This window comes from Monodon monoceros, unplaced genomic scaffold (assembly GCF_005190385.1).
Source record: "Monodon monoceros isolate NGI ecotype Baffin Bay Population unplaced genomic scaffold, NGI_Narwhal_1 Super_Scaffold_11, whole genome shotgun sequence".
NCBI classification, from domain to species: domain Eukaryota; kingdom Metazoa; phylum Chordata; class Mammalia; order Artiodactyla; family Monodontidae; genus Monodon; species Monodon monoceros.
Genome location: NW_021703767.1, coordinates 128,395,514 through 128,467,042, shown reverse-complemented (window position 1 = coordinate 128,467,042; position 71,529 = coordinate 128,395,514). Strand labels below are relative to the sequence as shown.

At 43.6% G+C, this 71,529-nt stretch overlaps 2 protein-coding genes and 1 pseudogene across 4 annotated transcripts in view; 1 reads left to right on the top strand and 2 right to left on the bottom strand.

The window, feature by feature from the left end:
* The window catches only part of TOPBP1 (DNA topoisomerase II binding protein 1), a 78,145-nt gene extending 71,615 nt beyond the window's left edge, over positions 1 to 6,530 (bottom strand). The window contains exons 1-5 of one of the 2 annotated variants that reach the window (XM_029214660.1): positions 6,349 to 6,530; positions 5,618 to 5,708; positions 3,277 to 3,411; positions 1,661 to 1,804; positions 812 to 993 (exon numbers count right to left, since the gene is read on the bottom strand). In XM_029214660.1, coding sequence (XP_029070493.1) covers positions 812 to 993; positions 1,661 to 1,804; positions 3,277 to 3,411; positions 5,618 to 5,701 — 545 coding nt within the window. In that variant the 5' untranslated portion in view covers positions 5,702 to 5,708; positions 6,349 to 6,530. Of the gene's footprint in view, positions 1 to 811; positions 994 to 1,660; positions 1,805 to 3,276; positions 3,412 to 3,988; positions 4,059 to 5,617; positions 5,709 to 6,348 lie in introns of those variants that run through there. The other variant, XM_029214661.1, reaches the window with a different exon arrangement.
* A 13,660-nt stretch (positions 6,531 to 20,190) lies between these two features.
* Positions 20,191 to 60,475, top strand: LOC114890927 (inhibitor of carbonic anhydrase). Of its 2 annotated transcripts, none has more exons than XM_029214871.1 (17): positions 20,191 to 20,295; positions 29,817 to 29,989; positions 33,237 to 33,345; positions 34,162 to 34,323; positions 35,586 to 35,733; positions 36,558 to 36,613; positions 38,563 to 38,741; positions 40,063 to 40,234; positions 41,123 to 41,271; positions 43,313 to 43,403; positions 44,558 to 44,614; positions 47,513 to 47,668; positions 50,784 to 50,925; positions 57,137 to 57,201; positions 57,831 to 58,015; positions 59,255 to 59,441; positions 60,267 to 60,475. In XM_029214871.1, the coding sequence occupies exons 1-17, from the start codon at positions 20,253 to 20,255 to the stop codon at positions 60,299 to 60,301; spliced, it is 2,109 nt and encodes a 702-aa protein (XP_029070704.1). In that variant the 5' UTR covers positions 20,191 to 20,252; the 3' UTR covers positions 60,302 to 60,475. The 2 variants fall into 2 exon arrangements, with proteins under 2 accessions (XP_029070704.1, XP_029070705.1); XM_029214872.1 differs by having other exon boundaries at positions 20,222 to 20,295; positions 29,925 to 29,989.
* LOC114890928 lies at positions 26,445 to 26,729 on the bottom strand (annotated as a pseudogene).
* Positions 60,476 to 71,529: the final 11,054 nt, after the last annotated feature.

Genomic DNA, 71,529 nt, shown 5'->3' with positions numbered 1-71,529 from the left:
TTTGTCAGAATGCCAACAAAAATATCATTATCATTCTGTTGCCGTGCTAGGCAGATGTGCTGACGAAACAGGCTAGGAATAAGGGTGCCAACGTGGAGACGTGTTTAGGATGTGCTAGATGGTGTTGAAAGGAAGACTGGAAAATGCCTGTTTAATTCAAACAGTGGTACCTGGACTTATTGGTTGTTAATCTAATTCTAATGGAAACTCAATTCTATCCTTTGAAATAGGCTCTAAGCTCCATGAGGGCAGGGATGCTGTCCTGTTCTGCTCTCCACTTATATCTAATGCCTAACTCAGGCCAGGTACATAAAATGGGCTCAGTTAATGTTTACTGAATGATCACATCTCAGTTAATGGCTTATATGTGTTTATATTCAACCTTAAATATGTCTCTTTTGGGAGGGAATACGAATGCCAAAGTGGCTAAAATTTACTCTCCATCTTAACATGTTAGCACAGTATTGAAGGATAAACGCAACATAAAAGCTACAGTTGCCACACTGGTTTTCTCCACTATTTTATAAATGTTTACTTCTGAAAACCATTTTATTATCAAAGCATTGCTTACCTTGTAGCCAATGCTAAAGCCCATAGCCCATTCCACCTATCAACTTATACCTTGATAATAAGAGCTTGTAGATTACCTTTTGTTTTCATTGGAGAGAAGAGTAATGATCCTATTTTTGTCCCCAAATAACAGATCCAAAGAGGATACCATAAAACCTCCCCTATGAAAACCCACAATGTGCCAAAGTGATTGAATGTATCATTTATTCAAATCTAGAAAATATCTGAATATCTTTCTTACTTCTCTTGTGACTTCTCCCAAAGTGTTTTTACCCAGGAAGGAAGTAAAATAGGTTTCTTCAGGTTTGCAGCAACTAAATACTTTTTGCTACCAACTTCTCCTGCAATAAGGTGAGTTACTGATATGTTAAGGTCTCTGTATATGCGTCCACCCATCATTTGTACATATTTATGAACTTCTTCCTGTAGCCCCAAAAGAAAATATATTGTTAATACTGAAACAAACAATATCTTTTCCATTTTTTTATACAATATCCCATAAACATCTTTTGTTGTTAGCTTGAATGCACAAATGTTTCTCACCACTATAAAGTTAAATAATTAATGAAATTACTTTTTGGAAGATAAATTTTAGAATAATTACCTTTATATACATTATTTTCCTACATTTATCTCTTGCAACTCCATGAATTTAATTATGTTGGTTCTACAGTAAACACTATATATTTTAATATACTACATACACATTGATACTTAAAAATATACAAATTATATATAGAATATATAAAAACATATATTATATGTAAATCTCAATCCTTTTTTAAAAGATTAAGCAACTATGGTGGAAAAATGTGACTCAAAAACAAACAGGGAAAATTACACAGGGAAAAAAGTGAGTTTCCTTTTTAAATCAAAACAAAAAACTTCAACTAGCCAGTTTGCAATAAAAGATTCCACTGTATTCAATTTATTAAAAAATAAAAAAAGATATACACTGTCATCTTGACTTAGTTATCAGTAATAAACACCAAGTCAAGGTCTTTCAAAATATACCCTACACAGTGAAAAGTTAAGTGTGGAAATACATACATATTGACCACGATAGTCCACTCAATACCGCAACACCTACCCTTTTATCATTTTCTAGGCTTGTACAAGATATGGTTACATCAGACATAACCATGTTATAAACTGGATGTTCAGCTCTTGGGACACATCGTTGGTGGTGCATACAAAATATGACTACTTGAGGACCAACAATTCTGCAGCCAAGCTACAAAAACAGAGAAAGTTTACTAAGTAGAAAAAGACCTCCAGTCTTATAAAATTACATTTTGTAATACTGTATTTACCAATTCTTTACAGAAGTTGATGACCACTGCAGAAAAACCACCAAATTTTTACAAGAAAAAAAAAATAACCATTATATAATTTCTCAGACACATCACACGTTAACATACACACACAAGCAAATCAAACAATGCAGGCTATCAAAAGAAATAAGCTCCAAAAGCCACACTCACTCAAAATTGCCATTAAAATTTTAATTTCTGAAACAAACACAATCTTAGTGATAGGAGATATGAGTAACAGTCTTATGCCATAATAATTAGGAAATATCTACATTTACTTTTCAAATGAAGCAGCCAGCCAATGAAGCGGTTAAAAAGTGTTGAGAGCCCAACTAACCCCCCTGTAAAAAACCTATTCTGCTACAAAAAATGTATAATCCTAGGCAGTTCCTACATTTGTTTTTTAAATACTTTGTTCGCAACTCAATGTCTTTCCAAGGAAGACCTACAAAGACTTCTCCTAAGGTATCACTTTCATTGATAACTGAGAAACGTGACAATCTTGCTCAACATCAGCACATCCAACCCAGACTAAAAAGCCTACAGCTGCCAAAGTCACCAAAGCATGACCGATGTAAATATCTACAGGGTAAATGATTATTGCTATCTTTCCATCAGTCATAAGAAAACTGAGTTTTCGATGCTATTGATTCTATCTTACAAGCAGTGTTATTTCCAAAAGGAGGGTAAGACCAACAATGCTTTTGGCAAAGGTGGGCACAGACCTTCCATATACTGTACAGATAGTACTGCATCTACCTACTCTTCTATGCTTTCTTCTCCTTCAAACAAGAATCACTTCTTTGTAATCTGGATGTAATTACAGCCAGTTTACTTTTATTTCAATGCTTCTCTCTTGTCCAGACACCAAAAAAGTAATGAGTCAGTAGACTCTAGAATCAACAAAAAGAAATAAGATGGCTCAATGGTATATCAGCAATGCTCGGCCCCCAAATGCTTCCTTTAGCATATAATTTTTCAGACCCTATACAAAGTACAGGTGCTAAAATTCAAGAGCACACAGGAAAGACAGTAAGTAACCAAGGATTATGTTGAAGTCTTTTCCTACTGTACTATTTTTCCCTAATATATCTTGCAATCAAACTGAGTTTAAGTACAGTAGAACTTCATCAATAAAATGCTTCATTACTACAGGGTTAAATTATTCTAAGTGAAGCTAAATTCCCTGAAATATAAAAATTACATACTAACCAAAGCCTACTGTAATATGATTTACCTTGAAAAATACTATTCTGGTCTTCCAAAAACAAAGGATTCCTCTCAATTCATAATTTGCAAAATACATCATGATCAGTAAAGAACTTATGTCCACTGAAGCAAAAACAAACCAAAACACAGACTACCTGAAAGAACACACTAAAAGTTAGCAAACCTTTTTGAGATGATCAAAGACTTTGCCACTAAAAGGGTCACAGATATAAAGTGATCTATCATTCTCCTTCATTTTCAATGCCTCTTCTTCTGTAATAATCTGAAGATATTCTTCTGATTGGAACTCTTTCATTGACTGAAAGAAAAAGTAAGAATGCATATGAAATAATTCACCTGTATTTATGTCCTATGAACTCTATCTTTAAAATCCATCTCAAAACCAGCCTTTCTCCTATTGAAAGGAACCGTCATCTCTCACTAGACCTGTGCAGAAGTCTCCAAAGTGATTCCTTCTCCCTCCCTTCCCCTAAATCTATTCTCTACCCAGCAGCTGGTAATCTTTTTAACAATACAAAAAAGGTCATGTCACCCTGTTAAAAACCTCCAGTGGGGCTTCCCTGGTGGTGCAGTGGTTGAGAGTCCGCCTGCCGATGCAGGGGACACGGGTTCGTGCCCCAGTCCGGGAAGATCCCACATGCCACGGAGCGGCTGGGCCCGTGAGCCATGGCCGCTGAGCCTGCGCGTCTGGAGCCTGTGCTCCGCAACGGGAGAGGCCACAACAGTGAGGGGCCCATGTGCCGCAAAACAAACAAACAAACAAACAAACAAAAAACCTCCAGCAGCTTCCCACCACACTCAGAATAAAATCCACGTTTCTTACAATTGCCTACAAGACCGTAGAGTCTGGCCCCTGCCTGTCTCCCCACACTTACCTTCTTCCTCTAATCCCTTTTGCTCACTCTTCCCTAGCCACTCCTGCTTTCTTCTGCAACCTAGAACAAACTAAGCATGACCTCATTTAGAGGTTTTACTCTTTTTCCCCGCTGCCTGGAATACTCTTCCCCCCAGGACTTCACCTGACTTACCTTACTTCAACCACATCTGCTCACATGTCACTTCCTCAGAGATGCCTTTCCTTATCACCCTTTTCTAAAATATTCTTTCCCTATCCCTCTAGTGTATTTTATGAAGAAAAATAACATAGATAGTATATATATATATATACACACACACGTATACACATACTGTTTTTGTCTCTCTCCCTTCTAAGAATGAAAATTTCATGATCTATCTTGTTTGCCAAAATATCCTGGCTCCCAGTAAACACTCGAATATTTTCTGAACAAATTTTGAAGTCCTTACATTAAATACTTAGGGTGATCCTTTTAAAACGATTAAGTCAGATCATGTTACTCTTCCGATTAAAAGCCCCCAGTGGCTTTCCATCTCACTGGAAGAAAAAGCCAAAGTCTTTACCATGGCCCACAAGGCCCTTCATGACCTCCTTACTCTTACTCTCTAAAGCACACCTTAGCATTCTTTCCACCTCCCTTCTTCACTACACTACAGCCACACTAAAGCAGGACAGACACCGCAAGCACTTTCCCAGGGCTTGTGTATGATTATTTCCTCTGCCTGAAACCTTCCTCTGCAGATATCCACATGGCTCATTTTCTCACCTCCTTCAAGTATACTCAAATATCATCTTCTCCATAAAGTCTACCCCGATCACACTCCATTTAAAATAAATTGTAACTTTCCCTTCTCCCCCAACAAACAACCTCCAGAACACCTTAACCTGCTTTGTTTTTCTCTTCCCATAGCACTTGGCACCTTTAACATTACAGTTTACTCATTTATATGTCTGATTAATGTCTATTTCCTCCAGCTAGAATAGAATGTAAGCTCTGAGAAAGTATGGATATTTGCCTGATCTCATCACTGATATATCCCAAGTACTAGAACAGTGCTTCTTAGATGATGGACATTCAATAATTGTTTGCTCAATGAATGAACTTTAAAGAAAAACCTGCTACAACAGTGTTCCTTAAACTTTAACGTACACAGGATCTTGTTAAAAAGCAGATTCCAACTGGTAAGTCTGAGTTGGGGTCCAACTCTCAGGCCATGGTGATGCTACTGTGGTCTGTGAGTAGCAAGGCTCTACACTACCTAGATAATATAATACTGTACATAATGAGACATAGTTAACAATTAACAACAACAAAAATGAAGTGTAACCAATATAGGACTGACTCAAATTTTTTCAACACACAAAGGTCTATGGTTAGTAGACAAAAGAAAACAATTTCCAAGAATAGTAGGTCCATCACTGTCAATAGAAATGTCATTAAAGATTTCAAGCCCCCCAAAATACAGTGATATACTAATATCAATTCAAAACTGTGTAACAATGAGATACTTATGAATGTAGAGTACAGTAAAACTATCATGAAAATAAAATAACTATGACTAAGACAAAAAGGCCTAATAAATCAAAAACACTAAAAACAAGAAAATGAATTCACAGCATCAAACAAGACATTTTCAAGTAGTCTTACCTCAAGAGCTTTAAAAAAACATTCAGAATTGTCTGAAGACTTTAAAAACTTCACAAAAAGCGGTTCTTTATCATTGTGGGACATTTCTGAACTGTCAAAATAAAGGAACCATGAACAAGAACAAAAACACATTACATATTAAGTTAAATGTTTTAAAGCACCTATTCTTCTGCGAAGACAAGAATGCCACAGCACAAACATTCCGGCCTTGCCCATGAATTCGTCCATTACGATTTGTAACAAACAATGGAATGTGGGCACAATCAAGGAAAAAGATGACAACACCAATCCTTGCAAATCAGAAAACGAAATTAATGTACGCTAAACTGAATATATCTAGGACCTTTGCTCTGGGGCTAAGTCCCCTAAGCCAATAGTCATTCAATTGCATTATGCTTAAGGATGCTCAGAACGAATCGGTCCCTGTGGGTATCCGCGGCCCTCGAGGTAGGTTCAGCCCTCAATAAACGGACTTCAAATATAAACATGAAAGCCAGCCAGCAAAGTCAGGCGCCTAAAAGGCCGGACGCTCTAGCTCCCCAGGTCCCAGGGAAAGGCCCGGCTCTCGGTCCAGCCGCAGTTACTCCCTCTCCGGCGTCTAAGTCCTATCCGCCGGTCCAGGGGCCGGTTACAAGGTCCGGAAACCAGGGCTCGGAAGGCCAGAGGCAGCACCGCGACCCCCCAGCGGGGCGGCGGGAGGGAGCTGGGTCCTTACTCCGAGCCTCACTCACCTGGGTGGAGCCTGGGAGTCTCCAGGCGGCGAGTGGGGGGCCCCGCGGCCCGTGGGACGGCGGCTGGGGTCGGGCGCCAGCCCGGCGCACAACCGCCGCCCCCTGCGGCGCCCCCAGCCCTAGCAAGCGCAGACCCGGAAATTGCCGAACCGCGACCCAACTTTCGCGCCAGCCGCGCGGACGCGCCCGCCCCTTCCGGCGGAAGTGACGCCACCGCAGTTGCGGGAGGAGGGCGGAGACGTAAGGCTGCGGAGGTGGGTGGGGCGCGTGGCGCGCCGGGCCGGGGGCAAGGGGTACCAGGAGCGTTGAGGTCGGAGCCTCGAGGTGGGAGCCTCGCGATCAGGGCTTGCAAGAGCGGGCCTGTGCTCCGCTGGGAGCTGGCCAAGCGCCCACGGCTAGCGGGTGGGGCCGCAGGCCAGTTCCTTAGAGGAGGCCCTAGCACATCAAAAATTATAGGCAGGAAAAAGGTTTCTTTAATAAATATTTTATACTGAGAAACCATGTATTATCCAAAACAACTCTGTGAGGCAAATAGTGGTATCTCCATTTTACAGATGTAAAAACTGAGGCTTAGGGAAGGTATATGACGGGTTCAAGGTCACAGTAAGTGGTAGAATTAAGACTGCATCCAAGTCTTTTTGATTCCATGGACTGGCGGACTGGATTCTTTTTCCTCCAGTATAGTCCGAATGTACTCACCAGCTACCACAGCCAAGAGGTCTAAAGGGAAGAAAGATGTCAGGATGACGTGAATTACACACCTGGTGCAAAGGGGTCTTTGCCAACTTCTTCAGGAGTGCCACACCACCCCCTTCAGTGAGCATCTCATTTTCTTTCTCTGTAATTCCCCGAGTGTTGGGCAGATTCTGGGATGGAACCTAATGTTCAAATAGCACAGGTCAGGGGAGAGGAGGTGAAATAGGACTGCAGGATCTCCGCTTGTTGACGGCCAATGACAAACTGCTTAGTTAGCGTTTTTCCTCATCTTATTCTTGACTACTGAGATTGAGAAAATCAGGACTTGAGTAATGTGACAGTTTCATGACCTGTACTTCAATTGTTTTTAGTGTCTCAAGATGGCAAAGATCAGCAGTGTGTGAACACACCTGTGGAACGTGAGTCAGAATCAGTAACACTGAGGCTCAAAGGTAAAGGCCTGTTGTCAGGGAGGGAGTGAGGAAAGCCTTACAAATAAACCAAAGTTAGTAGAGTTGTTAAACAAAAAAGAGAGAGAGAGATGACACTGCCGCAGTCCATCGTGAAGGAGCAGGTCTGTCGTGGGGCATGTCACAGTGGACAGAGGGCTCCTGCTTGGACTGCTTCTGCTCACTCTGCTCGGCAGTCCTCTAGAACATGCACGTCGCTGGCCACATCACGTAGATGGGCAAGTGATGCTCAGGGACGGTGTGACTTGCCCAGGGCCACACAGCCGGGAAGTGGCTGCACCTGGGTTTGGGCAGAGGCGCCGTGACTGGAGACCCCTGCCCTTCCTGACCCACCGCACATACTGCCCTGTCACATACTGCCACCCATGTCTGCGCTGGGGCAGGATCCCATTCCTGACGTTTCTGGGGCCCAGTGGATGCCTCAGAGGGGGAGGAGGGGAGTCATAGATGCTGCTACTGAAGAGGAGGAGGATGAAGATGAAATCAGCCCTTTAGCTTTTAGTGGCTGGCTTTGAATAGCTGGGGAGTTGATCTTCTCTTCAGAATAGGAGACCAGGTGACGAGTTTTCCCATCCGTGTCTCCACATGGGCAGAGAGGTTCTGTGTCTGTCCCTGAGGTACCTAGTCTTGGGCATTGGCTAGAGCAGTGGTTCTCTAGGTAGTGTGGTGTCTGGACCAGCGGCATCAGTGTCGCCTGAGAACGTGTTAGATGTGAGCGTTCTTGAGTCTGACCACAGGTCTGCTGGGGTCCAGGATGGGGCCGCTGCTCTGTGTTTTAACAAGCCCTCAGGATGATTCTGATGCATATTAACGTTTGCTTGAATAGCAGTCCCTTAGGGAAAGGTGAAAATGGTTATATGGGTTGTGGTCCATGAAGATATTGGTGACCGTGGGGAATAGTTGTGATGTGTCCTCAGGCAGCTGCCTGTGAAGTTGGGGTCTGGGCATTAACTTCCCCCTTCCTTCCCTGTTTCCTTGGCCCTTCTGTCACCTACAGCCAGTCACTCCAGACCCTGCTTGGAGTAGAATTAAAGGGAACTTTATGTGTTTGTAAAATGAAAAAATACAGGAAACAAATATGACAAAATAGTTACTTCTAAAATATGGATGGTGGGAATATGAGTATTTCTTGTTATGTTTTGCTACGTAAGATTTCTGAAAACTAGAACGTAAACTAAAAGTAGATTTTTTTTCAGGGATAGGGTTTTAGATTTGTTTCCAGTGCTGTAAATGAATAAATATGTACAAATAAGGGGATGTATAATTTAAAAATGAGATTAGTAAACCATCTTTCTTGCTGCAGAAATAGTCTTTGCAGTGGCAAAATACTTATTTAAACTGTTGTCTTCAGTACCTGGAAGGTAGAACATAGGCCTACTGAGTCTGCTGAAGTGTTGGGAAGAGGAGGTAAAATAGAATGTTAGTGGCACGTGTTGTTTGCTATTGGCTGCATTTAATTAGGCATTATAAGAAAGTGGTAAACTCAGGGAAGAACTGGCTTGTTTGCAAGCAAAAAATAAAAGGAATTAAAAAGTCCAAAACTGGCGATTTGCAGGGTTGGAAAAGCTGACTGCATCTAGGCTGTAAAAGTGAGAGAGAAACCCAAGAGAGGTTTTCCAGAACAAACGTACATTACAACCCATCCACGTGGAAAAGACCTAGTTAAGAGTGTGGTCCTCCCACCCAAGCTGGATAGGCACCATTAATTGAGAGAGAAAGGTTTGGGGCCAAGGATAGCAATCAGGCATGAAAATTAGTCCAGGAGAGAACTGTGGTGTGGCAGCTACTGTAGGGGAGCAGCTCTGCCATGGCTTCCTGGCAGACGTGCACACATCCATGCAGGCTAAGGTTGGGATTGCAGCATATGTGAGCCAAAACACTCTATGACCCTGCAGGAACATGAGAGGATGGAGGCCACCTCCCACTTGTCTTCCTGCCTCCCCCGGAAGGCTGTCATCAGATAGTTTCTCATCACCTCCCAGATTCTGATGAAGTGTGGGGCTTTCTGCACCACTCCCCTCAGAATAGAGCTACAGAATATAAAACGACTTAGCTACCATCTAGATTTGGCTCCCCGGTGATGGGGTTTCCCACAACTCAAGTTGCAGCCACCAGCCCCTTCAGTGTCATCCTTTTTGGTGTGTGGGTAAGGACCCAGGGAGCTGGCACCTTTGGCTTCTTCCTTTTTGCTATCTATGGAATAATAAACGTGTCTCATGTATCTTCACCAGCCTCATCAGTCAGGCCTTGCCCTTGACCTTGTCTTGTATGTGTGAAACTGACTGGGAGCAAATAGATCTGAAGGTTACTAAGGTTCTGAAGGTTCATTGTTTTGTGAAGAAAACCAGAAATCTGGAGTATTCAAACTTTGTACAACCTTCAAGCTTGCATAGTCAGAAGTGGGTGAAAAGTCATACAGCCCCCACGGAGCACAAGCTCCTCAGTACCCCGTCCAGACCTGGCTAGAGAGGATAATATTGATAGAAAAGGAAGACCATCCCAGAGGGAGGGGCCAGGGACCTTGGAGAGCAATGAGCAAAGGAACTGCTTTCAGAGAGCAGAACCTGGATCTAATCAGGCAGAGGAACCACCCAATGCCTGCCCAGTAGGACTTCAAAGTTAATGCTGATCAGCAACAGCTAGGAGTCTCCCCTCCTTCCCTTTCTGAAAAGGAATTTTATTGTAATTATTCTGTCCCTGCTCCACCATTGTATATCAGGTATGCGACTGGGTCAGGGTGAGGGGTGGGCAACAACTGGTCTTGTTAGTCCACATGTCACTGGACCATCCCGTGGACTCTGGCTGAGACTGTGTAGCAGATCCTTAGTATCCCATACATATCCCCTCAGCCTTACCACTCACAGACATATTGGGAAACTTCCAATTGCCAGCACTGCATTCCTTTGCATGAAGCCATTCTCTGACACCAGCAGTCTGCTTAGCCACCTGCACAGTATCCCAGAAGGCAAGGGGATTTATGACCCATGGGAAAAAACCCTCAAACAATGACTGACAGGAGTTCGTGTATAAAGACTCTTGTTTGCAAGCCTCTTAATGGGATATTCTACCCTGGCTCCCAGAGTTTCCCCAGTGGAATTAAGCCCCAGTCTCCACAGTGCTAACTGACCTGTCAGTACATCCTTTGGATGCCTTCTCATCCCTGTCTCCCTTCCCCATTCTCTAACCTTTGTTTCTTCACTTACCAAATAAAACATTTAGAAAGGCTTGTCTAAAAGTGTGCTTTCTGGGGAAACTCAAACTGAGACAAAAGACCCAAGGCATGCGGTCCTCTTTGATAGTGTGTGTTGTTGCTGGGACAAAGTTGCCCAAGCCAGGGATTCCAGTTCCCATCCTATTTGCATCTCCATGGGATCGTGTGACTGAGTTATAACCAATAGAATATAGGTAGAAGTGATGTTTAGCACTTCCAGGCCTGGGTCATGGAAACTTCTCGTACCGCCTTACACAATTCCTTATTCTAGATGTCAAGTACACAAGGCAATATTGGAAACCACATGTCGAAAATGGCAGAGCATCTCTTAGCCTGGATCTCTGAATGACTGACCAGAGCTATGAAGGTGAACTCCCCATCCCTGCCTCTCCAACCAAACAAGACCACTGCTGCCATCTGGGTTTTATATTGGCAAGAAGCCAACTTCCATTATGTTAAACCATTGAGATCAGGAGTTTCATCTATTATGTCAACTAGTACCAACCTAATCAATTCTGAAGTTGCCAGGGTTTAAACAAATGTGCTGCCACTTCAAAAACTGTTTTTATTACCACAAAGGCCCTTGGAAAGAGGAAAGTGAAACTGCTTCAGAGACAAATGCCAGAGGCCACATGGGGAGAGCTTGGACTTGGAAGTAGGCTGCCTAGTTTGATTGCCGGCTCTGACATGTACTGGCTGTCTGACCTTCGGCAAGTAACTTAACCTCTCTGTACTTTGCTTTCTTCCTGTATGAAATGAGGATGACAATAGCACCTACCTTATGGAGTTGCTATAAATTAATATCTGAAAAGCACTTAGCTCAGTGCCTCGCACACAGTTAATGATAAATTCACAAATTCCTAATTTTCCAAAGGCCATAATGAAGTCTTTAACTTGTTTCCTACAACACAATCTCCTAACCTCCTGCTCTGCTGTTAGAGAGATTGTGCCAAAACAACAGAGATGGCTTTAGGACTATGGATGTCCTTCCTTTGCAATATGACTTTGTTCCGGTACACAGGAATTTTCCAGAGTTTGCTCCACTCAGAGGTCAGAGGGCATCTTGGTCTATTGGATTTAGGCTGTGTTAGCTTTAGGTAGATCATTAACCTTAGGAGCAATGCTCACCTCTTGACCCTATTTGATTTTTGTCCACAGGCCTACAGAGAAGATTGTTCAACCTCCTTTTGAGTCAATCCTTTACATGCATTTATTCATCATAATTGTCATATATTTGATCATTTTTTTTTGAGTCTTATACCAGGCACTGTTTTCCAACCTAGGGTTAGCATGCTGAACAAGAAGAATGTGGTCTCTGCCCTCATAACCCTATTTCCTTTCAAAGGTATGAATAAATGAGGAGTTAGAGCAGTTGTGAGCACAATAACTTGTAAAATTCATTCATTCAGTAACAATATACTAGAATCTTCAAAAATAAAGATTAAAAATTAGTAGTTAATGTCCTCATTTGTGCTTCTGTAATGGTGAAGTAGCTTGTTCAAGAACTGTGCTCTTGTTGAGCACATCTAGATGTGGATAAAGCACCAGAAAACCTATTTAAGAGCATTAGACATTAGAGGTGCCAAATTTCTGGAAAAGGGAAGGGGTAACCCAGGGAGGTGAGATGACATTCTGCAACCACATTTCCTTGGGGGAATTTACCACTTCCTGGTACAAGGTAAGAGGTATCTGGTTTTGCCTGAGCAGAGGGCTACTGCTAGCAGAGCTTTGGCAGTCTCACGGCTGGAAAAACACAAGTGGAGACAAGATCCCAATGAGAAGGGAGGTGCAGAGAACTAAGCCTGATAAATGACCAGTTCTCCCCTTAAGATATTTGGCGCAATTTGAAGTTCCGTGGAAAGGGAGGCAAAAAATATAATTCCACACCTTAGAGAGGGCCCAAACAATATACCAGGTGTATTAGTTTCCTATTGCTGCTGTAACAATCACCACAAATTAAGTGGCTTAAAACAACACAGACTTATTATATTACAGTTTTGTAGGACTAAAGTCTGAAATGGGTCTCACCGGGCTAAACTCAAGTTGTCAGCAGGGCTGCTCTCCTTTCTGAAGGCTCCATAGGAGAACCCATTTTCTGGCTTTTCCTGCTTTAGAGCTGCTCACGTTTCTTGGCTCATGACTGCAGCCCATTCCATCTTCAAAGCCAGCAACTGCAGGCTTTCTTTGCCTTATTCAGACACTAACCCTTCTGCTTCCCTCTTCCACATTTAAAGGACCCTTGTGATTACATTGACCCTCACAGATAATTTAGGATAATCTCTTTATTCCCAAATTGCCTGACTAGCAACTTTAGTTCCATCTGCAACGTTAATCCTCCCTTGCCATGTAGCATAACATATTCACAGTTTGTGGGATTAGGACATGGATGTCTTTGAGGGCCATTTTTCTGCCCACCACACCAGGCTTTCAGTGGGTAGACATAGGAGCCTATCAAAACTGCAGGCTAGTCTTGATTCAGCCAAACCTCGATTGGATGAAAGTGATCAGTCCCCATTTTATCTTCTTAGTAGAATAAAAGGGTGAAAAAGGTGGAGAATTTCATTTGAGAATTGGAATCTATGAAGAAGAAATAAAAATGGAAATTCTAGCAGTGAAAAAGGCAATCGTTCCACTAAAGATGCAAGAAAAAGTGTCTTTGCACTTGTGGCAGCCAAGACTGAATGGGGGAATACAGGAATTACAAAACCATGGAAAGAGAATTTTTGCAACTCAGAAAGAACATTCTAAACAGCAAAGAGCCTGTTTTACTCCCCCTAAAAAGTCTGAAATTTGAGTTTACATGAAAAAGGCAATAATTTATGTTAATTTCTCATTAAGTAGATTTAACAATACAATAGATGCAAAGAAGAGAGGATTAGTAAACTGAAAGTTAGTTTAATATAAAATATCCAAACTGAAACACAAGGAAAAAAATGGAAATACAGAAAAAGGCATGATACATGTGTGCATTTGAAAAAGATTACTACAGGGACTTCCCTGGTGGTCCAGTGGGTAAGACTCCACGCTCCCAATGCAGGGGGCCCCGGTTCAATGCCTGGTCGGGATACTAGATCCCGCACGCCGCAACTGAGTCTGCACGCCGCAACAAAGATCCCGCACGCCGCAACAAAGATCCCATGTTCCGCGACTAAGACCAGCCAAAATAAATAAATAAATATTTTTAAAAAGGGATTACTACACATACAATTATAGTTGTAGAAGTAGAATCAACAGAATAGGCAGGAGGGATATTTGAACAAACAATGGCTGAGAATTTTCCAAAAGTGATAAAAAAAATTAGCCCAAACCTTCACAGCTAGGGTAAAATCACACTTAGGCATATGATGGTCAAACCAAAGAACATGAAGAAGATAAAGGGAATATTTTAAAAGCAGCCAGAGGAAAAAGACAAATTACCTTCAAAGGAACAACAGTTGACCTCAGTTGACTTCTCAACAGAAATTATAGACAAAAGAACACAATACAGTGACATTATTAAAGTTATGGAAGACAAGAACAAACTCTACAAACTGTTAGTTAAAAACATTAAAAATCCTGAGAAAATGCTCTGCCAGAAGATTTGCACATTAAAAACAGGTGAGCCAAATAGAAAACAAATATAAGGTGTCAGATAACACTCTAACATATCAGTAATTACATTAAATGTCAACCAACTATATGCCAATTAAAGTCTAAGATTGTCACATGGAGTTTTTAAAATATATGCTGCTTGTAAAAGACACACTTTAAATATAAGGACACAGAAACACTGAACACAAAAGGATTAAAAAATATATGATGCATACAATAGCCAGAAGAAAGCCGGTGTAACTACCCCAATATTACACAAGACTCTAAAGCAAGAAACATTACTAGAGATAAAAAGAGGCACTTCATAATGATTAGAATTATAAAGGGAATAACCTAACAGTAAGGTATCACAATCTCAAATATGTATGTACTCAAAAACATAGTTTTAAAATATATAAAGCAAAGGTCAGCAGCGTTAAAACAAGAAATAGACAAATCCACAATCATAGTGGGGAACACACTTCTCTCCAGTGCTAATAGAAAAATCGGATTAAAACAATTATAGAGCTGAACAACACAATTTTCAATGTGTGTGTGGTGTGTGTGTGTATATATATGTATATAACACACATATGTATGTATTTGATTTATGTATAGCATTATAAATAAAACACTTTACCCAACAGCCATAGAATACTCATTATTTTAAAATGCATATTAAACAACAAAAAGTAACTGTATGCTGGGCCACCAAACAACCTTCAGCACATTTCAAAAGACTGAAATCATTCTGAGTATGTTATCGTACCATAGTGGAACTCAGTTAGACATAAATAACAAAAGATAACCAGGAAATTGAAAACACTGGAAATTAAGCAGTACATTTCTAAATAAACTATGAGTTAAACAAGAAATCACAATGAAAATTGGAATATATTTTGAATTAGAATATATATTTGAATATATTTTAGATAATCATAAAGATATACTAATATATCAAGGAAAAGGAAATTTGGAGCCTTCAATGCATATATTAGAGTAGAAGAGAGGCTGAAAATCAATGATCTTAACTTCCTTTTATAAAATCCAGAAAAAGAACAAAGCCCAAAGAAAGTCAAGAAAGCAGAAATCAATAAGTGAATTTACCATAGAGAAAATCAACAAAGCCAAAAGTTGGCTCCTTATGAAAATTAATAAAATAGGTAAAACCTTGGCAATACTAATCAAGGAAAAGGAGAAAACATAAATTACCAATATCAGAAATGAAAAAGAAAATTATAGCAAGGATCCTCCACACATTAAAAATGTATAAGAGCTTCCAGGTTGGTGAACACTTTCACGTGCCGGGAGGACGGTGCATCCCAGTTTCTCAGGGACAGAAGCTCCTGTAACAGGACCCTTCCAGACCTCACCAATGAACCTCTTCATCTGGTCATTCATCTATATCCTTTATAATAAACTGGTAAACATAAAAAATGAATAAAGATAATATTGTGCACAACTTTACATCAATAAATTTGAAATTTAGATGAAATGGGTAACTTTCTTGAAAAACTTAGCAATACCAAGACTTGAAGAATCAGAATATCTGAACATTTCTTTAGCTATTAAAGAAATTTAATCTGGAATTGAAAACCTTTCCACCAATAAAACTCTAGACATGGGTGTCTTCACTGAGATATCAAGACTTATTATAAAGTTACAGAGACTGAGACAGATATAAGTGGAAGGGTTGATATATAGCTTAGTGGAACAGAGTGGAGAGTCTAGAAACACATAGACAGTTACCTGATTTTTGACAAAGTTTATACTAAAGTGCAGTAAAAAAAGAATTATCTTTCAAGTAAATGGTGCTGGGTCAACTGGGCACACATATGGAAGGAGAAATGAATACAGGCTTCTATCCCATACCATTCACAAATATCAGTTCCAAAAAGATCTAGGCCATGTGCCTTAGCCTTGTCTTCTATGACATCATGCTATAGCTCACTAAGTTATTCAGTTTATAACTGTAGTTATATAGCACAAATTACAGGGTCTATACATCATTTGTTAAATTCCAGGAGACCTACTGAGTGAATATTTGGGGCAAAAAAATGTCATGTTAAGAAAAGTCATCCACTTCTTTTAACCTAATTTCTCGTTCACATGAATGGAAAATAAATGTCTGTGTTTTTTTAAAAAACTCAATTCCAGGTGGATTCTAGATCTAAATGTGAGGGGTAAAACTATAAAGCTTCTAGAAGGAAACATAAGAGAATATTTTCATGAAGTTGGGACAGGCAAAGATTTCTTAAACAGTTTACAAAAAGTGCTAAACATAAAGGAAAATGTTGAAATAGGACTCAGAAATATATAAAACTTCTGTTTATTAAAAGACACCATCAAGAGAGTGAAAGATAACCCATAAAATGGAAGAAGATATTTGAAATACATATGTCCTTCACAGTTCTCATATCTAGAATAAATAAAGAACTCCTACAACATAAAAAATGTGAAAATAATCCAATAAAAAATAGGTATATCACAAAAGAAGATATCTGAATCACCAATAAACATGTGAAAAAGTGTTCAACTTTATTAGTCATCAGGGAAATTAATATTAAAACTACAGTGAACTTCATCATATGCTCCAGGAGAGTTAAAATTAAAAAGTCAGCCCAAACCAAGGGTTGACAATGATGTGAGGCAACTGGAACTTTCATACGCTGGTGGGAGTGGGAGGAGAGTGGGAAGTGTACGACTACTTTAGAAACAGTGTGGCAACACTTATGAAAGCTGAACATAGGCATATGCTGAGATTCAGCAATCGTGCCCTTGCGTGTATAATCAACAGAAATGCAGACACATGCTCACCAACAGAAACGTACAAAAATTTTCACAGCAGTATTACCTCATAATAGCCTCAAATTGAAAAACAAAAAACCCCAAATGTCCATCAATAGTCATTGATATATTCACTATTGGAATACCACCCAGTAATGAGAATGAACAAATTACAGTATATGAAACAGCATGGTTGACTGTCATGAATATTACATTTGGACAAAGAAGCAAGACAGAAAACAGTGCTTACTTTATGATTCCATTTGTGTGAAATACAAAAACAGGTGAAACATCTGTGGTGTTTGAAATCAGAATAATGGTTACTTTTGATCACTGGTGATTCTAAGGTGGATGAGGGGGCTCCTAGGGAGCTGGTAATATTCTCTTTATCTGAGTGCTGGTTACATGGGTGTGTTCATGCCGTGTTAATCCATATGTTGTACACATGATGTGTACTTTCTATATGTATGTATAAGTTCAATAAAAGGTTCACATTAAAAAGATATAAATCCCTTTTTCTCTAGATTAAAAAGAGGAAGAGGCTGCTATTCTCATTTTCAAAAATTCTAAAGATCGAAGGATTCCTTGAGTGGAAGGAGACACAGAAGTAGCTGAGTCCCAACGTGGAATCTCTGGCCTCTAGTGTCTTTGGCATGGGGGGGCAGCAGGTGGCCTTCAGGACTTTGTGTCACCATCACAGCAGGCCCAGAGTAAGGGTTTACACCATAGCAGTCTCTGGGACAAACCCCGTGCCAAGAACCCCCTGATGAGTGTCTCACCAAGGAGGGGACATGTTCATCCTTTCCTTTGAGATGGTGTTCAGCAGATTGCTGGTCTAGAGGTTGCTTTAATCTCTGACCAGAAATATGCTGGCTATTTCCAGCTCATGAGCATATGGGATGTGGTCTCAGGGACCCCGACAGCCTCTCTGCACAGCACGGACCTTGTGTGACCAAGGCTCCTAAGCCTTTCTCTGTGCCCTCCAGCTGGTCTTACTCCAAAGCCCAGACGGTCACCTTGAAAGCTGACCAGATGTGAGAGGTCCCCTCCTCACTCTATCCTGTCCCTAGTTATCTGGCACATAGAGACAATACATTTCTTGAATTGAAAACTCAACTTAGCTGGCTAGAGGTGGTGTGAAGGGGGAGAGAATGGGGACAATCTCCCATTAGTTGTCCAATGATGGTGATGTCTGTAAGATATGGAAGGAAGAGGATACATTGTTTACTTTGAGGTATATATGTGAGAGTGTGTGTGTGTGTGTGTGTGTGTGTGTGTGTAAGAGAAGGGGAGGAGAGCCCAGGTTTGTGTATAATAGTCTCATGCCTTTGACCTTGTGAATTCTGTGACTTACAACCTCTTCCTACTCCCTCAGGACTATCTCTGGCCTCAGTGGAAGGCAGGGTTAATCTCTGACAGAGGGAAGAACTTTTCATAATTTTGGTAGGAGCTGAAACAAACAACAGTATTTCCTTAGCAAAGATTCACCCTTTGCGCACAAGAAGAGGGGGGCAGAATAAAGAGTTATGGTGGGCTAAAATAATAAACTGTTTAAATTCAATTATAATACATTCTTACAGTCTTAAGACTCAGTTTTGAGGATGCATTATTAGATGAGTCTTGGTCTGTGGTTTGAATTACTATATTGCCAGTCCTAATACTTAACTTGAGAGAAAATCTACTTAAAATGTATCCAGGGCAAAAGACTTGAACAAGAGGGCATTTAAATAGCTAATAAACATATAAAGATACTCAACCTCATTAGTCATCAGAAAAAACTCAAAATTATGGTGCAAAACCAACAACACTCCCAGCAAAACAGTAAAAATGTGGAACAGCCAAACTCTTGTACTCTTAATGTGGGAGTGGAAATTGGTTCAACCACTTGGGAAAAGTGTTTGGCAGTATCTATGAGTTGAACATATGCCTACTTTATTACCAAGCAGTTACTCTCCCAGGAAAATATCCTGCAGAAATGTATACCTGTGTGCAGGAAAAGACATGTACTAGAATGTTCACAGCAGCACTCACTATAAGAGCCCACTAGAAACCACTATCATCAACAGGCAGGATAAATAGCAAGTCCTGCATATACAATATGGGATCATATGCAACACCAAGATCTCCTGACGGGCAACTATACACAACAACATAGATGAATCTTACAAATGTAACCAGAAAGAAGTCAGATGCAACATTGTACATATTGTATGATTCCGTCTCTGTAAAGTTAAACAATCAGCAGAATTAGTCTATGTTGCCAGAAGTCAAGATAATGGATATCTTTGTGGGGAGATGGGAAGTAATTGGAGGAGAGGCACCCCCCGCTCTGTTAACGTTCTGTTTCTTGATGTGGGTGCTGGTTACAGGGGTGTGCTCACTTGGTGATAATTGCTCAAGTTGTATACTTAGGATATGTTAAGTTTTATGTATGTTTATTACACTTCAAGAAAAATTTTGAAAAATCTAAATTCGGAAGACTTCCCCCAGGCAGAGCTCATAGACTTCAGGAGGATGGGGCTGCGGGCTGCACTGGTGAGTAGAAGCAGCCCTCCCAGGGTTCAGCGCTTCACCTGACCTCAGACTTCAGCCAGGGTTGCAGGAGACCGTGTCAGGGGGATTGGGGGTGGGGGAGGGACCCGGAGTGGGCAACGAGACGCTTTTGGAGGAAGAGTCTGAGGATACCTGAAAATTGCGTTCAAAACGTTGTGTATGCGTGTGCACATGCTCTCCTGGGGTAAGGGTCCACAGTGTTCACCTAGTGGACCGCCCCTCAGTCCCGAAGAGTCTGTGTTGGAGACATCGAAGAGTTGCTTGTCCAGGGGGTCAAGGAACCCGCATTCTAGTAACTAACCTGGGGCCCAGGCGGTCACTCTCATCTTGGGCCTCGGCTTCTCTGTCCAGCGGGCTCCGGGGTTGCTGCGGTTCGTACCTCCGGGGTGCGGACTACTAGCCCGCGAGCAGAGATCCAGCCTCTCAGTTCCGGGCGCTGGGCAGAGGTGCAGCCGCAGCGAGCCCCTGCGAGCTGTCTGGGAGAGGGGTGGGGGTGTGGCGAGGGCAATGGGCCGGAAGGGCGAACCCTTCGGAGGAGGCGGATCCGCCCCCTCGCGGGCAGGTAAAGTTGGCCGAGGCCCCGGGAGCCGGGTAGGAGTCGCGCGCCGCCGAGGAGAATGAGGCTCGCGGTCTGCTCCGTGCTGTGCGCGGGGGTCCTGGGTGAGTGCGCACTGGGAGCCGGGTGGGGGCCGGCCGTTTAGGATGGGACCGGGTGCCAGCCGAGGGTCAGCCACGGCGGGACACTGCACTGCCTCGTCTAGGCGGCTTCGAAGCAACCCAGCGCCTGGCTGGCTCCAAAGTGCCTTCCACCGCCAGTGGTGCATCAGTGCACCTGACCAACTTTCGCCCTTGCAGAAACCCTGCAGGCTAGGGCAGGAGTTCGCAAACTCTGACCAGCCGACCAAATCCCGCCAGCTGCCTGATATACAGCCGAACGAGCTAAGAATGGGTTTTACATCTTTACATGTGTGAAAGAAAATAAAAAGAAAAATAGCTTGACACATAAGAATTATGTGAAATTCAAATGTCAGCGTCCATAAATAAAACTTCATTGCAACACGATCATGCTCATTCAGGTATTGTCCACGGCTGCTTTCAGGCTTTAAGGGCAGAGTGGAGAGTTGCCACAAAGACTGTATGGCCCACAAAACTAGTAATTGCCTAGCTAGCCCAGTACAGAAAAAGTTCATGACCCCTGGCCTGGAGGCTGTTCGTCCAGTTTACAGTGAAGGAAACAGGGTCAGAGGAGAGAAGGGAATTTTTCCGAGGGCTCAAGGACTATTATTAAGAGGGGGAGGGGCACATCAGGGAAGCTTGTCATGTCAGGTATCTAACCAGAAGGATCTTTCCTGCTCTGAACTGTACAATGCCTCCCATCCCGACTACACACTAGGCAGGTGGAGGAATATAGGGCAGAAACAATCACCCTAGAATGGAATCCACCTGCCACTCGGTGCCATGTGACTGGGTGGTCCCTTGCCCTCCTCTCTGAGCTGATTTCCTCCTCAGTTCAGTAGAAATTACTTTTTCACAGCAAACACACAGTTGCTGTGAAAGTGACATGAAGTCATGTACCTAAGGGCAGAGCTGTAGGCACAGGTGAGTTATCACTGGAAAAAAAATCCTGCACGTAAATGTAGGGGGCCCCTTCCCATGTTGGGGGACTGTCAGGGCTCTTGGCTGGGTAGCTGTAAGGAAGGTAATGGTGCAAAGTCACTGACCTCATGCAGGTGGAGACCCCTGCTTGGCGGGACAACTGGGTTCTGTCCAGCCCTGATTCTGTCAGGTCTCAGGCTGTCTTAAATCACTTCTGGGGTAGGGTATCTATCATGAGGGGAGGCATAACCCGGGCTGAGCAGAAGAAGGCAGGAAAGGCAAGGAGTGCTTTCAGGGATGGGGGTGGCCCTCCTTGGCCCAGTGCTGCCACCTAGGGCCACACGGGGAGCTCTGATGGGGCTGGGGAAGGCTGGCAATGTTGCTACAGCTGTGGTCCAACTATGGCTGCAAAAAATCCAGAGTGCAGCCCCCTGGCCTCTCCCGTATTCTTCCTGAACAGGGCTTCTGTTGTTTGTTCTTCCCCCATCCCCTCTCTTGGCAGTGTCAGGCACTGACCAAAAGTTCACTTTCCCAGTCGGCTCTGTGTTTACTAAACAGAGACAAGAGCTGCCTCTCCCTGGCCCTCCGCCCACTCCATCCCAGCATTCCTTCTCTCTTGGCCACTGGACAAGGCTGGAATCGAGGACGTGCTTTCTTCAAAGCTCAGTGTTCTTTTCCTATAAAAACCCTTCTGGTGGCAGATGACAGGAATGTAACCAAACTAGCTTAAACTAAAAGTGTCAGAGGAGTGGGAATGGTGATCAATAGGCCTTGCAAGAGCCAAGAACCAGGGGCTCAGTACAGCCTGTACCTCCACCTTGGCTGCCACCTCCTTTCTCTACCTTTTGCTCTTCTGGGGAAGAGATTTCTCCATGCAGTGAGCATGTGGCCACCAGCAGCTTTTCCCTTCTAGGAGCAGATTGAAATATCCACGGTGGGCTCTGATTGCCCCTTCTTGAAATTGTCACATGGTTGAATGGAGTGTTATTGATGGCTGGCCTAGTTTAGGTTACTTGACTCCATTGACACTTAGCTTGCTTGCACACACTCTTTCTTTTTAAAATCATTTTTATTGAAGCATAACTTGCTTTTAATAAAATGCTCTCCTACAAGTATACATAGTTCAATGAATTTCAAGAAATATGCCTACCCCCATAACTACCACCACAATCAAAATATAAAACATTTCCATCACTCCCAAACTGTCCCCTACCCCTTCCCAGTCATTCCCATTTTTTCCCACTTTAGGTAAGTTTTTCCTTTTCTAGGATTTCATGTAAATGGAATCATGCACTACATAGTCTTTTGTGTCTGGCTTGTTTCATTCAGCACAATTGTTTAGAGATTTATCCACATTGTTGTATGTATCAAAGTTCATTCCTTTTTATTGCTGAGTAGTATTCCATGGTATGACTTTATCACAGTTTGTTTTCCATTCATTTCTTAGTGGATGTTTAGGTTGTCTCCAGTTTGGGATATTATGACTAAAGCTGCTATGAATGTTAGTGTACAAGTCTTTGGGTGGACGTATATTTTCATTTGTTTTGGGTAAATATCTAGGAGTAGCACTGCTGGGTCATAATGGTAAGTTATGTTTAACTTGTTAAGAAAATGTCAAACTTTTTTGAGTAGTTGTACCATTTTCCATTCCCACCCACAGTATGATAATTTCAGTTCCTCCACATCCCGCTAACACTTGGTGTTTTCAATATTTTCACATTTAGCCATTCTGATAGGTGTGTGTAGTACCTCACAATGGTTTTAAATTGCATTTCCCTGATGAGTAATAATCTTGTAGCTTAGCTTTCCATTTTCTTTAATTAATTAATTTTTTTTGAATTTTTGAATTCTATTTTTTTATACAGCAGGTTCTTATTAGTTATCCATTTTATACATATTAGTGTATATATGTCCATCCCAATCTCCCAATTCATCACACCACCAATAAAATAATTAATTTTATTTATTTATTTTTGGCTGCACTGGGTCTTTGTTGCGGCACATGGGCTTTCTCTAGTTATGGTGAGCAGGGGCTACTCTTTGTTGCCGTGCGCGAGCTTCTCATTTCAGTGGCTTCTCGTGTTTCAGAGCACAGGCTCTAGTCTCACTGGCTCAGTAGTTGTGGCGCATGGGCTTAGTTACTCCACAGCATCTGGGATCTTCCTGGATCAGAGCTCAAACCCGCCTGCATTGGCAGGCGGATTCACTGTGCCACCAGGGAAGCCCTCCATTTTCTAAATGATACCTTCTGAAGAGCAGATGTTTTACATTTTGATCAGGTTCCCTTACCTAATTTTTATTTTTTGTTATTATGTTTTGTGTCCTCTCTAAAAATATTGATATAATTGGCTACCCCCAAAGTTGCAATAGTTTCCTCTTTGTTTTATTTTAGAAGTTTTATAGCTTCAGCTTTTATGTTTTGGTCTATGATACATTTTTAGTTAATTTTTGTGTATGGTATAAAGTAAGAGTTGGGATTCACTTTTCTCATATGAATATCCAGTTATTCCAGGACTTGTTTTCGAAAAGAATATCCTTTTTTCACTGAATTACCTCGGCAGCTTTGTTGAAAATCTACTGACCCTATATATATGGGTCAATTTCTAGACTCTTTGTTCTGTTACGTTAAGCTTTATATCTCTCCTTGTGCCAATATCACACTGTCTTGGTTACTGTAGCTTTATAATAAGTCTTGAAATCAGGTAGTATAAATCCTCCAACTCTATTGTACTACTTCAGTGTTGGTTTGGCCATTTAGATCTTTTGCATATCCAAACACAATTTTGAATCAGGTTATCAAATTCTATAAAAAACAATTAGGCTTGGATTATTATTGAGATAGCATTTAATTTATAGATTATTTTGAGGCTTGGCATCTTAACAATATTGAGTTTTCTAATCCATGAACATTCTATATCTATTTATTTAGGTCTTCTTTCATTTATCTTGGAAATTTTTTGTAGTTTTCATGTACAGCTCTTGTGCATAATTTGTTAAATTTATCCCTAATATTTCATATATATATATCTATTTTAGATTTTTTTTCTATTTTCTTTCATTTTTCTTGGCTGTATCAGGTCTTAGTTTTGGAACGCTGGATCTTCGTTGAGGCATATGGGATCTTTCGTTGCGGCACGGGCTCTTTGTTGTGGTGCGCAGGCTTCTCTCTACTTGTGGCGTGCAGGTTTTTCTCTCTCTAGTTGTGGTGTGCAGGCTCCAGGGAGCGTGGGCTCTGTAGTTGGCGGCAGGTGGGCTCTCTTGTTGAGGCATGTGAGCTCAGTAGTTGTGGCACAAGGGCTTAGTTGCCCCGTGGCATGTGGGATCTTATTTCCTCCACCAGGAATGGAACCCGTGTCCCCTGCATTGGAAGGTGGGTTTTTTACCACTGGACCACCAGGGAAGTTCTGATATTGCATATCTTTGAAAGCCATTGTAAGTATTATTTTTTATTTATTTATTTATTTATTTTTGCGGTATGCGGGCCTCTCACTGTTGTGGCCTCTCCTGTTGCGGAGCACAGGCTCCGGACGGGCAGGCTCAGCGGCCATGGCTCACGGGCCCAGCCGCTCCGCGGCACGTGGGATCCTTCCGGACCGGGGCATGAACCCGCGTCCCCTGCATCGGCAGGCGGACTCTCAACCACTGCGCCACCAGGGAAGCCCGTAAGTAGTATTTTTAAAGTTTCATTTTACAGTTTTTTCTTTTTAGCTTTGTAGAGATTCAACTGATTTTAGCGCTTTGACCTCAGATCCTAAGACCTTTCTAAATCATTTATTCCTTAAAATTTTCTGTGTAGAGAAACATGTTATCTGTGAATATAGACAATTTTCTATCTTCTTTTCCAACCTGTATGCCTTTTGTTTCTCTTTTGAGCTTTGTTAAAATGGTTAAGACCTCTAATACAGTGTTAAACAGAAGTGAAGAGAATGTCAATCTTTGCCTTGTTTCTAACCTGAAGGGGAAAGCATTCAGTCTTTCACCATTAGGTATAATATTAACTGTGGGGTTTTTTGTAGATGTTCTTTATCAGGTTGAGGACATTCCTTTCTATTCTTACTTTGCTTGGAATTTTGAATTGGCAAGTGCCTTTTCTGTTCTATAGAGATAATCGTATGAATTTTTCTGTTTTATTCTGTAATGTGGTGAGCTATACTGATTAGTTTTTGCACATTAATTCAACTTCACATTCCTGGGCAAGGGATAAACCTGTATGTGTGTGTGTGTGTGTGTGTGTGTGTGTGTGTTCATGTACTTAAGAATTTTTTTTTGGCTGCGTTTGATTTGTTAATATTTTGTAAATGATTTTTGTGTCTATGTTCATGGGGGATATTTGGTTGTAGTTTTCTTTACTTATAATGTCTTTGTTTGGATTTGATATCAGGTTAATGCTGGCCTTAGAAAATGAGTTAGGAGTATTACTTTCTCCTCTACTTTATAAGATCGTTTTTGCCACATTGGTGTTATTTCTGTTAAGTGTTTGATAGATTTCATGAGTGTAACCACTTGGGTCTGGAACTTCCTTTAACATTCATTATAGTGCAAGTTTGCTGTACCCAAATTCTCCCAACATTTGTTTGTCTGGAAAAGTTTATTTTTGCCTTCAGTTCTGAAAGTTATTTTCATTGGTTTTAGATTTCTAGGTTAGCAAGTTATTTTCCTTTTAGCACTTTAAGGATATTCCATTGTCTATGACTTGTGTGGTTTCTGACAAAAGGTCTGAGACATTTATTGTCTTTGCTCCTCTGTGCCTAATTTTGTCTCTTTTCTCTGGTTGCTTTAGAACTGGGAGTTTGTCGTTTTCATAATATTAGGAAAAATTCTGGCCAAATCTTTCTTCACATATTTTTTCTTGCCCCTTCCCCCCTTTTTTATCTTGGACTCCAGTTACACATATGTTAGATCACTTGATACTGTATGACAAGTCACTGAGGCTCTGATCATTTGTTTTTCTATCTTTCTTTCTCTCTGCTTCATTTTAGATAGTTTGTAATAATGTCTTCTAGATCATCTTTTTTCTTCCGCATATCTAATCAGCTCTTAATCTCATCCACTGGAATTTTTATTTCAGATATTCTATTTTTCATCTCTAGGAATTCTTTTTGGCGCCTTACATCTTATATTTGTTTCCTCATTATGCTCATGTTTTTCTTTTCTTGGGGGTAGGGTTCACTATTTACTTATGGCAAATATTCCACATCCATGATCCTCTCCAGTCAGAAGTTCTTTGAGAGTATGCCATGGGCCTTGGCCAGTCGGAGAATGGCATCATCTGACTCTCCCATCCTGTGAATGGCCCCACAGATAGCCTAGGTTTTGAACTGGGTGTTGAACCTGCCTGTTACTTTGTTGACCTCAGCCAAGTTCACCTGGACTGACGCGTGGTCTTTGGCGCTGATGATGCGGTTGCTGGCAGAGTATTTCTGCGGCAAATACAGGTCCACGAACTCCCTGGCATCATTTTGCATGTTGAGGGCATGTCTGGTGGCACCACAACAAGCATGGGAGCAGAAAGGAAGCGCCACATCCCCCAGCAGCGCTGATGTTCATGTTTTTCTTTAACGCTCCGAGCATACTTATAATATTTAAAATAGCTGTTTTAAAGCTATTTTCTGTTAATTTCCTCATCTCTTTCATTTCTGGTTCTGATTGTATTGACTGATTTTCCTCCTGGTTATGGATTACATTTTCCTGCACCTTCACTTGTGTATTAATTTTATTGGTTGCTGGATACTGTGAATTTTACCTTGCTGAGTACTGTATTTTGGTTTTTGGTTTTTGCTTTTTTTTTTTAATTTAAGGAGTGTCAACCTTTTTTTCTGACAGGCACTCATAATGTCTTCAGATCAGTTTAACCTTCTCAAGACTAATTTTCAAGATGTTTAGGCAGTGTCTAGAATACCCTTCTTTCTAGATCTAGTTTAGCTTACTTATGGAATCTTTCATAAATGCACTATTTATTCAATAAGATTTTCTCCACTCTGAATGGTGGGAACCCAAATGATTCCTAACCCCATTTGAGTTCTGAGAAATGTTTGGTTTAGGCTCCCTATTAAATTTTCTTTCCCTAGCAGTTGTCCTTGCCTGGCCTCCACAATGCTCAAATTGATATTTAGCCAGAATCTCCAAGGTGTGACAATTCTGGATCTCAATCTCTCTTCTCTTCCTCCTCTCTTTTTGCATTCCCTGCTCTTTGGTACCCTGTGCTGCACATTCTAATTGCCTCCACCTTACCAAACTATGATCTCTGTCTCCTCAACTTGGGGTGACCATCGGGCTGTTTCTTTTCTCTTCTCTGCCCTGCTATCTGGACATTTTGTCCAGGAAGAAAGCTAGTGTGATTACAGGGCTTACTTTATTTGTTTCCCTTCTCTCAGGGATCACAGTCCTGCACTTCCTGTTGTCCAATGTGTTAAAACATTTTTTTCGTATGTTTTTCCCCAGGTTTTTTTTTTTTTTTTCTCACCTGTTTAAAGTGCTAGGGCAAGTCCCATATCAGTTATTTCTCATAGGTGGAAACAGAAGCCCATCCTGGTTTGATTTTTTGTTTGTTTGTTTTGCGTTTTATTTGTTTAGTTCCCTGCTTTAGTACCATGTTTTTGTCAAGACTTTAGCGTTTCCCCTGACGATGCAAATATCATTCACCCTATTTTATACTCACACTGAATGAACTAGTGATTACCACTGGGGAGAGGGAGGGGATGAGGGGCAATATATAGGTAGGAGAGGGAATAAAAGATTATTATAGGATTATATGAAATTATCTGTGTGAAACTTTTGGAAATTGTAAAGCACGGTAGAATTTAAAGAATCTTTCATTCAATAATAAATAAATAAATAATTTAAAAACATCAGAAATTCAAAAGCTACAGTTTTAATCATTTGACCATAAGCACAGGTGACTGAAAATAGACTTTCAAAAAGGCTTTCTCAGTAAGTGCAAACCTTTGAAAAAGAAAAAAAAACTGCAATTGTATACAGTGGCTCTTTGTGTAACTTAACCTGCTTACAAAGCTATTTTCATTTATAGAGTTGTATTGTCTCTACAGTTATCAGTCATTTCTAAGAGCAGAAACGTTTTAAGAATCTGTATTGGCAAGCAGAATAAACATGCTTTGAAAGGCTCAAAATGCAATATGAGCTATTACTCCACACACTTCTATTCTGCGCAAGGGCATCTGTCCTGACAGCTCCATTCTCTCACTGGCTCTTCTACCCTGGCAGCTACTGTCGAAGGCCTGTTCAAAACAGAGCTGAAGCACTCCATTTGTCACTCCCTGTCTTTGGTATGGGATTCTCTCTAAGGAAATTTGACATCTCCTGTCCCATTTATTTTGATATTTCCTACTTGCAGACAGTTAAGACACAATACAGGCTTTGGAGTCAAACAGACCTGGGTGTTTCAAGTATTAGCTTCATCTCAAGTTATTTGATGTCTCTGACAGTTTTTTTGTTTGCTTGTTTAAACTCATCTACAAAATGGGAACACCAGTATTTAACCAGCAGGACAATTGTGGGCATTCGAGGAGGGTCATGTGCCTGGCCCACTGCCTGACACACAGGGCCTCCTCAAAAATTCATAGCTGTGACTGCTGTTACTTTCATCTGCTAGATTTCATCTAAGATGACATTTTGCTCAAATACCACAGTTCTGTAAACAGCATTTTGCCTTTGCATTATTGTTAACACTAATTACTACAGCCTAAAGTGCCAGTGAAATGAACAGACACTGATTTTAATGCCCCAGCAGTTACTACCATGTAAGGTTAGAGTATCTAATGCCAAGACAAAGATTAAATCATTAGGCCCAAATCTTCCTTCCCATAATGCTATTTTCTTTTTTGGTGTGAAATTCACTAAAATGAAATTAATCATTTAAAAGTATACAATTCAGTAGTATTTAGTATGTTCACAGGGTTATGCAACTACCACCTCTATCTAGTTCCACCATAGTTCCAACACCCCAAGAGAGCATCCTGTACCCATCCTCCTCTTCCCCAGCCCCTGGCCACCACCAATTTGCTTTCTGCCTCTATAGATTTACTTATTCTAGATATTTCATATAAATGGAGTCATATAATGTGTGGCCTCTTGTGTCTGGCTTCTTTCATTTAACGTATTATTTTTGAGCTTTATCAGTGCTGTAGCATGTAGCAGTACTTTACTCTTTTTACGGTAGATTATATTCCATTTTGTGGATGTACTATATTTTGCTTATCAATTCATTCATTGCTGTGCATTTGGGTTGTTTCCACCTTTTTTGACCATTGTGAAAAGTGCTGCTCTGAATATTTGTATATATGTATTTGAGTATCTGTTTTCAATTCTTTTGGGTATATACTTATGAGTGGAATTTCTGGGTCATATGATAATTCTGTATTTAACTTTTGGGTGATGCTTTGGCTTTTTTCTCCAAGGGAAAAGGCACAACCAGAGAAATGGCACCTGAGAATTTATGTGGGCCAGGCAGCCAGTCCAATTTGTGTCTACCCCTCTCAGCCAACCCTTGACTTTGTCTTTACCTTCTTCTTACAGCAGAGAAATGTGAGTGCTGTGGGTCACTTACACCCCTGGCCTGTCTCCCATAGGGCTGTGTCTGGCTGTCCCTGAAAAAACTGTGAGATGGTGCACTGTCTCAAGTCATGAGGCCAATAAGTGCTACAGCTTCCGTGACAACATGAATAATGTCCTTTCAGTGGATGGTCCTCATGTCACCTGTGTGAAGAGAACCTCTTACCTTGAGTGCATCAAGGCCATTGTGGTAAGTCACTGCTGCCTAAGAAGAGTGGAAGAAAATCCATACTTTCTCCTTCTTTTTTTGTACTTGTTATAGTTTATTGCTTCAGAACAACTTTCTCCCCCAAGGAACTAGACCATGCTTTAGAGGAGAAAGAAATAAGCTAAAGACTTGAAAGTACAGAGACTATGTGTAGATGAAAATATAGGTGCTCAACATTCATTAATAGTGAAAACAACAATAATAATAATTAAACAACTGATAGAGAAGGATTCAGTGAAAATGGTCACAGTAAAGCAAAGCCAGAATTGCACTGAAAGAGAAATCTATAAAGACTCAGAAATAAACAAGAAGCTGTAGTATCACTATTATTACTTAATATTGTTTTTGGAATTTCCTAGTAATGCAATGATATAAAATACATATGAGATAGAAACAAACAAAATATCAATATTTTCAGATGCTTGCACGCCTAGAAAGTACAATGGAATCAAAAGAAATGTTACCATAATTATTAATGAAAAAATTAGTTTGGTAAAAGATAAATATATCACAATTAATGTCATTTTCATATATCAACAGTCACTAGTTGGGGAAAAATAACCCCAAATTGTGATCTCATTTACATTTAAAATGATATACAGAAAAATGTTGCAGGGAAAAAAATCATATGAGAGATCCGTAAGATTATTATAAATGTAATACAAAAGTCTGAGACAAATGAACAGTACTTATTAATAAATTAAAACATATGCCATATTCCCAGACAGGAAGACTAAACTTCATACATGTGCACATTTTCCCAAAGTTAATTCATAAATTTAATATAATTTTTATCAAAATTATATTATAAAATTTAAGAAGTCAGTAAAATAAGTTTACAATTCTTAAGAAGAAGTGTGGGTGAGGATATAAAATAGTATTATGAAAAATGAAATGAGCTGGGGAGTAGCTGAGGCCTGCCTGAAACTATAACATATTTAATAACAGCATTACAAAGAACAGGGTCCTCGGACAGATGTAGAAGATCTGGAAGAGAACAAAATTCAGACATCTTCCGAGCTTTCTATACATACATCCATCTGTCTAATTATCTACATGATATGATGTAGATGCAAACTATGATGAATGTCCAACACTAAGGCAGTCTGGTCTAGGCTTAATGGTTACATACACATAGATTTAGATATTGTATGATAAGGCATACTTTCCAAACAAATGTCTGAGAAAGGATTCTTTAGTTGGACAACTGGATAGCCATTTAGAAATAAAATCAAGTGAGATTTTTAATCCATTTACCAAAATAAACTCCCAGCTTGACTCAATTTGACTAATGTAGATAGATATAAAAAGATAAATCACAGAAGCAGACAAATTTGGAAATGTAAAAATTTTAAGTCTCTGACAAAGGAAAAAGATTAAAGCCCTAAGCATACAGAAAAATATATTCACATCAGCTATAACGAAACAGTGTAGTGTAAAAGCTATGTAAAGATGTCATTTAAATTTATAAGAAATGCTTAAGAATAACAAGCTATAAACAAACTACTCACAGAAATGACAACTAATAGACGATACAAGTAAGGAAGGGAAAATGTTCATCCTTTATAATAATCAAAGGATGCAAATAAAACCACCTTAAGGTAGCAGTTTATATCTCGTAATGTGATAACATTTCTTAAATGATAGTATTTCTTGCCAGTAGTTTTGCTTGAAATTGGTATGCATTGCTATGGGCATTAGAAATTATAAATTTCTACATCATTTCTGGAGAAAAATTTGGAAATATTCAGTAAGGGTCATAAAGATGTACACAAACTTTATTTATTTTCTCTAATTCATTCATATTTATATATGACCTTATGCAATTGTGGGACCTGGTTAAGAGATATCTGTAAGACTATTGTCTTTGCATCTGATACTGGAACTTGAGGAGGAGGTGGTCAGGAGGGGGAAGATGTGTGCAAAGCAGGAAAGACTGAGAACCATCTAGAACCTCAGTCATGAGCTGGAGCCCATGGGGATGGACTGAAACCTGTTCTTGTTGCTTCTGACCTTGATGGTGTTCACAAGGCCTAGTGGCCTTCTTGTCTTTTACCTTTATACTAAATCCCTCCTTTTCTTAAATTGGTTTCTGATACATGCAACCAACAGAATACTAATTTGATATATGTATATACATATGTATACATATACTTATATATGAATACACATTGTAAAATATATGTAAGAAAAAATGAGATGGAGTAAAGGGAGGCAAGTATACAGAAATGTAGTATTAAATTTATAAAAAGCTAAATTACTTTAAATGTCAATTAAGAAATGAATAAAAAGCACTATTTACAATAGCCAAGATACAAAAGCAACCTCAGTGTCCATCAGTAGATGAATGGATAAAGAAGATGTGGTGTATATATACAATGGAATATTACCCATAAAAAAGAGTGAAATCTTGCCATTTGTGACAACATGGGTGGACCCAGAGGGTATTATACTAAGTGAAATAAGTCAGACAGAGAAAGGACAAATGCTGTATGATTTCACTTATATGTGGAATCTAAAAGACAAAACAAATGAACAAATATAACAAAACAGAAACAGAGTCATAGATACAGAGAACGGGTGGTTGCCAGAGGGAAGATGCGTAGAAGGAGGAAAGATATAGGTGGGGGAGATTGAGAGGTACAGACTTCCAGTTGAAAAAAAAAGATTTCCATGAGGAAATGAGGGGTAGGGAATAATCCAACCTCATTTTTGAGAAGAGGCTGTGAAGTTACTGCTTCTCTCAGGGAGGAAGGAATTCTTGGCTGAGAGATCCTTGAAGAGGGAATCCAGACTCAAGAGTGCAAACCATGACTTCTTATGGGTGGAAATATTCTACAACTCATTCACTCAATTCAACATTTATTGGACACCTATTGGCAGTCGGTGCTGGGATTTGGCGGGATAAAACAACACAGTAACATCCCCACCTTGGAGGAGCCTGCATTTCAAAGGGGAGGACAAACAATAAATAAAGGTTTGTCAGATGGTTGATAAGGGCTCAGGAGAGAAACAGAGGGCTTCCAGCATTTATGAGGTGGTAGTTTTAAGAGCACAGTTGGAGAAAGGCTCACTGAGAAGGCTTTTGAGCCAACACTAGGGGGGCGGAGGAGGTCTGAGCCATACCAAGTATCCATGGCGATACTTGTCAAGTGTCCCTGGCAGAGGGTTAGGTGAGTCTTCCTCAGAGGTGAGGGGCTTCATTCATGTCTGGCCTTTTCTCTTTCAGGCAAACAAAGCAGATGCTGTGACCATTGATGGAGGTTTGGTGTTTGAGGCAGGCCTGGCCCCCTACAACCTGAAGCCGGTCGTGGCAGAATTCTACGGGTCAAAAGATGGTGCGTCTTCCGCGGGGACCCAGGTCTCTGTTCTGACACAGCAGCCACAGCGGGAGGCAGGGACTCTGTTGGCATTACACTTGCAGGGAACAAAGCTGCTGGAGTTCTTTAGACTGTGAGAGGCTGTTACCTCCGCTAACTCATGGGGGCTGGGATCTTGGCTCTTTCTGGGAAGCTGTGAACTCTGAGCATCCTGATGGGAATGCTGCTTGTGCCGCTGAGTGACAGCGGACATGTTGTCCAGAGTCCACTGCCCGCCCAGTGGGGTCGCCCATCTCTGGAGACACACAGACCTGGACAGCCTCTCTGTGTGCCAAGTCCTCTGCAGGTACTAGAGAACACAGTTTGAAGAATGGGGTTTGGGGAGGCGAAGAATGGGGTGCCTGCCATACTTGTCCATGGGTGTCACCAGTGTGTGTGTGAGCATGGTCTGTCTCAATTTGAGTCCAGCTTGCAGGGCCCTGGCGAAACCCTGGAGACGCCCTCCATACCTTCCCCCCACACCTTCATCTTCGTGCCCAGGCTGCAGACAGAGAAGGGAGAAGAGCCCGTGGGGAGAAACAGTAAATCTCAATGACTGGGAGCTGCAGGCCCTGTAATAGCTGGTGCAGAGAAAGAACTCAAGTGTATTGCCTTGAAGAGGGGCAGTTTCCTTTCTTCTGTCAATCAAGGGCCTTTCCCTTTCCTTTTCTGCCTGCTTACCAGGAGATGTTGCAGGTCCTAGGATCCTCCCAAGTTCCATTGCACACACTCTGGAAGATGAGTGGCAATGACGTGGCATCTTCCTTTGGCCCTTCTTTCTCTGCTCCTTTTCAGATCCACAGACTCACCATTATGTTGTAGCCGTGGTGAAGAAGGGCAGCGATTTCCAGCTGAACCAGCTCCAAGGCAAGAAGTCCTGCCACACAGGTCTGGGATGGTCTCCTGGGTGGAACATCCCCATCGGGATACTTCTTCCCTCTGACTTGGTTGAAAAAGGTAAGCTGGCTGGGACGGGGTACCCTGAGGCAGGGCTCCTACTCCCAGCACCCACGTGGATTCTATCGGGGCCTTACGAACACTAACAGGCGTACAGGTTTCATAAACTCCAAGATGCGGACAACCTGCTTTAAACGTGTGCTGTCTGGGTTTGCTGCACCAGCGAGCCTTGGGAACTGGCAGCTGAGTCTTTCCTTCTCTCAGCAAAGGAACCCCGGTCTCTGAGCTCCTGGCAGCCCCACATTCACGGTAATCCCAGCAGTTTGGCTTGATAAGGGCCATCGTGGAGGCTGACGAGAAAGGGGAACTGCCTTCCAGCTGCCCAGGAAAGCTCACTGGGGATGATCGCCATACCGCCAGCAGTCAGGCCTCAGTGCTGTGGGTGAGGGCTTGGGATGAAGGCGAGAGGGGATGAGTGGACCAGAGCTATGATTTTTTGTGTACTCCAGTCTCTTGTTCAGTTCCGATGAGCCATGGTGAGCCTAGGGTGCCTTTTCAGCCCCTGAAAGATGACAGCCAAATTTTCTGTGCTCTGCCAAAGTGTGTCTTTTTGAGCCCTGCCAACTCTGCAGCATTTATGTTTCACCTGTGTTTGGGGCTGCAGAGGTCAGAAGGGGTGCTGCAGCCTGGGCCACAGCTCTGGCCATGTTTGCACTTTCTTGGGGTTCCTGCTTGCCCCGGTGTCAGACGCTGTGGGACGTCTGTCTGGGCGGTTATGATGCGGCTGTTGGCACACCCCCGCGCCCATGAGGCAAGTTAATCCAACCCCCTCCCATGAGTTCCTGGAAGAGGGATCCCCAGGAGCCACCACAGACCCTGGATCAGAAGCGGAGAGGGGTGGGTGGGACCACGTCCTGAGATAAGGAAGGGCTGTCGGGGGTTCCTGCGTGTTTAGAGTCCTGCGGCCTCTCCCACCACCCCGAGCCTCCGTGTTGGTGAGCTAACCAGGTGAGTGGTGCTGGGGCTGCAGCTTGGGTCAGTGCAGCTCAGCAGTTTTCGCGCCCTGCAGGGGACAGGCTGGGAAGCTTCTCTTGGGCTGGAGCCCCGGGACCACGCGTGAGCCAGCCACGCCCTCAGACCCGGGCACTGTCGGCCACCTCTGCACACCCACTTCCTCATGACAGTCCCAGGCAGTGCATGCAGACCTCTGGGCTCTCACATACGGACACACACACACACACACACACACACACACACGCATGCACGACCCGGGGGCCCTGGCAGCTCATGCCCTGAGGTCCGTGTGTCTCCGTGTTGAGCAGCAGCGGCTAAGTTCTTCGCGGGCAGCTGCGTCCCCTGTGCGGATCAGACGGCTTTCCCCAAACTGTGCCAACTGTGTGCGGGGAAGGGGACCGACAAGTGCGCCTGCAACTCCCACGAACCGTACTTCGGCTACTCGGGGGCCTTCAAGTGAGTGGGGCCCCCTTGCTCCTCTTCTTCACTCTGATGATGGGGAAACTAAGGCACAGGGAGTGGACGGGGCCTGCCCCAGACCACCTAGAGTGTCGGTGTGAAACACAGGGTCTCGAGTGCCTCCCACGGCCCACCCTCGTTCCTGCCCGTCCTGAGGGGCAGTCTTCTGTGGGGGAGCCCCGCTCGTCTCCCCAGATGGAGGGGTCTGGACCAGGGAGGTCTCTGGGATCCATGGACACAGGCTTGGACTCCCAGCTGGGCCAAGGGCTGGGAACCCTCCCCCACACCAGCTGCTTCTCTCTACCTGAGTATCTCTGTGTCAGGGATGCATGCTGCTTCTCCCCACCTCCCACTCAGCCCCCTGCCTGCAGGCACCTCTCCATACTCCACGCCCTGCAAGAGACATAGCTGCTGCTCAAAACCAGAGCAAAACTGGCCGGGAGTCCAAGCCTGTCTAGAGTTTTTAACCTCTATGTAAAAGGCTTTAAACCTTTTTTTTTTTTTTTTTTTTTTAATCTGTTGCTTTTGGCTGCCTTCGAAGAGGAAGGTGGTGGGTCCCTCTTTTGCAGCCTCCCTCCCCAGAGTTGCCTGGGATGTAGCTTAGGGGGCTCCTGCTTGCTTCAGACCTGGGCTTGGCTGTGGGGATTCAAAGGGTCTTCAGACAGGGCCATCACCTCTGTGAGGACGGACTGAAGCCTGGGAAACTGTGGGTGAAGCCCTGTTAGCCAGTGGACCGGGGCAGAGCCTGGGGAGGGGGGTACTGGGGGAGGGGCGAGACTGTGCTGTGGACAGTGCCTGACCACAGCTGTCCTGGTCCTCAGGTGTCTTCAGGACAGTGTGGGGGACGTGAGCTTCGTGAGGCACATGACGGTGTTTGGTAAGTGCCGGACGGAGGAAGAATCCTGCGGGCCACCCTCTGGCCAGAGGAACGCATTCCTTCCTGAGCCGCCTTACATCTAGAGATGGGTGGTGCTAAGATCTTAATGAAATAGGAGAGTTTCTGTATAAAAAACACTTCCACTGTTTGTACTTTGTTTAGTGCTCAGTTTGTTCAGTCTATAAATCTACCAAACAAATCTGAGCGTTTAAGCATTACTTACCAACTAATAAAACAAGTTTTAATAATCAGATTCTCTTAGTCACTGGAATACCAGTTTCCAATCTAATCACTTTCTCCTGAATACTTCATTATGAAGGGCTCCTAAATGCTTTAATCACCTTAAACAAACACAGATTATTATAATGATTTCAGAACTTATTAGCACATCTATAATTAAATCTGTTGCAAAAGCATTACTACCATCGACAAAGATGTATTTCTATGTTAAAAAAAAAAACCTTCCAGAGTTTTGGGCAGTTTATCAGAAACAAACAAACAAAATAATATTTCAGACAAGTTCAGTTTACAGATTCTGGGTTTTATAACCAATTAAATTTCTATTAGATACAAAACACACTTGTATCACTTAGGATGTTTAAACAAGAGAGGTGTATTTTATGCTAGGTTCATTTTTTGAAATGTGTCTGCCACCTCAAGGAGAATTTTGAGCCCTCGCTTTTTCCAGGGGCCTTGGTTCCTCGCAGCCTGGTGTCTTTCCCTGACATGGAGCAGAAGTGTAGTGGCTTTGTTCCCTTGCTCAGCTGTTCACAATTCACTGTCCCCTCATTATCACACACTGACCTGGTTTGCTAGCATTTTGGCAATTCATGTGTATCTTATCATCAATAATTTTAATTAGTGGTGTCATCTATGGGTTTTGTCTCCCAGAATCAAGTTGTTCCCGATAGCCGTCATTGTTATTTCCTCTGGCTGCTCAAGTTGGCACAGTTAGGCCAATGGGTAGCATCTTCTAATGCTCACCCTGGAGAACTGAAAACATCCTCACTTTCTGAAAACAACCAATTGTCCAAGACCATCCCAATTTCCCTTTGCTGAAAGTCACATGTCCACTATTATATAAGATCCCTCATTGTCTTTTAAGCAGAAGTTTCTGAGTTTCATTGTCCTAGCTTGGCGCTGTGTCAGCCACAGACTAACTCAGACTTTGATGAGTTCCCTTAACCCTCTTAGCCTCAGTCTCCTCATCTCTAGAATAGGGTAATCTGGATAATCTACCAGCCTCCCCCAGTTGTTATGAGGATTAAACGAGACAGAGCATGGAGAGCCTTCAGGTCAGTCTTTGGTGTGCTGTGCGCTCTCAGAAAACATTTGCTGTCACCATCCTTGTTAGCAGAGCCTTGGGCTGAGCATGCCTCCCAGCCCTGGGTCTCTCTGCAGTGAGAACGTGTCATTTCATCTCCTGAGGGCTCAGCATCCTCACCTGTATAAAATGTATTTGGAAAAGATTCTCTTTTAGTCCTCCTCAGGCTGTTAAAAAATGATTAAAGAAGACAGTTTAGGTGATACAAACTTCAACACTTCTTGAAGTTGGCAGTCTCCATTCAGAGAACTGCAAAATAGGGCAGAAGGCAGGAAGCTTTGATAGGATAAAGAACAACTAAGAGAAAAATAGATAATATCTGATTGGCTGGGGCCACATTGCCAAGGGTGAGAAGGAAGAAGGAAGGAAGTATAGACCCAGAGTTGGCTTGGCACTGGGGGCCTGGCTGACTGGATAGACTGCGTTTCTGGTCAAGCAGAACATTTACAGGCACAGGAAGTTATCTAAGTTTTGGTGGTGACGTGGCATCCCAGGCAGGAGCGGCTCCGTCTTGGCCTTAGAAAGTTATTTCAACAAATCCCCAAACAATCTGGGATACAGGGAGGGGCAGGGACCACACCTCCTTCTCTGCCTGCCGACGGCTCATGTGGGCTTCCCTCCACAGAGAACCTGGCTGACAAGGCTGACAGGGACGAGTATGAGCTGCTCTGCAGGGACAACACCCGGGGGCCTGTGGACGAGTACGAGAGGTGCCACCTCGCCCGGGTCCCTTCCCACACTGTCGTGGCACGAAGCATGGGCGGCAAGGAGGACTTGATCTGGGAGCTTCTCAACCTGGCCCAGGTAGCCCCACCCACCATCCTCCCCTCCTGCGTAGGGGTCCCTGCTTGGATTTGGGGCGCTCTCGTTGACTCCCTTCTAGCCACTGTGGAAGTCGTGGGTGTCCAGCACAGCGGGAACCATGCCACATGTCCTCCGCTTCACTGATAAGCACTCGGTCTGGATACGTGATGGGCAGCAGTGGCCATAAAACTCCCTCCCTTGGCATCATCAACGCCATGGGCCAAAGACTGCACAGAAGCCCCTTGTTGCCCCAATTTATTCTTCTCAGTTGTAAAGAGGTCCTCAGGCTACAATGCAGGTGCCGTTCCTCCATGAGGTGCTCCCCTCTTATCCCATTGGTGGGGACCCCTCAGCGGCAGGTTCCCGGCTGTGAGCATTCTGTGTCCTGCGCTGGCGGCCCTCTCTCCCAGCCCGCCCTCATCCGGTCACCTCTGTCAGCACCCTCTGCTCAGCACTGGGTGGTCAGAGATGAACTAGACACAGACCTGCCCTTGGGTCACTCACAGACGACTGTGGAAGATACGGTGAGCACATTATACACACAGATAATCACGAGAGGGCACAACCTTGGGGACATGGATTATGTACTTTGAAGGGACTGACTTGCAGGGCGTATCTGGAAAGGTTCCTGGGCCCCGGGGTAAGCTGTGGGCATCCCAAGGAAATGTGGGGTTTGCCAGAGAAGGCAACATGCAGAGCCACTGCAAAAGCAAAAAGCAGACAGACGTCGCAAAGAGCATGTGGGTAGGTGTTACCGTCAGCTACCATCAGGAATGGCTTTGGGCCAGTCAGTGGGAGTTATACGCAAAGGGCCCTTCGCTTTTTGGGGGTGCCAGAAAGAGGAAGGGACTGCTTGAAGGCCTTCAGTGGCAGGCTTGGGGTGGCAGACGCGCCCAGGACTTCTGATGTCCAGGCTTGATGGTCCTGGATCAGCACCCGCTCCAGGATGAAGCTCACCGAAGCCACTTGGGGCAATCAGATGGCCAGCAACAAGGCCACCATCACTGACTGCCCCATGGGAATGCAGCATAGGAGAGGGGCAGCTGCCTGGCCCATGGTGACAATTACCCTTTATGCAGACCTGGGGGCAGCCCCTGGCAGTCTCCCTGAGGCCCACAAAGCAGACAAGCTGGGATTTGCTGGAGAAGATTTGAGAACCCCATGAGCCACAGGGACTTTGGAGGGCCTTGGCATGGTCTTTACTCTCAGGCACTCATATTTCTCTCGCTCTCTGCTCTCCTTGTCTGGTTTGGGGTTTGTTTCTCCTTTACTTCCTTATGCTAGCCTCCTTCCTTCACTGTTTCTTTTATCCTTTGAACAGGAGAATTTTGGAAAAGACAAGTCAGCAGAATTCCAGCTCTTCGGCTCTCCTCATGGAAAGGACCTGCTGTTTACGGACGCCGCCCTTGGGTTTTTAAGAGTCCCACCTAAGATGGACGCCAAGCTATACCTGGGATACGAGTATTTTTCTGCCATCCAGCATCTAATGAGTGGTGTGTAAGGTCCTGCGGGGGAACCTGGAGAGCTTGGACATGGGGCAGGGTGTGGCCATGGAGGTTTTCCTGGTGCCCGCAAGCCTCACCTCACCCAACCTTCACTGGGCTGCAGGGTCCAAGGGAACTACCACCTGCATTGGGTTCATGCAAGGATTTTCTGCTGATCTGGGGAAAAGGCCTGAATTAGGGGGTCACAAAAGGCTTTGAAAGACCTTCAGATTGCAGGCAACTTGAAGTAATGATGGTCCTGGCTCCCTTGTGTGAACCAGGGTTGCCCCACCCTGCAGTAGGTCTGGGGAAAATAGCCCATCCTAAACTGCAGTGGGAACACAGCCTCTGCCACCACCAGGAGCACAGCTAGAATTTCAGAGGGTTTTAATCCAGTGCCTGCTTTCCCTTGGATCCCCATGGTTTATTTCTTCCTTCCTTCCTTCTTTCCTTTTTTTTTTCCCCCTTCATTTAGTTAATCAGTAGTTATGGAGCATCTACCAAAGCCACTGAGATTGATGTGGGCGTCAGAGCAAGCAGGCCCACCCAGAACAAATGACACTGGCTTCCAACTAGGGGATGCTCCCTCGGTGGGAGAACCCCATCCTGGAAGAGAAAACCCCAGAAGGCCCTGAGCCAGGCTGGTGCTCAGAGAGGCCTCCCCTGGGGTGGTGACGTCTGAGTAGGGGAGGTCGAGAGGGTGCTGGCTCTGCCTTCACTGCTCTTTCTGGGAACCGAGTTCACCATTTCTCCTGGGAGGTGATAGGCAGCAATGAGCGGTGACATGGGCATGAGACTCTGCTGTCGGGCAGCCGCTCGTAAGACAGTGGCGCTAACCGCCCCCCTCCCCTCCCCCATCTGGGGGCTTCCTTTGGATCCCTGGCTCTTCTCCACCAGACCTAGGGACAGAAGACCCCCAGAGGGTGATGTGGTGCGCAGTGGGCCAGCACGAGAAGGCCAAGTGTGACGAGTGGAGTGCCCTGAGCGGTGGCGTCTTGAAGTGCACCGCGGAGGGGACCACCGAGGGTTGCATCGCCGCCGTCGCGGTAAGGAGGGCCCCGTTCCTGCAGCTGGGCTCTGACACTCAGACACGCAGCGCTTCTGCAGTCTGGCGGTGAAGCCCCCTTCCCGGATGTCTTCCCATCAGCTGTGAGGCTGAGACGCACCTGTTACGTGCTGCCTTCCCCCACCCCCCACCCCCAACTCTCCAAAGCCACACCCCGCTGCTCCCACAGGCCCCTCCCGCTCGGGGGCCGGCGGAAACACAGAGCAGCCCAGGACCCAGACTGCTTAGGATCTCCGCTCTGGAGCCCAGGGAGCTCTGAGGCGTCCTGCCTAGGACGCTGGGTGACACCCCAGGGTGTGGTCAGGACCCCTGTGGATTGGGAAAGCAAATCAACCTTTTCAGTTCTCTGGACAGGTTCAGGTTTTTTTTCTGGGGATAAAATTATTACATGCTGGAAGAGAAATGAAAAATAAATGATATCATTTACAACTTCATAACTTAGAAATCAGCACCACATAATTTCTGAGTTATGATGTTGTGTTGGTATCAACCATCCATTTTCTCTATGAGCAGACAATATTTTTGAGATTAGAAAAACATTTATAAATAAAAGATTGAAAAAATGACAAGCTTAGGAGACTACAATTTTTCTTAAGAAAGAAGATCTAATTTTGGTAAACGTCCCTGGGACCAATTTCTAAGATTAAAGTCTTGCTATTTATACAGTCTCCTAAAGTTGTCAATTATAAGAATTAAATGAAGTTGAGCGCTTGTAACATTGCCTGGCATATGATAAGCAGCCTATAAATGTTAACAGTTGTTATTATGATTTCAATTCCTGAGCACAATTGGTGCACTTTTTAGGTAATGAAGTATTCATTGAAAATGTTCTTAATGGCTGCATAATAATGGCTGCACCAGATATTTATTCAACCAATTTCTAAATGTCTATATCTGAATGATTTCCAAATCCTTGGCTGTTATAAATAATATAGGATTGAACATTTTTGTTCTATACCCATCAATATTTCTAAGTATATCTTTAATATTAATGACAGTGAATATGTCTGGAGTTACTTACTATGTGCCATGCATACGTATGAGCTCTTAACTTGTATTAACTCATTTATTCCTCATGATGAGCCTATGAGGTAGATTTTTCACCCATTTTGTGGATGAAAAAAATGTACCTAGAATAGTATTTAGGGATGTGTTCTTTGGATTAGTCAGATCCTGGAGGCTGATGCATTCCATAGTGGTTATGAGCAGAAACTAAGGAATTAAGCTACCTAAGTCTTAGTGACCATCTATTGGATAAATTACTTAGCTTCTCTCTGCTTCAGTTAACTAAGGTATAAAAGGGGGAGAATTATAGTACCTACCTTACTGGGTTCTGTGAGGGAGTACATGAGGAAATCATTGTAAAGTGTTTAGAAAAGGGCCTGGCACATAGTAGGGGCTTGATAAGCTTTTGCTTCTATAGTTACTACTGTTTTAAGATAGATTTCTAGAAGAACAATTAACAGGGGAAGAGCAAAGAGTGCCTGTGTCTGTGTGTTTGTTTCCTGATGACCTTATCTATGAATATAAGTATGCATTTTTTTGTCTCTGTTGTTGGAAAAGTTCATTGATTAAAATCATAAGTTAATTATTAATGAATTATTAATTAGAGTAGAGTACTAATGGGGTTATAAGAACAGAATTGAACTATGTCATACGGAAGAAAACGTGTTCCATAGAAACAGATTAGACACATACTCTGAGTCTGATTGTCGAGTGAGTGACAATGGTCACAAAGAAAGTGTAGTGATGGCATGTCCAGTACTCAGAACGGGGTCTCATGCGAGGGCACAGAGATGACCAGGGAGCATGACCTGGGTTGGGTGCTTGCTTCTGGGTTAACAGGCTAAAGGCATGTCCAGTTTTCTAAACCCTGTGTTTATGTGGCAGAAGCTCTGGGTCCTACACCATTTGGTTTATCACAAGGACGTGTGACATTAAGCCAATGAGATGGAAACCTCTGAGGATGAGACAGGATAACAGCCTCACTGTTGTGCTATTGGTTTATTTCTTAACTTCAGAAAGGAGAGGCTGATGCCATGAGCTTGGATGGAGGCTTCATCTACACAGCGGGCAAATGTGGTCTGGTGCCTGTCCTGGCAGAGAACTACTGTAAGTGGAGGGGAGGGTCTCTGTGTTTTCTTCCCTCTGGGCTATGGACACAGAAAGGTGAGGAAATAATTTAGTTCAGTGTGGAGATAACAATAGATGTTATCTGGAGTGTACGGAGCTAGTAGATAACATCTATCTTCCCCAGAGTCAGAACCAGTTAAGATATAGATGCGGAACTTAGGCTGAAAGAAATCAAAATAAAACCTTTATTACTGAAAGAGTGATATTGGAGGGCATGGCATAGAGCTAGCCATGGGGCTTGTCAAATTGTCCTTGAGTTAGAGTCACCCACCAATTCAGGAGGACAGGTCTGCTGGCAGACTGCATGCTGAGAGCAGAGGGAAAACACATTCTGTCATAGATGAGATCGAAACCACCCTCTCCCCATTCTTTTCAACAAAGAAAGAGCCACAGGTGCCTAGATCCTTTTGCCAAATTTACTAATCCAAAATTAGCTCACCCAAGATGCACTGGGACAATGAGGGATGGGGCCACAAGGTCATGGTCTCTGCGGGGATCCATCCACCTGGAAAAATACAGCCAGGGGAAAAGAGGATTTCACCACTATTTGTTAAATGCCTCATCTGCTATGCAGTGAGTGAGAAACCATACGTTATCCTTCAAAACAAAACAAAACAACTCTATGAAGTAAATAGTGGTATCTCCATTTTACTAAGGCTTGGGGAAGTTGAATGATGTGTCCAAGGTAGAATAAAGACTGCAACCAGGTCTTTCTGAACCATGGGCTGGATCCTTCCCCTCCAACACAGCATGACTGCAAGGATTGTCTACACAACCCAGAGCTCTGAAGGGAAGAATGTCCATATGCCTAGAATCACACAGCAAATCAAAAGGATCTCTGTCAAGGTCTTCAGTGGCTTCTGTTCCCCACCCCACCCCCTTCAATGAGCATCTCATTTTCTTTCTCTATAATTCCCTGAATGTTGGGCATGTTCTGGGAGGGAACCTAATGTTCCAGTGGCAAAGGTCAGGAAAGAGGAGGTGAAATAGGACTGCAGGATCTCGCCTTTTTGATGGCCAATGATAAACTGCTTAGCTGGCGTTTCTCATTTTATTCTTGACTATTGAGACTGAGAAAGTCAGGACTCGAGTAATGTGAGAATTTAATGTACCTCAATTCTTTTTCTTTTTAGTGTCTCAAGATGGCAAAGAGCAGCTTGGGTCTAAGTGTGTGAACACACCTGTGGAAGGTGAGTCAGAATCGGTAACATTGGGGCTCAAAGGTAAAGGCCTGGGCTTCCCTGGTGGTGCAGTGGTTGAGAGTCCGCCTGCCGATGCAGGGGACACGGGTTCATGACCCGGTCCGGGAAGATCCCACATGCCGCGGAGCGGCTGGGCCCGTGAGCCATGGCCGCTGAGCCTGCGCGTCCGGAGCCTGTGTTCCGCAGCAGGAGAGGCCGCAACAGTGAGAGGCCCGCGTACCACAAAAAAAAAAAAAAAAAAAAAAGATAAAGGTCTGTTGTCAGGGAGGGGGTGAGGAAAGCCTTACAAATAAACCGAAGTTAGTAGAGTTGTTAAACAAAAAAGAGAGAGAGAGATGACACTGCCGCAGTCCATCGTGAAGGAGCAGGTCTGTCGTGGGGCATGTCACAGTGGACAGAGGGCTCCTGCTTGGACTGCTTCTGCTCACTCTGCTCGGCAGTCCTCTAGAACATGCACATCGCTGGCCACATCACGTAGATGGGCAAGTGAGGCTCAGGGACGGTGTGACTTGCCCAGGGCCACACAGCCGGGAAGTGGCTGCACCTAGGTTTGGGCAGAGGCGCCATGACTGGAGACCCCTGCCCTTCCTGACCCACCGCAGTGTTCCCCATCACATACTGCCACCCATGTCTGCACTGGGGCAGGAGCACGTTCCTGACATTTCTGGGGCCCAGTGGATGCCTCAGAGGGGGAGGAGGGGAGTCATAGATGCTGCTACTGAAGAGGAGGAGGGTGAAGATGAAATCAGCCCTTTAGCTTTTAGTGGCTGGCTTTGAATAGCTGGGGAGTGACCTCCTCTTCAGAATAGGAGACCAGGTGACGAGTTTTCCCATCCATGTCTCCACATGGGCAGAGAGGTTCTGTGTCTGTCCCTGAGGTACCTAGTCTTGGGCATTGGCTAGAGCAGTGGTTCTCTAGGTAGTGTGGTGTCTGGACCAGCGGCATCAGTGTCGCCTGAGAACTTGTTAGATGTGAGCGTTCTTGAGTCTGACCGCAGGTCTGCTGGGGTCCAGGATGGGGCCGCTGCTCTGTGTTTTAACAAGCCCTTGGGGTGATTCTGATGCATATTAAGCTTTGAAAACCATTGTGATGGAGGATCTTGAGATGAAAACAAGTGCTCACCTGGGTTTGGAATTTCTTATGAGACAGGAGAGCTGCAGGAGGTGGGCGGGCACACAAGCTTGGGGTCTTGAAGCCCTGCACCGCCTGCCTCCACAAAGGCCTCAGGGGGGCAAAGCCACTCACCCTGCAGCAGCTGCCCTTTGTTTGCAGCAGGACCCCAGCCCTGGGGTCAACTGTCCCTCTTCCCTCTGCTTTCACAACTTTCTGTCTTCTCTGAATTGGATCTGTGTCTTCAACTCTACGGGCTGGCATTTCGTTGTTCTGATTAAAAAATACGTAAAGTCAGAAAGAACTCTAATTGATTCACAAGTGATTGAAATTTCCAGGAACTGCAGTGACATACAAATGTAGGTCAATGAGGATGCTTAGAAGACGGTTCAGGGTAATGGAGAAAGTTAGATTGGAGTAGAGATGGAGAGGGGTTAATCCCAAAGCCACACACACACACACACACACCAGATGATAATAAATAATACCATTTGTGCAGAAATTGTTACAGCTCAAGAAAGGCACTGTAACAGTATTTGGCCGCCGGAATGGCGTAATAGAACCCAGTCTGATAGGCAAGAGCTTGCGGTGGCCTCAGGAGAATCTGCTTCACCAAGAAAGGGGCTCTGGTACTGCTTCTGCCATTAGCAATATGGCTGGAAACCTATCCATGTAACCTCCCCTTCCCATTCCTAACGTACAGTGTGCTCATATTAGCATTACTGTTACCATTTCACTGAGGAGAAATTTAGGATCCTAGATGCTAAGCGACTTGTCTGAGATCATTTAGTAACTGGTGAGTCAGGTCTTCCACTGCCATGTTGATTCCCAAATTTTCCAGGCATGAATATATAGATACCTCATCCACAACAGCAAGACAGGGTGTGTGTGTTGGGGGTGGTGGGAGTGGTGGTGGTGAACCACATTACCCATGATTCCAGTCTCTAAATTCAGCCTTGCAGTTTAGGCCTTACTCAACAAGCAGGATTCTGTTACACTCTACTGCAATAGGAATACATCAAGTATCAATGGTGTTCCCATAACAATCAGGAAGAAGACAAGAATGCCCACACCCACCAAAGATATTTGACATTATTTTGTAAGTGAATGCAGAAAGATAAGAAAAATATTTAAAAAAATATATTGGGGAAAGGAAGAGATTAAATTGTCATTATTAGAAAATGGTATTATTGTAAACCTAGAAAATCAGAGACTTGACTTTAAAAAAGAAGTCATTAAAGCTCTTTCTTTTGGACTTCTATTCAACAGAAATATTTAAGCAGGTGCACACTCCATACAAAGCTTTATTTAGATAAGTGATTTTTCATAGGGAAAAATGGGTCACAACTTAAATGCCCACCAGTAGGGGGATTATAAAACACTGTACTTCTATACAGTGGACATAACTTAGATTCAACTAATAAATAGAATGAGACAGCCATATCTATTTCTACTGAATCAAAAAGTTATATCATTGAGGAAGAATAAAGCACTGGCAGAAAAGAATGCACTGGCAGGATTCTGTTGAAAAAGTATGAAGTGTGTGTGTGTAAATATTTGTGAGTGTATGCCTGGAGACATATCTGGAGAGCAGTAGAGTCGCTCTGTTTGGCTGAGTACCTAACAATGACGGTTACTGGGAGGATCTGCTAGAGCAAGGTGAGGGCTTCAAGCTGTTCCCCCTCCCCTGGGAGACTGGCAGGCAGCAACTCTGCAGTACATTTTGGGAGGGCCCTGGAGGTATTGAAATTGCATCCTGGTATCTCTGTTGCAAGGTTATTACGTCGTGGCAGTGGTCAAGAAGTCAGATGCTGACCTCACCTGGAATTCTCTGCGAGGCAAGAAGTCCTGCCACACTGCAGTTGGCACTTCTGCAGGCTGGAACATCCCGATGGGTTTCATATACAACCAAACTGGGTCCTGTAAATTTGGTAAGTGTGCTCTGAGCGGTGGTGCGGCAGCCCCTTCCTTGGGCCTGTGCCTGTGTAGGGGAGAAATTCAGTTCAATGAATGGCATAAGTGGATGGTGTGGACAAGGTCTGGACAGCCATGTGGGTGAGCTTCACATCTCCTTAGCAGGACTCCCCTTTCTCCTCTCCCATTGCTTCTGAGGGGAGTGGTTTGGCCCAAAGGGCAGATCTCAGGGAAATACGCTACTCTTTATGTCTTTCAAATCTGGCTCAGGGAAGAGACCTGGGTTGCAAAGCAAGAGTGGGTCATAGGGGGGCTTCCCTGGTGGCGCAGTGGTTGAGAGTCCACCTGCCGATGCAGGGGACACGGGTTCGTGCCCCGGTCTGAGAAGATCCCACGTGCCGCGGAGCAGCTAGGCCCGTGAGCCATGGCCGCTGAGCCTGTGCGTCCGGAGCCTGTGCTCCGCAACTGGAGAGGCCACAACAGTGAGAGGCCCGCGTACTGCAAAAAAAAAAAAAAAAAAAGAGTGGGATGTAGGGGTGCACATGTGATATGTGTGTGTGTTTGTGTGTATGTGTTGTCTTTCCACATAAACTGAATTGGCTGCTTTCTTAATTGAAAACCTTACACCAGTAAGTTTTGAGTGCTTTAGCTTTCACTTTCACCCTCACCTCTCTTAAATTTCCGTATCAGTTGTTTCAACAACGCTCTTGCCAATACCTAAAAGGCTCCTGCTCCCTGGCTTTCCCCAGCCATCTGACAAATCCGAGCCCTGCGGGAACCCTGTCACCCGCTCTCTTGGCACTCTGCACCTGATCAGCTGAACACAGCTGGAGAATGTCGCAGGGCAGAGCAGTTCATTCCATGGAGGTGCTCCAGCTGCTGACCCCAGCGCCCCCTGCCCTGCTCTGGCGCTCACGAGTACCCCCGCTGTTCCTCTGCTCCACACCCACACTTCCCAATAATTATCCTAATGTCCTAGTTGTCCGTATACTTCCATCCCACGCTTACCTACCTATCACCCTTTCTGAGCACATGATCTCATCTGCACCTGCAAGAGATACTTCAAACCCTCAGGAAGGTTCCCATCAATGCCCCACCGCCAAAGCTGGGGGCTCCTGCTGGCTGCACCTGCTCAGCCTCCCTCTACAACGCAGCCCGTCCTCCTACCTGCACTTGGCTGTGGGCCCTGCCTCGCCCCTCCCCAGAGCTGCACCCTCAGTTACTACCTCTTCCTCTGGTACGTCCAACAATTTCTTTCAGCATGTGAACACACCCAGTGTCTTCCACCTTTAAAAACCCTCCCTCTCCCCACATTCCCCTCCAGCTCCTGCCTTCTCTTTCTCCCCTTTATGGCCAAACCTCATAAAATCATGGTCTCAGCCACTCACCCCACTCACGGCTGCACTCACTGCCCTCTGGCTCCTCCGCCTGGTTCCACAGGGAGAACTCTGGTCAAGGCTACCGGGACCTCCATGTTGCTCAACTGGAAGGATGGGCTCCAGTCTGTGCTTCCATGACCTTTCCTGCTTCAGATCACCTTAAACCACCATCTCCTGGCTTTTGTGAAAACACACTGGCTTCTTTTTTCTCCTACCCCTACAAAGTCCCTTTCCCAACCTGATTAATAAATGTTTGAGTTGCTTAAAGCAACTTTTTTCACCACTCTAAACTCAACCCCCAAGCCCTCACATCCATGCCTATAGCCTAGATGACTATCTAAACAAACATACGTACAAAGCTAGGCACATAGCAAGCACTAGATAAATGTTTGCTGCTGTACGATTATTGTGTCTATATGCTGATAACTGTCAAGTTTTTGTCCCTGGCACAGATCTCTCCTTGATCTCCAAACCTATGTATATTGAACTGCTTGTTTGACATTATCTAGTCCAGTATTTCAAAAAGTACATTGAACTCAACCTGTACAACATGGAATGCATCATCTCTGCCGATCCTGGCCCTGCTCCAGAGCTGCCTAGCTTGGTGGAGGCCCCCCACAGTCCATCCACTGGCCCCAGCTGGAAATGAATCTGCCAGCCACCACACACCTGTCCATCACCAGTGATATCAGCTTCTCCTCCTTCCACGTAGCTCCTCCCTCCCCTTTGTGCTACTTCAAGCTGCCCTCATGTCCCCTGGACCCCTGCAGTAGCCTGCTGCCTACACCCCACATCTGTCCTGGCTCACTCTGCTGCTAGACCCCTGGCCCAACGTTGTCTAAAGCCCATCAGAGGCTCCCCATTTCTCTACAAATAAAGAACAAAATATACACAAATGTGTAAAATATCACATGTGGTCTGGACCCTGACCCCTCCCACTCACTGGACCACTGGGTGGTCCAGGACCAATGGCCTCCATTAAGCTCTCTGTGCTGTTTGCTCCCTCCCCCAACTCCTGCCCTAGGCCTTTGCAGATGCTGCTCCCTGTCTGGAAAACTCGTCCCTTTGCCCTTCACTTGGGTAATTCCTATTCATTCTTCATCTCTCCACTTGAGGCCTCTCCCTGACTCCCAGGTCTGCACCAGGTTCCTTTATCTGTAGCCGTGGAACCATGTTCTTTTTCCCAGAACACGGTGGGGAAACACGATGATAGGGAAACATAAATTCACTGGCGTGGTTACTTGAGTCGTGACTGTCACCACAGAAACTTGGGGTCCAGGAGGGCGGGGCTTGTGTGGTTTCCTCACCACAATGCCCTGGGGCTCAGCACAGGGGTGGGCAGCTGGGCCTCTTGGGCCCCTTCCTGGCCTTTGAGTCATGATGGCAGACCTTGTAAAGATGGACAAGGGCAGTAGAGATCGGAAAGCATACAGGACAGGTTCAATCACCTAGGACTTCCAATTTTGTCCACTCTCTTAGGGTTAAACCTGTGTCCACCCGTCCACACCACTGACCTGTACTGGGACTGCTGTGATCTCAAAGACCCTTGTCCCAGCCTCAGCCAGGCCCCCTTTACTCTGCTTCAGCTGCAGCCTTTTTTTTAAAAAAACTCCATAAGGTTCTTGTTTCTAATCATATGGTACTAAATACCTGAGTGTGTCTTTATGTCACTCAGGCAATTTTAGGAACAAAGTCTGAGGCTTTCTTGCCAACACAGGCAGGAAGAGCTGACCTCTCGTGCCCTCCTGCGCAGATGAATTCTTCAGTCAAAGCTGTGCCCCTGGCTCTGATCCAGCGTCCAGTCTCTGTGCCCTGTGCAATGGCAGTGGCACGCCAGCCCACACGTGTGCTCCCAACAGCCACGAGGGGTACTACGGCTCGAGTGGGGCTCTCAGGCAAGTAGCATCTGTCCACCACCTTTCGCTCTGGCACCAGCCTGGTGAACTTCCTGCCCTTTTGCCTCTCTCATCATCCCACCATCTGGGTGCTGCATTTAGGAGGAGCCAGAATTAGAGAACAGAACTGCAGATTCCCAGGGGCCCTGAGGACTCAAGCCCAGCCCCTTCCTGGAGCACTCTTGGGCAGAGCCGGCGGACTCAGGGCACCTGGGGAGAGGCAAGACTGATGGACACAGGTCACAACCCTGCTTCTACTTTTGATCTGTTCTTCTGTGTGATTGTGGACAAGTCACAGGATCTTTCAGAGACCCAGTTTAAGATCAAAGGAAGGACACCGGCTACATGCTTCTTACACCTGGTTGAAGAGTATATTTAAAAACACATATTCCTGGGCTCCTCCATCCATTCAAGAAATATTTATTGAGCACCTAGTATATGGCAGGCACTATTCTAAGTAGAGAGGTTAGAGCAACAGCAAGACACACGGCCTCTGAGTCTCGCGGGGAGAGTAAGACAATAAATACTTAAAGCACAATCACTTCCTGACTGTGATAAGTGCTGGGGGTGGTGGTGGTGACCAAGGGGGATGATATGGCAGTGACTCAGGGACAATCTTAGAAAAGGTGGTCAGGGAAGGCCTCGGGATCAGAGGGGCCATGTGAACTGAGGGTTAAATGTTGAGAGGGAATCAGGCCTGAGAAAATATGGAGAAGAGTAATCCAGGAAGAAGGAACAGCAAGGACAAAGGCTGGGGCTGGACAAATGATGCCATATTTGAGGCCAGAGAAGGCGCCAGAGTAGAGCATTGGGAGGGAGGGGATCAGGTGAGGGAGGAGGCTGGAGCTGCAGGCATTGGCTGTCTCGGTGCCTTGCGGGCCTGACTAAGGAGGTAGAGTTAATTCTCAGTATGAAGGGCACCCTGTGGAGTTAGGGTGGTGTGGAGAACGCGTGGGCCTCTAGAAAGGAGCCTTCTATTCATCACACTGCCAGACTGCTTCGTCCCTCCCTCTCCAAAGTTTGGTCACTTTCATAAGCCGTACATAAATTACATATTTTCACAGATCCCACTACAAAACTATATGCTGAAATTAAACCTAGGCTAAAATAGTTGACCTTCTCTTTACACTGGGAAGCACGTTGGCATTAGGGTCCACGGTCCCATTTTGTATGATTACAGTAGAATCACAGAGGCCTAGAATTCTGTCCTCGGAGTTCTATCCAGAACCACGGAAGTTCCAAAGTGCAGGTGAGCACACGAAGAACAACCTTAGCTCTAGACACTCATCCTGCCCGCCACCACCTGCCTGCCTTTGCGCGCCTTCTAGCTTCCCGGCTCCACCATTCCTGCTGACCTGAGGCCCGTTGATCCTGTTCACACCCACCCTCATGTCCTTTTCCCCCTCCGGATGCAGCATACATTCCACAGCCAACCGTGATAATTATTCCCCTGGGCACAGCCTCAAATGCCGGTCATCTCTCCTGGCTGAACCTCGACCTGGGTTGGGTGCAACATTCTACTTCGGTGCCAGCGCCTCCAGGCTGACTGGCCTCCCTTTAAAGTAATGCGAACCCAGCTCAGATGAGCCAGAAGTCTCTAGTCCGTTACTACCCCACGCTCCTACAAGACCATTCCATACTCTTTCCTCTCCTCAATCCTCCAACACTTCCTCCTCCATCTGTCACACCTTTGTTTCCTATTTCACCTGAGAAAATTGAAGCAATCAAAAGAGAAACTCCACAACGTCCCACCACCACACCTGCTGAGTGCTGGCATGTGTGCGCCCCTGGACGCTGCCCTCCCTCCTTTTACTGGGGAGGAGCGGGCCATCTCCTCGCCGAGCCCAGCCCTGCATCTGCAGCGATTGTCTCCGGCAGGCAGCCCGCGCAAGGGCGTTGCCCCAGCGCTCCTCCCCCTCTTTTCTCCTGTGTTTTCGCATCTTATTCTCTACAGGATCATTTCCATCAGCATACAAACATGCTGCTGTTTTCTCACCTTAAACATAAAGAAATAAGTAAAACCTCTCTTGACCTCACTTTCCTCTGCAGCAGCTTTCTATTTCTCTCCTCTTTACAACAAAATTCCTTGAAGGAGGATATTTTAATGTCCTTGCTCGGTTCACTTTCTCTCCTTTCAATCTCCCCAAAGCCTAGTTTAAGAATCTGTTCACCTCCCCCACCCCAACCAGTGGAGTTGGTTTTATTATTGTATTTAAATTATCTACAGAAAACATTCCTCCTTACTCTTGGCACGTGAGAAGACTACTCCCACCATACCTCCCCACTCCCCCCCTCCCCACCCCCCCCCCCCGTATACCACCACCCACCATGCAGCTGAAACTGCACTTTTAAATTGCCAGGGACCTCTGTGTTGCTAAATAAATCCAAAGCCCAGATCACTGACACCACCGATCTCTTCCCCCACTTGCATACATTTTCTTCCCTGGCTTCAGGACCCCACACTTTCTTGGATTCCCTCCTCCCTCTCCTGTTACTGCATCTCGGCCTCTTTGCTGGCTCTACCTCATTCCCCAACCTGTACAAGTTGGCGTGCCCCAGGGCTCCAGCATTGGTCTTCTCTCTTCACGCTCAGACCTTGGTGGTTTTATCTAGTCTCAATCTATCTATATGCTGACAATTCCCAAAACTCCAGATGAAACTCCAAACGCATATATCCAACTGCCTCCTGGGCACGTCCACTTGGTTTCTAATCACCAGGTCAGGTTTAAATGTCCCAAGCTGACCTTTTGGAATTTACACACTCCCACCCAAACCAGTACCTCCTGAGGTCTTCGCCATCTCAGTTAAAGGTAACTCCGTTTTTCCTTTAGGAAAAAGTCAAAGCCTTGGTGTGTGATAACCGTGTCTACTCTCTCTCTCTCAAACCCCATGTCTGGGTCATCATCAAATCATGTTAGCTCTGCCTGCAAAGGGTAACGAGAATTGTCCTCATCGCCCATCTCCAGTGATACCACCTTGATCTAAACCACCATCATCTCTCCCTGGATTATAACCCCCAATAGATCTCCATGCATCTGTCCTATCCTCCTCCCCCACTCTCGTTGCTGTGTTGTCTCAACACAGCAACGAGAGTGATTCTGTTTAAAGCATTTCTCTGCTTAAAGCCCCCCAGTAATTTTCCATATTACTCAGAGTAAAAGTCAGGGTCCTTCTTTGACCTGTGTGGCCCCTTTGAGATCTGGGAAGGCTCTGTGTGACCTCATCTCCTACATCTTTCCTCTTGCTGTCTCTGCTCCATCTGTGATCTTGGCATCACAGCTGTTTCTTGAAGATATCGGGCACACTCCTGCCTCAGGGCCTTTGCACTTGCTCTTACCCCCACCTGCAGTGCTCCTTCTTCTCATAGCATCATGGCTAGTTCCCTCATTTCCTTTAAGCGTTCGCAGGGAAGTCTTTCCTGGCCACTCTCTGATTTTACACACATACTCTTGCCAATATTTCATATCCGCCTTTCTTGCTTTATGTTTTCTTTAGCACTTTTCACTCTCTAGAATACTATACATTTTATCTGCTGATCTTGGTTCACATCTTTTTTCTTTAATAAAGTGAATAAGGACTTTGGTTGCAAGCGAAAACACCCATACGAACCATCTTAAGGCAAGGGCATATTTTAACAGGTGCTGTGGGAGCTTCCTTCTTGTAAGGGCTGAGACCTGAGCCTCAGGAGTAGCCAAGATACTTTAAGGCGAGGGTTGCCAGGTAAAATTCAGGTCATCCAGTTAAATTAGAATTCCAGATAAATGACGAATGAATTTTTAGCACTCTGCTTCTCCTCTCTCTCTCTCTCTCTCTCTCTCTCTCTCTCTGCACATCTGCCTCATTTCTCTTTCCCCGCAGGGTGGTTTTCTCTGTTTCTCAGTCTACACAGAGGGAATGTCTGTGACCAGCAGCCCCAGCATTGTTACAGGTCTTCAGTTATAAAGAAGCAAACACAGACCATAACGTATTAGTCCCAGGTCCCAGGACATAGGATTGTCAGCCCAGTTCAGGTGAAAGTTTCCCGCTCACATAACTCATGCCGTGAAGTTGCATTGTGAAGTTCCAGCTGCCTCCGCTGTGACCAGATGGATTAAAGCAGATGCGGGGGGCGGGGGGAGGGTCAGTACTCAAAAAAGTAGTAAAGCTAGGTAGACCGAACAAAAGCCAAGAATTTAAAAATAAAATTATACAAAGGGAATTTTGTTTTCTTAGATATAAAAATCATATTATAATACTACTTAATACGGTAATGCTGTGATCAATACAGGCTGGTTTATGTGAAAAATGACAAATAAATCAGTGGAAGAGAAAAAATTTCCAAGACAGGTACATGGACATACTATATTTAATCTAAAACAAAGATGACATTTCAGATCACTGGGGAAAGGATGAACTTGAGAGATCAAATAAAATGAGTACAGTGAACCTAGCTCCTGGATCTGGTGACCTGGGCGGGAGGAGATTCAATACTGAGTCAGTCCCCTAAGATGACTGGCAAGGGTCAGAGAGTCATGTGCAGGGGTGCTGATGGCAAGTGCGATGATCCTTTCAGGCGTTTGGATGAGTCCTGGAGAGAGGCCCATTGCTAAGGGCAGTGTGGGGTCAAGGCAGGGCTTATTGTTTGTTTTTACAAGAAGTGTGGAAGCTGATGAGAAGAGTGAAGAGGGTTATAGAAGAGAAAGAGGATGACTACAGTGGAAAGTGCCTGAGCGTGGGTGAGGTGCAGACCACCCAGGGAGGAGACTTTTGCTGGAGAAAGACCTTCCTTCCTCCTTTGTCCCTGGAGGGCAGGAGCATGCTGGAGGCTTGGGCTGCCAGATTTGGCAGAAGGATGCTGAAAGGAAGCCCAAGTGATGATTTCTGTGTTTCCTCCGGGAAGCCAAAGCACATGTCAGAGTGTGAGTGTTGGGTAGGGGTGTGTGGAGAGACAGAGGTTTACAGGAAGTGGGAGAACGTTTTGGAGTCCATGCTCTATAGAGTTGAGGGGGTGCTGTCTCAAGCTCTATAGAGCGGGGGTGGGGGGGCACTGTTTCACACTTGAGCACAAATCAGAATCTCCCAGAGAGCTTGTTAAAACACCGATGGCTGGACCCCACCCCCAGAATTCCTGAGCCATTAGGTCTGGGGTGGGGCCCGAGAACGTGCATTTCTAACTAGTTCCCACTGGTGCTGATGCTGCCGGTCCAGCCCACACTTGGAGAATCACAGATCTAGAGCAGAGAAGGGACAACAGGAATGCCCAGGTGAAGTCAACGATCGGGAAGCTCTGGTTTACCTCACTGCAGACACACCTGAGGCAGACGATCAGGCTCCTTCAGGACTGAGATTGTACTGGCCAGGGTGGAGGGCGTGGTGTTGAAGCAAGGAAATAGAGCAAGATGGAGAATTGAACGGAGTAGCTGAGCCTAGCTAATGATAGAGGGACCCGAAGATTAGGAGAGAGAGGGAACTGGATCAATTCCAACTGATTGAATGTCACAAAACTGATTTTTAATGCGCTCAGCGTTTCTCACAAAGAATGCACCTTAGGGCTTCCCTGGTGGCGCAGTGGTTGAGAGTCCGCCTGCCGATGCAGGGGACGCGGGTTCGTGCCCCGGTCCGGGAAGATCCCACATGCCACGGAGCAGCTGTGCCCGTGAGCCATGGCCGCTGAGCCTGCACGTCCGGAGCCTGTGCTCTGCAACGGGAGAGGCCACAACAGTGAGAGGCCCGCGTACCGCAAAAAAAAAAAAAAAAAAAAAAGAATGCACCTTAAACACACAGAAACATTCTTCAGGGGATTAAGCATGAAAAATATCTCATGATGCACGTTAACTTTTGTTAAGGCTGAGTAGACATATGGATGTGATAGGACTCCTTCAGAATCACATCTTCCACGCTGATTTTAATCTCTGATGTGTGTTTTGATCCAACCAGAGAATTATCCTTGGATATCCCTATTAATAGGAGAACACAAGCAGCTCTTGTGGAGAAACCAATCAGTGTTTAAAACAAGGAACCAAACAATAGGTATCTACAATAGAATCTAAATAAGCAGACTTCTTTTTTCCACGGCATTTCCCCTTGAGTCCCCAGGGACAGCAGGCATCACAGGAGCGTGTGTGGTGTAAGTGGCCTGGGGTAGGGCTGGGAGCTCCCAGTGGTTCCCTCTTGGAGCCTCTCCCTCCCACTGCTGTGAGTCCTCCTTGCTGATCTGACCCTCTCTGTGCAGGTGTCTGGTTGAGAAGGGAGATGTGGCCTTTGTGAAGTATCCCACGGTCCTGCGGAACACTGACGGTAGGCGCCTGCGCTGTCCTTTCCTCTCTCGGAAAACTCAGAGTCCTTCCTGGGAAATCACTCCCCAGGTGGGCAAGGGGGAAGTTTATTAACCCCATCAGACTCTGGTGGCTTTGGTCCTAACCTTTTTTATTTAGGGAATGAGAAAATTCTTCATGCCTGGGCAGACTTGACAGGATTGGTTATCACATTGGTCTTGAACTCAACTGACAAACACACAGCTGCCGCAGTCCATATGAGCACATCTGGCTGTCTTGATTTTTAGGCGTTCAGGATACAAGTTTTTGTCAGCTGTGTGTATTGCAAATATCTTGTCCCTCTCTGAAAAGGCTTGCCTTTCACTTTCTTGATGATGTCTTTTGATAAACATTCTTCATTTTAGTATGGTTCAATCCATCAATCTTCTCCTTTCTGCCTAGTGCTTTTCAGGTCTGTTGAAGAAATCTTTGCCTTTAAGAGAATCTATGAGTTTATGAATGTTTTTCTTCTGCTTTATTGTAAAGGCTTTATTGTGTTTTTTTTGCACCTCTGTGATTCTCCCAGGCACTGGTGGTCGGTCACACCCCCCATTGAGGGTGCCTTGACCAAAGCTGTCAGCTGTAGCCCGTCCACCTCCTCTCTCTCCCCAGGAAAGAACCCTGAAGCCTGGGCGAAGGATCTGAAGCAGGAGGACTTCCAGCTGCTGTGCCTCGATGGCACCAGGAAGCCTGTGACCGAGGCTCAGAGCTGCCACCTGGCCATAGCCCCAAGTCATGCTGTGGTCTCAAGGAAAGATAAGGCGGATTTTGTCCGCAGAATGCTCTTCAACCAACAGGTGTGGGAATTCAGTCCTCATCCCCCAAACGAATGCTTAGGTTACTTGCAGAGCTGCACAGGCACATCCCAGTCGCATGCCCTTTCTCCCTCGGCAGTGGGCCCTGACTCTGATGAAAGCGGAAGGCTGGCGGCTGCGCTCACTTCTTGCTCTGGGGCTGTCTAGGATATCACAGTGGACTGGAAGAGTCCCAGACGCATGGGTATCTCAAGCGTCTCCCTGAGACTCACTTGACTCTCTAAGCAGAGTCGTGGTACCTCTTGGGCTTGTTCTGTCACAGAAATAAGGGGGTTGGCCCAGTGCCCTTCACAGTAGGCTGGGCTACATGTGGAAAAGGCAGAACGGAGGTTACTCTGTGTGACCTAGGGAGGATCCCAGTGTGTTTCCTGGACCTGGGTAGGCTGAGGCTGTTTTGGCTTCGTGAAAGTCGAAGAGCCAACATTCAGACAACTCATGACCTCTACAGGCAGCCAACAAGGGATGACCCTATGAAGTAGTGGCTGTCTGAATCAGATGATCTTAAGGAAACCCAGAGCCTTGTCTGCCTTTTGCCCTAGCACACCCCATTCCTGGAGGAGCCCCAAATGAGTAATACATATCTTAGCACATTCTGTCCACACATCCCAGTTAAAAGGTGATGACCCAGGGACAGGTGGAAATACAGAGGCTCTTGGTCATGGACTTTTGAAGGGATGGGTCCCACACAGAGTGAGCTGTCACCTGGGCTACAAGGAAAGCGGACAAAGGAAGGGGGGAGGGGCAGGAAGCGGGGGAGGGGCAGGGTCAGTGCCTGGGGCAGGTCCAGAGAACAGAAGAGGCAAGGTAGTAAGGGCTCCGGCCACAGGAGGACATGGGAGGATGACCCAGAGAGTTGAAAACATCTGGCAGTGATTGGTTGGGATAGTGATACAGCTGTGAGCTTGGAGCTTTTTCTATTTAGCAGTTGCTTTACATACATCATCTCAGTATTTAGCGTAATTACTCCATATACAAATGAGTAAACTGAGGTTCACTGAGCTTCTTAATGTCACTCGACAGGAAAAGGTAGGGCCTGGATTTGAACCCAGAGGCCATGCTTTGTGCCATTTTACTACGGTGCCTCCTAAGCTGTCTCTGTGTCCCGGGTCTCCTAGGGCCTGGCGCTGAGCAGTCCAGCAGACTCGGGGCTTCTGAAGCAGAGCACACAGCTCCGCGCTGCCCGGCGCTGCTGGCCACTCGCTGTCTGTCTGTCTAACCCAGGAGCTCTTTGGAAGAAACGGGTTTGAATACATGATGTTCCAGCTGTTCAAATCCTCAAGCAAGGATCTGCTCTTCAGCGATGATACAGAATGTTTGGCTAACCTTCAGGACAGAACAACTTATCAAAAATACTTAGGGCCAGAGTATCTTCATGCTGTTGCTAACATGAGACAGTGCTTACACTCTGGTGAGTAGAATAAACACCAAGGAGCAATAACGTGGGGGTCAAGGTAAACATGTTTGTCTTAAGGACGACGGTGTGCCAAGCCTGGGCCAGTACGAATAGGACACAAAGATTAGGAAGGCTTGCTCCTGGCCCTGCAAGAGGATTCAGGCTTACCAGGGAGGCAGTCAATTAGGGCACAGTATAAGACACTAACTGAAAAGGCCAAATCATTTGAAGTAGCCAGAGAGTGCAACAGAACTGAAGATCATTTGGAAATTGAACTTGTTTACATGTATATTTCCATTTTTTGGCTAATAGAATGAAAATGTCTGTGTGTGGGAGCACTTCAGTGTAGGGAGGAGGTTGGAAATGACACATACATACCACTCATAGTGGACCAATTTTCAAAGATTTTAAATAAAATGTATAATTAATATTAAAATAAACAAGTGTTGTTAGCCTGAGCAGGCCACCTCTACATATATACATATGTAGAAGTGGCACTAAGTAAGTCATTTCTCTCTATTTCTATGTACTATAGACATGGCATAGCTGCCTCAAAAAAAATAAGTTGGAGAAATAAAATTAGAGCTGGAATAATCAAATTATTGGGAGTGTGCCTGAATTTTTGTTAAATTATATCATGTGTTAGAGATGTGGAGAATAGGAGGAGAGGAAAGTGTAGATGTTTAAGGATAGCACTGACATCAGTTAGAGGAGAGAGAGAGATTTTTTTTTTAAAAAATCTTCATTACCTACCATTTACTTTTAGAAAATAGGAACAGCATCGTACTTAATAAGCACAGGCAGTACCTGACGGTCTTTCTCTTATGTTACCTCTCACAGAACTTCTGGATGCCTGCACATTCCATGGAAATTAAAAATTGATCAAAGTGGGCAACCGCAGAGATGCTCAGAGCCTGCAAATCCAGTGGGGCCACATTCTCACTTGTCTGCATGGTGGGTCTGTGTTAATATCAGTTAATCTTTATAAGTGTGTCCTGTAACTGATGCAAAAAATAAAATGAATAAAAATTATTGTGTCTTTCAGAAAACTTCATGAAATGTTCTCAGATTTTGGCAGGGGCATGGGTAGAAAATGGTTTGTTTATACTAGAATTGTGCTTCTGAATTTAGTATGTATTAAATTATATCTTTTTTTAGACCTCTACCAGACTAGCTCAACTTCCCTCCCTATTGTTTGATGGTTTTACCCAAGAGTCAACTCACTTAAATAGAATTTAAGCAATAAATCTGTCTGAAGGGAGTCTGAGTGTGCAAAACAAGCATTAGTGTGTGCAGTATCAAGGACTTACATAATGAAAATAAAGGATAAGGAATGAGTTTCTGCATTTTGAAAATATATTTGAGCATTTAAAATCCATAATGTCAAGCGGAATCAAACTCCTGATCAGATTAATTGAAAAATATGAAAATTACAGCAAAAATCTCATCCTACTACCTTTTTGCAGTAAATTTCCTAGAAGTGTGATTTACACTCATTTAAGTCAGTTTCTTATCAGAGATTTTGCCTTATCTATTATTACCATGATCCCAACCTATGGTAGTGCCTCAATAAATGCTGCATGGGAACCCAAGTTATATATTGTGAAGTGTCAGTTTGGTGTGTGGACTTCTGCTTCTGCCTGTGAATGAGTAACCAGTACAGGATTTGCTGTCCTTCCATAAACAACTAAAAAACTGGAAAAAATACATGAAACAAATGTTCTCAAACATTGGGCTATAACAGTGCAGGACTATGATCCTTGAAAGAAGGAAAAGAAAAGAGGTGTGCAGAGTGATGACCTTACTTCTTCCTTAGAGGAAATTTCCAGATCATGGCAAAGGGAGCAGGAACCCAAGAGAGCCCATCACACTGAGTTGAGGAAACAGAGATAGGAGTCTGGGGAAGCCAGAGTGACTGGAATTTGTATACAGAGAGATCTGTACAGGAGTCTCCTTGAAATGTTTGGCAAAATACTAATCTGCTTGTGCACAGAATGAAACTGAAGTCCGTCAGGCTAGGCAAAGAATGACTGTGAGAGGCCCATAAGCTGAACGATGCCCAGGGCTCCCATGGGGCCAGGAGCCAATCACGTTCCTACCAACCGGTGTGAAGAGACCTCACTGAACACCTAAGCTTTTCTCTGAAGGCAGCTGCGGCTGAAATAGCTGTAGACTAAGGGCTGCTCCATAACTGCCCCTACTGAGAGCGACACTAGCCGTGGTGAGATCAAGCAGATCTGCAAGTCACCTGACTGCCCTCTAAAATAAACCTCAATACTCACTAAATGAATACAACAAAATCTAAATATTCAACAGTGTGGCATGCATAATATCCAGCGTCAGATACAAAGATTACCAGATGTGCAAAGAAGCACAAAATGTGACCCAGAGTCATCAGAAAAATCAACCAGTAGAAACTCACCTAGAAACCACAGAGATGATGGTATTCAGACAGTTAACTTTAAACAGTTGTTATAAACAGGCACAAGGATTTAAAGGAAAACATGAAGAGAATTCCCTGGCAGTCCAATAGTTGGGACTGGGAGCTTTCACTGCCAAGGGCCCGGGTTCCATCCCTGGTTGGGGAACTAAGATCCCACAAGCCATGTGGCCAAAAATACATACATACATACATACACGAACATAACAAAACCTTACATAAAAAGTGTAAGGTTTCAAAAAGAACCAGTGAAAATCTAGAGTGGCATAATTTGTGTTTCAAGGAATTTGTTTGATCTAAATTGTCTATTTTTGCCATAAAATTGCTCAAAATATTTCCTTATTATTATTTTAATATTTATAGGTTGTGTAGTGATATCTCTTCTTCTATTTTTCATACTGGTAATTTGTATTTTCTTCTTTCTTCTTGACCTGTGTAGCTGTAGCTTTATCAATTTTCTTGAACTTTTCAAAGAATGAATTTTTAGTTTTATAAACTTTCATATTATTATTTTTAAAATTTTTATTTATTTAATTTATTTATTTTTGGCTATGTTGGGTCTCTGTTGCTGCACTCGGGCTTTCTCTAGCTGAGGCGAGCAGGGGCTACTCTTCGTTGCGGTGTGTGGGCTTCTCAATGAGGTGGCTTCTCTTGTTGCAGAGCGCGGGCTCTAGGCTTGGGGCTTCAGTAGTTGTGACTCCCCGGCTCTAGAGCACAGGCTCAGTAGTTGTGGCACACGGGCTTAGTTGCTCCACGGCATGTGGGATCTTCCCGGGCCAGGGATCGAACCCGTGTACCCTGCATTGGCAGATGGATTCTTAACCACTGTGCCACCAGGGAAGTCCCACTATTATTTTTTAATCTCATTTTCTGTTCTTAGCCTTACTTCCTTTCTACTTATTTTTCATTTATTTTTCTTTTTTTCTTAGATTCTTAAGGTGCAAGCTTATATCAATATTTAGCCCATTTTATTTTTCTAATATAGACATTTAAAATGATAAATTTCCCTCTAAGCACTGCTTTAGCTGAATCCCACAAATTTTGATATGTTTATTTTCATTATCATTGAGGCACATTTTTTTTCTAGTTTTTCAAAGATTTCTTCTTTGATTTGTTGATTATTTAAAAATTCTTTTAAATTTCCAAATATTTGGCAATTTTCCAGATATACTTTTGTAATTTATTTCTAATTTAATTCCTTTGTGGTCAGAAGATATATATTCTATATAACTTCAACCCTGCTAAATTTATTGAAGTTTTTTTTTTTTTTGGCCAGCATATGACCAATCTTGGTGGATGTTCCATGTATACTTAAAAAAAATAAGTATTCTTAATTGTTTGGTGTAGTTCTGTAATATGTAGTGTAGTACTATAAGTAGCAGTAGGTCAAGTTGGCTAAAGTTATTGTTCAAATCCTCTGCCTTGACTCATTTTCTATCTACTTTTTGCATTAATTACTGAGAGAAGAGGATTGGACTCTTGAACTATAAGTATGGATTTGCTCATTTCTCCCTCCAGTTTAAATAGATTTTGCTTTATGTATTTGGAGGCTTTGTTACATACATATTTAGGAGATTAGGCTTTATTGATGAATTGACTCCCTTACCATTATGAAATGTCCCTAGTTGTCCCTATAATACTTTTTCTTTTTAAGTCTGTTTCATTGGATATTAATATGACCACTCCACCTTTCTCATGATAGTTTGTGCTTGGTTTATTGTTCTACATTCTTTTACTTTTAATTCATCTGTTTCTTTCTATTAAGGAGGGTTTCTTATAAAGAGCACATAGTTTTTTTTTTTATTCAGTGTGACATTCTCTTCCCTTTTAAATGATGTGTTTAGTTCATTTACATATAATGTAATTTTTGATATTTGTTTTCTATCTGTCTCATCTGTTCCTTGTTCCTTATTTCCTCTTTTCTGCCTTCTGTTGGATTAATTGAATAATTTTTAGTATTTCATTTTATCTTCTCTGTTTGTTTATTAGCTATTCTTTTATTTTTAATAACTTCTCCAAGGTTTGTAATATACATCTTTAGCTTAATACCAGCATCAAATAACATTATATCACTTTGTGTCTAACATAAGATTCTGTACAGCTCCACTTTCCCCAGTGATGTGCAGATAAACTTTTAACAACCAGATCTTCAAGGTAAAAAAAGTCTTGATTTGTGTCATTTGCCAGTTTCATGGAGTATGTACTCTCGCCATGGATGATTTCAAGCTACCAAAGTGATGGCAATGAATTCAGAGTTGAGTAGAGATACACACAATCAGCCTTTGCAAGCCATCACAAGCTGGCTGTACTACCCCACTGATTTCCCTGTTTTATCTTTTGTGCTCTTACTATCATACATTTTACTTCTACATATGTTAGAAACTCCACAGTATATTTTTATTATTTTTACATCAAGCTGTCAATTACCTTTTAAAGAAATTTAAAAATGAAAAAAATCTTATAATATTTACCCACATCTCTACTGTTTCTAGCTCTCTCCATACTTTTGTGTAGGTTATAGATTTTAGATATTTTGAGGCTATGTCTTTCTGGCATGCTTTCATTGTCTGTAGATATATTATTTTTCTTCTTATTTAATTTTCTGTATAGTATTTTTTTTTCTTTGTTTTTTTTTTCTTTGTTTTTTTTTCTTTGTATAGTATTTGACCGCAGTACTTTTGGTTACTGAATTTTATGTGAAATTTGCTTTCCTGAACTTTTAGACTAAGGCTATTTTCAGGAAAGATTTTCTAACTTTACAGAGCTCCATCTTCTGTTGTTTTGTGCATTATTCAAAAACATAGTAGCTTGCTTTCTTGGGTTTTTTGGTTTTATTCCCTTGTCCACTTTGGTCTAAACCTTCTTTTTACTTAATCCTTGTTTTCCCTTTCCTACACAAATCTGATTCCACGTTCAGCAGTCTCTTGCACCAGAGTGCTCCAGGTCCTTTTGTCCTTCTTGGGAAAGGTATTTTCACATCTCGTCCTAGGCTGTCTCCCTACAGGATACCCCTAGGAAGGCACAGGCATGCTTATCCTTCAACCTGGGACTTCTAGGAAGACTCTCTTTCTAGAGTTTCACCTGCTACAGAGTCCTCAGGCTCTGTTGCCTGAAGCCTCAGAGACTGTTGCCTCTGATGGGCTTGAGTCTCTGCCACCAGTTTCCCCTACCAGGAGAGCCACCCTTGCAGTCTTGAGTGGATTAGACTTGAGGCAGGAGCCTGAAGATCCTGGTCCAACAGGGACTTCTCCCTGTCTGGGGAAAAGCTATCAAGCACTCTACCTCTACTTTCTCTCAATTCTAAGACTTGGAAAAAAGACCAGAGCAGATAATAAATGTTTAGAATTTCAACATGTTTGGGGTACTAATGGACCCCTTTGAGTATTAATAAAATCATGGGACTCTCACCATCATAACACACACACACACACACACACACAGACACACACACACACACAAACACACCCCTTGGTGTATAATTTTTGTGTATTTATAGCTCCAGTCCACTGATTCTTCTGCAACCTCACACCACTTTCCCCTGGGGTGGAGGGGTGGGGATAGAGGCTACTTAATCTATTTTCAGGCAGATTCTACCCTGAGGGGCTAATAAGTCTTGTTGCACATATAGACAAGTTGCATATATTTATGTAAAAGGCCTATCTGTGGAACATTTAGGACAACTAAAAGGGTAGGATAATTTAATTGTAGAAACCAAGAGTTGACACCAATTGTCTACAAATCTGTATAGATCAAAGGTTTACTTTGAAACAGCTAAGAAACCAGGTGGACTTTGCTATCCTCTTCCCACACAGAGCAGGGACATCAAACAATGGCATTTGCTGTCCGGGCAGTAGAGGAATCTGCAATCTGTTTCTTTTGCCCCAGGAGCACTAGACTCTGCTCAGCTTAACCAGCCACTCCTCATGGGCCCACCTGAAGATCTCAGGACTTGGCTTCTCTTGGTGAAAGAGCATGGGAAGTGAAATCCCTAAATGACTTAGAAGACATTATGAATGATACCTTTCAAGAAAGCATGTCACAGGATGGTGGGGATAGCTCAGGATATTGAGTCCAAAATCCTGCGTTCTGGCTTTGTCTGCTGGGCACCCTACCAGTTATGTTCTCTGGCTGGGCTTCAGTTTTTCTCTCTATAAAATGAGATCATTGTACTAGATGGTCTTGCAGAGTGTGTTTTGCTGAAGGGTCCATTAGCAATGGAAGGTGCCATGAAGATATTATGTGGGGTCACTTCATTAATTCACTGAATACGTTGTTAGTACTCAGTCTGTGCTGAGTGTTCCATAATAATGAAAGCATTGCCCATCTATTGGTGACTGTTACATGTCAGGCAGGACTAGCACTTTAATAGCACTGTAATTAATCTTCGAAATGACCCAAGAAGGTCTCATATTCCTATTATTAAAGAGAAAACGTGCTAGGAATAGGTAAGTAACTTGTCCAGCATCATGTATCTTCTAAGTGCCCTATGATTCAAAACGAGGAGTCTCTGACTCCAATTTCATACCCATTTTATTCTACAGATTGCACATGATAATACCCAGTATCTGTCCTCAAGAATGGACAGGTGAATAAAAAGCGTGCATAGGTAACTAGCATAAGGTGAAAAAAATTTTGCAGCATCTGCTTGCTATATTCTTTATGATGCATTGTCTAGGATCTAGTGGTGAGCATGCTTGCAGGGCTCCCTGATGTGGTGTGACTCAGGAGCTGGGGTCACAACACTGTGCACACGGGAATTGAAGGGGAAGATATTGGTCATGACATAAATAAAAATAAGAAGGAGAATAATGTGCTGGGTACTGTACCAGGTGATTTACTTTAATTGCTAATTTAGTTCTCATAATAACCCTATGAAGTAGGTATTATTATTCTCATTTTCTAGGTGGGAAACAAAAGGTGGTGAGAGTGAAGTAACTCGCCTAAGTCACTAAACAACTGAAAGTCTTACTGAATAGAAGTAAATGTGTAGAAGCAAATGACCAAATCACACTAGGTATAGTGGTGTCCCCAGTCAAGGAGAACCAGGACCAGGTTCTCCTCTTGTCCCAGTCTTTGCAGTTGTGATCATTTCTCATGTTTACTTAATGCTCCTTCTATCACCACTACATTCCTGCTTAGCACTGGGCAGGTGATTTCCAAATACAAATCTGGAAATTAACTCCACTTCTGGGAGCAGATTCCTCTACCTGAGATCCTTCTTTCATTTTAAAATGAAGACTCCTTGACACCCTGGTGTCCTGGCCCACTTTATACCAGGCTCTTAGAATTCCCCAGCCTTCCTTTCCCCTCCATAGTATCCCGCTGTGTGGCCTGGGAGAAGTCAATTGCCAGAGGGGCTTTTGAACAGATGTTCCATCCTGGGACAGATCCTGCCTGTTTCACAATTTTGTCTGAAATCAACCCTGCCATGGAGCTCTAAACTGTGCCCCAGCCCTGACCTCTAGCTCTCTTCCCATCTTTGCCAGACCTGTCGGAGTGCCCTGCCAAGAGCATGCCAGAGAAGACCAACTTTCCCTGCACACCTGCCTTTGATCAGGGACTTTTGTTCCTTTACACATGACAGTTTCCATAGTCCACTTAGCTCCAGGGTCAGTGGCCTCTGCACCTATTGGCCTAGCGGTCAGATACAGCCAGGTTAGGTTGAACATTATACTGATAAGGAGAGAGTTTTATTAGGAGGTTCTTTTGCATGCAGAATAGACAACTCTGGCTTTTGAAACAAGGACAAACACCAGCTAGCCTCTCCCAGTACATTATAGAAGAATGATTGTGTTGAGGAAAAGGAGCCCAGAGCTTTGTTTAATGGTAAAAAATGTTAATTATGTCTGTTCAGTTTTTCCTCATTCTGCACAGGATCCTGCTCTCTGCCTTTCACAGTTTACTGTGTGACTGTGGAGACAGGTTAAAAAGCTCCTCTTCCTTTTCCTTTTCTCTTTCTCTTCCCTTTTTTGTTCTTTTCTTCAGTTAAAAAATCCTTATTTGTTCTCCTTCATTTCCTCTCCTTGAGATGGCCAGGGGGAGTGAAACCTGAGGGACTGGGGCCAAAGAGGCAGCTGGAGGATCAGGAGATTGATAATATACAGAGGAATGGAACAAAGAGCTAAAAATATTGAGAACATCAAGATCCAGCTTTCTCACTGTCAGGAGGAAGGGAGTTGCAAATATGGGGAGGGAGAAAACTAAAAGATTTGCTGTGATGTTCAACTTGAATTGGAGGAATCAGTGTGAACTCATGGTTGGAGAGAGAGAGAGAGGGAGGGAGGGAGAGATGGATGTAGATGTGTGTTATTATGGAGATCTATATCTATATATCTATATCTGTATCATCTATACATATGTTGAAAGATCCTAGTATCAATTTCTCTCCAAAGCAGACCACACCTAGCACCCATATTTTGGTTCCTAAATACCATTCTATACTAAAAGGATAAAGTTTCTTAGAGAAATGAGATTCCTGAAACAGAGATTCCAGAGCTAATATAGGGAAAGTATGAGATAGGCCTGAATTTCTTATTCTGCCAGAAAGTGAAGTGCCTAAAAAATTATGGGGCTTGTAACAAATACACAGGAGCAAGCGTGAAGGGCCACAACAATCTAATCATCAAAATAAATGAGGGGGAGGGTTCTGGGAAAATGGCAGAGTATAAAGCACCAAGAATCAGTCTTCCCACTCAAACAACAATTACACTGGTAGAAACTGTTTGATGTAAGTATTTTTGAACGTTGGCATCCATTGAAGGCTTCCAAATTCCAGGGGAATGTTTAAAGGGTAAACTGCCATTAATTTCAGTCAATTTCAGTTCTTAGCCTAGCAGTGGCTACCCATCTCCCTCCCCCATGCCCCACATCAGGCAGCTGTGTATGTATTCCTGGAGCAGCTTGCACACAGCTTGTGGGATCCAAGGTGGGCAATAAGGATCCTGTTATGAAATATTAGGGATTTGTGTTATGGTCATTGATTGCAGCTTCTGAACATGGAGGTGCAGATACAGAGGAGGGAAGCCATTGTTATTGCACTTCTCCTCTTTGTTGCAAGACCCTCCTCCTCTGAGTGACTTCCAGAGGGTTTAAAGGGCCAATACCTTTTTACCACCCCCCCTCACTTTTTTCTTTTTCTCCCTTTTGAAAATGAGACATTTAAGACTAGGCCATTAAAAAGCAACTGCATATTCAAGAGAAATTAGAAAGTCATTGTGCATACCCAGGGAAAGGAGCAGGATCAAAAATGACTGAAAAGATCTTAAGTTTGTACTTCAGCTGATCCATGGCACAGAGATAGTCTACAGCAATAGAAAACAAAACAAAATGGCAAACCCTGAGGAAGGAGAATCTGATTTCCAGAGTTACTATACTGTTAGATTCAAATGTCCAGTTTTCAACAACAACAACAAAACAAGGCATACAAAGAAACAGAAACGTATGGACCATTCAAAAGAGAAAAGAATCAACAGAAACTGTTCCTGAAAAAGACCTGATGATGGGTCTACTAGATGAAGACTTTAAAATAACTGTTTCAAAAATGCTCAAGAGAGAACTAAAAGGATATGTGCAGAAAGTAAGCAAACAAAAAAATGATGTATAATCAAAATGGAAATATAAGTAAAGAGGTAGAAAAGCTAAAAGAAATTCTGAAGCTAAAAGTATAATAACTGAAATAAAAATTCATTAAAGGAATTCAAAGGTATTTTTGAACAGGGAGAAGAATCAGTGAACTGAAAGACAGGACAATTGAAATTATTGAGTCTGAAGAGCAAAATGAAAAATTATGGAGCAAAAGTGAACAGAGAATAAGGGACAAGTGTGTCTTCATAATGTAGAATAACATATACATTGTGGGAGTCCCAGAAGGAGAATAGAAAGGAGTAGAGAGAATATTTGAAAAAATAATGGTCAAAAATTTCCCAGGTTTGATGAAAGACATGAATATAAATCCAAGAAACTCAGTGAACACCAAGTAAGATGAACCCAGGACCCACACCAAGACATATTATAACCAAACTGTCAAAAGTAGAGACAAAAAAATAAACTTGAATGCAGAAAGAAAGAAGCAACTCTTGACATACAAGGGATCTTCAACAAGGTTATTAACAAATTCCTCTTCAAAAACTTTGCAGGACCACCACTTCCCTGGTGGTCCAGTGGTTAAGACTCTGCACTCCCAATGCAGGGGGCCTGTGTTCAATCCTTTGTCAGGGAAGTAGATCCTACATGCTACAATTAAGAGCCCACATGCCACAACAAAGATCCCACTAGGGCAATGAAGATCCCGCATACCCCAACTAAGACCCAGCGCAGCCAAATAAATAAATAAATATTTAAAAACAAAACTTTGGAGGACAGAAGGCAGTGGGCTGATACATTTAAGGTGCCAAAAGAAAAAACGCTATCAATCAAGAATCCTATGTCTGGCAAAATTGTTCTTCAAAAGTGAGGGAGAAATTAAGACTTTCCCAGATAAACAAAAGCTGGGGACATTTGTTACCACTAGACCTGCCCTGCAAGAAATACTAAAGGTAGTTTTGCAGGTTGAAATCAAATGACACAGGGCTTCCCTGGCGATGCAGTGGTTAAGAATCCACCTGCCAACACAGGGGACGTGGGTTCAAGCCCTAGTCCGGGAAGATCCCACATGCCATGGAGCACCTAAGCCTGTGCACCACAACTACTGAACCTGCATTCTAGAGCCCGTGAGCCACAGCTACTGAAGCCCACGTGCCTAGAGCCTGTGCTCCACAACAAGAGAAGCCACTGCAATGAGAAGCCCGCACACTGAAAGGAAGAGTAACCCCCACTCGCCGCAACCAGAGAAGGCCTGCGCACAGCAACGAAAACCCAATAGAGCCAAAAATAAAAATAATAATTAATTAATTAAAAAAAGAAAGAAATCAAAGGACACTAGACAATAACTTGAAGCCTTATGCAGAAATAAAGATCACAGTAAAGGAAAATACATGAGTGATTATAAAAGCTAGTATTATTGTAACAAGGGTTTATAATTCCACATTTTGTTTTCTACATATATAAGAGACTAATGCATAAAAATTTATTAGCTTATGTTTTCAGACACAATGTATAAAGATGTAATTTTGTGAAATCAACAATTGAAAGGGGTGGGGAATGGAGCTGTAAACAAGCAGTTTTTGTATGTTATTCAAGTTAGGATGGTATAAGTTCAACTTAGAGTGTTATAACTTTAAGATGTAATCTCCATAGTAACCACATGGAAAATAGGTGTAGAATACACACGAAAGGAAATGAGAAAGAAATTAAAATGTTTCACTACCAAAAAAAAAAAATCAACTAAACACAAGAGAAGACAGTAATGCTGGAAATGAACAGAAAAATGCTGTATGGCATGTAGAAAACAAATAGTACTGTGACAGAAGTCCTTCCTTATCAGCAATTACTTTCAATGTAAATGGATTAAACTCTCTAATCAAAAGACAGACATTAGCAGAATGGAAAAAAACATGATATAATAAAACATTGTCTGCAAGAGACTTACTTTTATCCAAAGACACAAATAGATTGAATGTGAAATGATGGAAGAAAATATTCCATCCAAATAGTAACCAAAAGAGAACAGGATTGGCTATAATTATATCAGAAAAAATAGACTTTAAATCAAAAAAGTTTATAACA

Bases quoted from the DNA above. Each gene is read 5' to 3' on its own strand.
- LOC114890927 (XM_029214871.1), top strand. From the start codon at position 20,253: ATGAGGCTCGCGGTCTGCTCCGTGCTGTGCGCGGGGGTCCTGG. The intron at 20,296-29,816 runs GTGAGTGCGCAC...TGTCTCCCATAG, and splicing joins GCTGTGCGCGGGGGTCCTGG to GGCTGTGTCTGGCTGTCCCT. The intron at 44,615-47,512 runs GTGAGTCAGAAT...CTCTGTTGCAAG, and splicing joins TGTGAACACACCTGTGGAAG to GTTATTACGTCGTGGCAGTG.